This window comes from Budorcas taxicolor, chromosome 10 (assembly GCF_023091745.1).
Source record: "Budorcas taxicolor isolate Tak-1 chromosome 10, Takin1.1, whole genome shotgun sequence".
NCBI classification, from domain to species: domain Eukaryota; kingdom Metazoa; phylum Chordata; class Mammalia; order Artiodactyla; family Bovidae; genus Budorcas; species Budorcas taxicolor.
Genome location: NC_068919.1, coordinates 98,203,610 through 98,259,774, shown reverse-complemented (window position 1 = coordinate 98,259,774; position 56,165 = coordinate 98,203,610). Strand labels below are relative to the sequence as shown.

The following is a 56,165-nucleotide window of genomic DNA, read 5'->3' as shown; positions in this document are numbered from 1 at the left end:
AGTGTTCATTTTAGAACCTCATTTGGAATTGCAATCTTCATTACTTATTTTCTTCTGGAACATCCACTGTGAAACATTCAGTAAGCCCTAGAATGTAGCCTTCAAACCGTGTTGGCAGGATTGAGACAGAGGCTGTGCTTGCCCAGAAGCTCCTGGGAAGACCAAGGCCGGGACCGAAGCCCCAAGGAGGAGTGAGGATGGGCTGAACAGCAGCACGGCATGGCAGCCTTTCTACTGCTTCATCGGGAAAAGAAAATAGTCCTTTCAAGTGGGTCGGTAACTTAATTTCACAATATTAAGGAAGTATAAATGTTCTCATTACATGTAATATAAAGCTTTACATTGGGCTTCCTTGGTGGCTCAGATGGTAAGGAATCTGCCTGAAATGCAGGAGACCCAGGGTCGAACCCACTTCAGTGGTCTTATTAAAACATAAAGAACTACAGTTTATTGTAAATCATTTAAAAAATCAGACTTTTAAAGGGAATTCTTTTGGATAGACATTTAGGGAATTGGCTTTCTATCAACATTTCAGGTAGAAGAAGCTAATATCTCCAGTTTAAAGTTTATTAAAATGGTCTAAATTAGAGGGGACCCTTTTTTTTGAACTGAGAGACACTTCAAAAAGAGGGCTAGGTCCATTAGGAATTTGTCTGGGAAAACAATTCTTGAAAGAACATGAGTTTTTCAAAGTCCTGCAATAAGAGCTTCATTTACCCTAAATATTTTTTTTTAAATGAGAAAAAAATCAGAAAGTTTGGTGCTTTAAGGTTTGCATGTGTTAGGGGTGTGTGGACAGAGGATTTTAGAAAATAATCAAAAGGACCCTTGGGTTGTTAAACTGGCATAGTACAGGTAGTTCCCAAATAAAAATTATGCTCTAAAAGTTCCGATGTATGTGAAACTATTGAGAGTATTGTCAACAAAGGGAAATATTACTGTAAGTGGGCCCTAACTCTGGTTTGTTCTCCCAAAGCTTATTGAAACCACAGGGGCCTGAAAAGGTCGTCACACCCTCGCCATCAGTACTCCGAGAGAAACACAGGGCAACTCTCCTCCCCACTGCACCCTGCCGGCCAGAGCACAGGAGCAATTCTGGTTTGCCCGGCAGTGGGGCCTGAGCCTCAGCAAGCAACTGAAGTCAGATTGACGAGTGTTTCGTGAGTGAGTTCCGCTTCATGAGTGTCCCATCGTTTGTCTGGGAAACTTGAGTGGCATGTGAAGGTCAGGGACGGGGGTGGGTGAGCGGGGTGCTGAGACCCCCGTGAGGGCGCCGGCCACAGGCGGGTGAGCTGGCAGCACATCCCGGCCTTGTCTGCTTCTGCCGCGTGTCTGCCTTTGGGTGGTCCTGGCCTGGGGGAGGAGGGGACGGTGGGCCTGGGCCGGGGAGGTGGCAGGAGGTCTGCGACCCCCAGCTGAGGACATAGGAGTCCCACGGCGAGTGTCCCCACAGCTGGAGTGTCTCTAGGTCACACGTGTGTGAGGTGGGCCTGGCTGGTGGCATATTTCCAGAAATATGTAAAATACTCACTTTCTAAAAATGAGTACATCTGAACTTTATCCAATATGTTGCTGGGTTCAGAAAGAGTTAGTAAGTGTATGTTGCTGTTGTTCAGTAGCTCAGTCGTGTCCGACTGTTTGCGACACCACGGACTGCAGCACGCCAGGCCTCCCTGTCCACCACCAGCTCCCGGAGTCCACCAAACTCATGTCCATCGAGTCGGTGATGCCATCCAACCATCTCATCCTCTGTCGTCCCCTTCTCCTCCTGCCTTCAGTCTTTCCCAGCATCAGGGTCCTTTCCAATGAGTAACCATATACTTGTTTTAAATTATGCTTTTAATATTAAAAATAAATATAAATGAGTGACAAGAAGGGAATAATTGAACTACCTGTAGACATAAGAGACACAGGTTTGATCCCTGGCTTGAGAAGTTCTGCTGGAGTAGGACATGGCAACCCAGTCCAGTGTTCTTGCCTGGAGAATCCCATGAACAGAGATCCTGGTGGGCTACAGTCTGTGGGGTCGCAAGGAGTCAGAAATGACTGAAGCAGCTTAGCACACAAGCATGCACATAGAACTAACAGTATGGCTAACGTACTGTTGGAAAGTTTTCAAAAATTACTTATTAGGTAGATCTTTTGAACATGATTCCATCGATTAAACATGACTTTGTGGTGTGTCGTATAAAAGGACCATTTTATATGGTCCTTTCTAACATACTGTTGGAAAGTTTTCAAAAATTACTTACTGGGTAGATCTTTTGAACATGAGTCCGTCCATTAAACATCTTTGTAGCGTGTTGTATAAAAGGACCATTTAAAATCTCAAAGATGCCTTGGCTTTAAATCTATAGTGCCCCACACTGGCTGTAGCTGTTGATGATTCCAGTGTAATGAATCCGCAATTTTAAACTGACTGTTAGGGGGTTTTTAAACTGTGTGAAGACCACTCCTTTATTTCGGTTGTCACCACCAACATGTTTGGTGCTCATGTGTATTTTAAATTCAAGCTCTGAAAGCTTAGTGAAGAAAAGATGTATTCACTCTCAGGAGCAGGTCTGTACCAACCAGGGAAGTTCAGACGGTTGCATTATCTGGGTTATCCCGGACATGCGTCTGTTGGCCCTCACTTTTGGGGTGGACTGATGTGATGGTGATGGCCTTCCATCTCCATGCGCTCCTTTATCAGCTGAGGAGAACTGAACAAATAAATGCGGAGGATAAGCTTGGTCGCTCATTTTTCATAAGAGTTGCAAATATCACAGGTCCAACTGCTCTGTCATAAATGCTACGAGAGTCTCCAAACATCTTCTTCCAGAAATTTAGAAATCACATGAAATTAATGGACTATTGAATGAGAAATATTTATTGAAACAGGATTTAATATTAGAATTAACTGTCCTGAAGGGACCTAATGGTTTTGTGCTTTTACTGGAATAATTACCATACTGGTCAGTCTTAAGGAATCCATCTGTCAATGCAGGAGATGCAAAAAAGAGCAGGTTCTATCCCTGGGTCAGAAGGATCCCCTGGAGAAGGAAATGACAGCCCCCTCCAGGGCTCTTGCCTGGAGAACTGCATGGACAGAGGAGCCTGGCGGGCTGCCGTCCACGCGGTCACAAGAGTCAGACACCACTGGCCACACGCACTGTGCTGTCAGCCTAACAAATAGCCTGAAAAAAAGCAAATGTTCTCTGTGGGTGACGAACATTTTCAGAACAGGCAAAATAAAAACAAGATTAAAAAAAAAAACACCAAAATCTTAAGCCCACAAAACAAAAAGATGAAAGAAAAAAAACACAAAAGGAAAAAAACGCTATAGCTTGTGACAACTTCTAGATTAGTGGTGCTTTGGTGGGATTTATTTGCGTAGTTTGGTTTTGTGGCTCAATAGAGAAGCTGAAGTAGTTGTACAGGGATGATTCTTCACGTTGTTGAAGATTTTTCTGTTAGTGTCCATTTAGACTCTCCGTATTAGATTTTTTTTCAATTCTATATTAAAAGCTTAATTTCTTGTTGTAGAATTGAGCTATTACACAGTTACCAGTGTATTCAATTTCTAAGCAACACATTGAAAATGAGGGGAGAAAATAAAAATATTTTTTAAAGTATTAAGCCTTACAAAATTTGAACAGTTAAACCTTACTCTGAAGGTTGGCATTGGGCCTTTAGAATATATGTTTTGCTTTTTACTGTATTCTCAAGTAATTTTTTACATTAAAATATAAAACCGTATTTATCATGCAAAACGTTCAATGTTTTCCTATGAAACCACCTCAGTGTTTCACTCTGTTGTGCTCAAGAGGGAGAGATTCCGACTTCTAACAATGCTACTTATTCAGATGAAGACTGCACTGCAACAAGACAGGATTTTGTTGTATATTTCTTTGTTAAAAACTGAAGCAGTCCAAACCCCAAATCAAGCAAAGCATAGTTTAAAAATGAATATCTGGATAATAATGTATTTAAAACTTCCAACTGCTGTTAATATGACTCAAATGTCCACAGAAACTTAAATATTTAGAGACAATTTTTATGAAATACATTCTCTCAGAAAGTTCCCTATAATTCAAGCAGTGCATTGGGAATTCTACCTTTTCAGAATCACATTGTATATGTAGTTGTCTAGTATTTTCTAGTTTAAAAAGCAATTTTATGTGCTACTGTCTGGTGATCAACAATGTAAAAACAATATATAATGTATAATCAGAAGAGCTTAAATCTGAACTGTCATTGGTTTTAAAAGTGTGTACATTTAATAGGCAAAAGAGTTTGAATGAATGTGATATATGTGAAGTGAATATATTATAGTCTATTTTTGCCATAAAATAAATATTGAAGCAAGATATTATTTGTGTGTTAATAGTACAATTACAGCTGTTTTGTCAATTTTTTTTTCATTTTAGTTCTTATTGCAGAGGTATGTAATTAGTCCCATTTCTCCAATGGGTTATTTTAAATTATGTTCCGGACAATAGATGTTTCTTTTAGTCGTTTACAGGCATCACACATTTCCACCATCATCAGTCACTTACGAGTTAGAATCAGTCAGTCAGTTCAGTCGCTCAGTCGTGTCTGACTCTTTGTGATCCGATGAATCGCAGCACGCCAGGCCTCCCTGTCCATCACCAACTCCCGGAGTTCACTCAGACTCATGTCCATCGAGTCGGTGATGCCATCCAGCCATCTCATCCTCTGTCGTCCCCTTCTCCTCCTGCCTCCAATCCCTCCCAGCATCAGAGTATTTTCCAATGAGTCAACTCTTTGCGTGAGGTGGCCAAAGTACTGGAGTTTTAGCTTTAGCATCATTCCTTCCAAAGAAATCCCAGGGCCGATCTCCTTCAGAATGGACTGGTTGGATCTCCTTGCAGTCCAAGGGACTCTCAAGAGTCTTGTCCAACACCACAGTTCAAAAGCATCAGTTCTTCAGCACTCAGCCTTCTTCACAGTCCAACTCTCACATCCGTACATGACTACTGGAAAAACCATAGCCTTGACTAGACAGACCTTAGTCGGCAAAGTAGTGTCTCTGCTTTTGAATATACTATCTAGGTTGGTCATAACTTTTCTTCCAAGGAGTAAGCGTCTTTTAATTTCATGGCTGCAGTCACCATCTGCAGTGATTTTGGAGCCCCAAAAATAAAGTCTGACACTGTTTCCCCTGTTTCCCCATCTATTTCCCATGAAGTGATGGGACCGGATGCCATGATCTTCGTTTTCTGAATACTGAGCTTTAAGCTCAAGTTAGAATGCATCTTGTCAAAATAGCCAACTTTGTTAATCAGGACATTTGTTGAACAATTAATATATTTGAAGAATAGATGTTTACGTACTTCCCTGCAGGTTGGCAGAGCTTCTCCTCACAGAATCATCCCTGTGGGCAACTTGTTATTAGGTGAGTGTCCACCTCACTTATTTTGTTGTTCATTCGCTCAGTCGTGTCTGACTCTCTGTGACCCCATGGACTGCAGCACACCGGGCCTCCCTGTCCATCACCAACTCCCGGAGTTTACTCAAACTCATGTCCATCGAGTCGGTGATGCCATCCAATCATCTCATCCTCTGTCGTCCCCTTCTCCTCCTGCCTTCAGTCTTCCCCAGCATCAGGGTCTTTTCCAATGGGTCAGTTCTTCGCATCAGATGGCTAAAGCATTGGAGTTTCAGCTTCAGCATCAGTCCTTCCAATGAATATTTAGGGTTGATTTCCATTAGGATGGACAAAGTAGTGCAATGTGTCATTAGTTGAATGTCCACTTCATTTATTAATGGACTTATTTTTGGATCAGCAACAGCAACATTGGAAGTGTGTTGAAATCCAGATTCTTGAGGCATATCCCGTGTCTAAAAATTCTGAATCAGAAACAGTATGAAAAAGTCATAAATGTTCAATATAGACTGCAACTTGGGATTCATGACATAGCCAAGCTACAGTCAATAGGTTGACTATGTCTTTATTTAGACCATTTTTCTTCCCTGGTGACTCAGAGGTTAAAGCATCTGCCTGGAATGCTGCAGGCCCGGGTTCGATCCCTGGGTCGGGAAGATCCCCTGGAGAAGGAAATGGCAACCCACTGCAGTACTCTTGCCTGGAGAATCCCATGGAGGGAGGAGCCCGGTAGGCTACAGTCCATGGGGTCGCAAAGAGTCGGACATGACTGAGCAACTTCACGCACGCACTCAGTGATATTTACAGTCGTGGTTGACTGATGGGCCCCCAAAGATGTCCACGATCTAGTCCCCTGAAGTTATGAATGTTTTACATAGCAAAAGGGACTCTGCAAAAGTGATTAAATCAAGGTTTTTGAGATGAGATGGTCCAGGATTATCCAGGTGGGCCCAGAGGAACCACAGGGTCTTTCTCGGAGGCAGGAGGGTCGCCGTGAGCAGAGGCGTGATGAGGGAGGCAGAGGTGAGAGGTTTGAAGATGCCACACTGCTGGCCTTGACGATGGAGGCACGGGCCCCAGGGGAAGGGATGCAGGCAGCCGCTGAAAACTCGAAAAGGTGAAAAACACACTCTCCCCAGAGCCTCCAAGAAGAATGCAGCCCTGGCAACATCTTGATTATATGCCTTCTGGCTTCCAGAACTGTAAGCTGGTAGGTTTTATTTTAAGCCATTGCGTTTGTGGAACTTGTTACAGCAGCAGAAGAAAACTTATAAAATAATATTCTCTTCATGGGAAAAACAATGGTTGACTCACGTTTTAAAAAATTGTTTCCAGTTTTTTAAAAATTGAGGTGTACTTGACTTACAATATATATGTTTCAGGTGTATAACACAGTGATTCCCAATTTTTAAAGGTTACACTCCAGTTATAGTTATTAGGAAACACTGGGTATATTCTCTGTGCTGTGTAATAAACCCTTGTTGCTCATCTATTTACACCCAGTACTTTGTGCCTCTTAACCCCTTACACCTGCGTAACCCTCCCCCATCCCTCTCCTGGCTGGTAAGCACTAGTTTTTTATATATGTTTCTTTTTTGTTATATTCGCTAGTTTGTTGTATTTTTTAGATTCCAAATGTAAGTGATATACAGTAAGGGCTTTCTCTGATTTATTTCACTAAGCATAAAACCCTCCAAGTCTACCTATGTTGATGGAGATGGAAAAATTTCATTCTTTTTTTTATGACAGAGTAGTATTCCATCCAGAGAAGGCAATGGCACCCCACTCCAGTACTCTTGCCTGGAAAATCCCATGGATGGAGGAGCCTGGTGGGCTGCAGTCCATGGGGTCGCTAAGAGTCAGACACGACTGAGTGACTTCACTTTCACCTTTCGCTTTCATGCATTGGAGAAGGAAATGGCAACCCACTCCAGTGCTCTTGCCTGGAGAATCCCAGGGACGGGGGAGCCTGGTGGGCTGCCGTCTATGGGGTGGCACAGAGTCGGACACGACTGAAGCGACTTAGCAGCAGCAGCAGTATTCCATCCCATATATATATATATATATACACACACACACACATATACATATTACATATATATATACACAACACATCTGCTTTATCCATGCATCTGTTGATAGACACTTAAGTTGCTTCCACGTCTCAGCTATTGTAAATAATCCTATGATCGTTGGCGTACATGTATCTTTCAAACGCGTGGCTCCTTCTCCTTGGGTGTGCCTGCGGCGCTCCTGCTCTCCGTCCTTGAGGGCCTCCGCACTGCCCTCCGCAGTGCCTGTGCCAGTGTCCACTCCTGCCAGCAGGGTCCGAGGGTCCCTTTCCTCCACACTCTCGTCAGCATCTGTCGTTTGTGGTTTCTTCGAAGACGGCCATTTCGACAGACGTGAGACGCTGGTCTGTTCTGGGGGCTGGGTCTGGAGGCCGGTGTCGGGCCATCCGTGTGTCTGCCCGTGGGGCTCACAGAGCTGGCACAGTGGCTGTCCCTTGGTGAGCCCTCTGCCGGGTGGGCCGGCCCTGAGGCCAGCGCAGAGGCCCGGGGGCCGGGGCGCGGCCCGGGCTGGTGGCGGGGGCTCAGTCCCGAGTCCTCTGGCTGAAGGCCTGGGGCTCCAGTCCACTGCTGTGCGCTGGGGCCAGGACGCGGCCCACGCGCGGGCAGCACTGGGCCCCGGGGCAGCTGTGGGCTCGGGGGATCTCTAGGCAGGCTGCCTAAGGTCCCCTGGAGGAGGGCGTGGCTGCCCACTCCAGGATTCTTGCGGGAGACTCCCCTGGACAGTGGAGCCTGGTGGGCTACGGTCCATGGGCTCGCAACGAGTCAGACAGGACTCGGCGACTAAACCACAGTCTGCAGGTCAGTGGGGGCTGAGTCCCTGCCCAGCTGGCTGTTTGGCTGAAGTGCCCCAGTATTGGTGCCTACAGGCTTGTGGGCAGGGGCAGAGCTGGGTCCTGAGGCTAATAAGCTAGAGACAGATAGATAGATAAAGTCGCTCAGTCGTGTCCGACTCTTTGAGACTGTGTGGACTGTAGCCCGCCAGGCTCCTCTATCCATGGGATTCCCCAGGCATGAACACTGGAGTGGGTTGCCATGCCTGCCTCCAACTAAGCTAGAGGGCGATTCCAAAATGCTGCTGCCCGGCACCAGCATCCACGTGGTAGAACAAGCTCCCCACGTGCTGCCGCCAGTGCCTGAGTCCCCAGGGCAGGCTCCAGCGGCCCGTGCCTCTCCAGGAGACGCTCCAGACTGGCAGGAATGTCCAACCCAGACTTCATGCAGATTACTGTTTCCACCCTCGGTTCTGGAATATGAGATTTTGCATGAGCCCTTTAAGAATGGGGTTCTATTTAGGACTGAATTTGAGACTCGCGAGAGCCAGCTATGCTGGCCTTCAAAGCCCAGACATGCTGGGGGTCCATCTTCCAGGTGCAGGACCCCTGGGTTGGGGAGCCCAGTGTGAGGCCCTGGCCCCTTGCTCCTTGGGGAGAGCCTCCGGAATCGTAACTACTCTCTCATTCCTAGGTTGCCCACCTTGGGGGTAAGCGGTTTGATCATACGCAACGCCACCCCTCCTACCCATCTGTGAGCCCTTCTTTATATTTTTAGTTGGAGAAGATCTTTTTTTGTAGGCACTGGTATTTTTCATAGGTGTTCAGTAAATAGTTGTAATTTTGGTATGCCCATGAGAGAAGGTGAGGTCAGGGTCTTTCTACTTTGCCATCTTGGCCCACCTCAACCCACCTGTTTTAAAATCTTAGAAGGTGAGTGTGGAACCCTAGCATCCAGGACTGCTAGGCAGTTTTGCCTCGAAACTTGAATGTTGGTACAGGACAGTTCTCAAGGGAATAAGGGCGGCTTTGGAGCAAAGCTTTCTTTACTCCAATTCAAAGCGTCTTCTCCCTGGCCTTAGAATTCAACACACAGCTTTGTTTTGGTGGGGATATGCTAGTACCGGGTGCACCTGATGCTTTTAAAAGTTCTGGGCAAGGCATCACGCTTGAGAGCATCTCCTATCACCAGAATGTGAGTTTAGCAGATGGCTTTCCAAGACTCTACTAGCACATGAAGGGTGATGAGGGGTCTCCACTTCTAGGTATAGATTATTTAACTTATAATTTCTAAAGAACCTAAGAATTAAACTAAGATTAACTTTGGCATATTAAAACTAAGAGAAATCTTTGGATCATGTAATCTGAACTCTTTTTAAACAAAGGCCCAGAATAATTTGTCGGTGACCACACAGCTAATTCAACCACTTGGGGAATTGTCATCTTGCCTCATAAAAGCTATTCTGATCTAATTGTTTTCACTGGGGGAAAAAAATGTGGCTTTTTAAAGCTTCTTAGGAGAATGCTAATTTATATTTTAAACCATTTGAAATGTGAGCAAATGAGGAAATTTTCATGTAACTTAGCAGTTTGCTACATTGCTCCTTTTAAATAGAGAATTTGCCCTCTGAGTGTGAGAGGAGGGACTATCTGTCCTGTTTCCCTATAACCTTGTCTAGAGCTAAACATCCCCTCCAGGTCAAAAATGTCTCTGTGCATGAACAAATGCATCCGTGCTTTGAGGATCCAAAGAGAAACAGGTTCTTTCTCTTGAGAAGCCCAGCGCCAGGACGGGAGACCAACTAGATTCTAAACAGTATGATAATTCTCACGGCAGACGTGGAAGGTCTCACCTAGAGCAGGGGATATCTGTCGGAGCAGCCACTCAAGGTTTCCATGTTACCTTCCCTCTGTGCTGTCAGTGCAGGCCCCATGGGACCCCAGGGGGGAGATGGTGTTTGGAGCCAACGCAAGTGCAGAGAGGGGAGGGACCTATTTGGGAAGAAGCAATTAAGACGCTGAGGATGCTTGGGTGAGCCTGGTGAGAGATGAATTGGGAGGAAAACATGACTTTATAAACAAATGCAAAGGGGCCTGTACCTTTTCTGGTTAGCAAGAGGAAACTCAGTTTGGCTTGTGTTTTAAAGAAGGGAGTGACATGGTCTTTTGGTCTGTTTGACAATAAGAGTAGCAGCCTGTGAGTCTTTTTCAAAGAACCTGTTTAACTTCTTACAGCCCTGCAATGAAGGCTCTGTAACTACTCGATTCAACACATGAAAAGCAGGAGGAAGGTTAGTAACCAGCTTAAAGTCACAGCTCGTAAGGAATCAAACCTGAGCAACTGGGCTCAAAACACTCATCAACGACTCTGCAAATCAGAATGAGCTGTGGGAGAAGCGGAGGGAAGAGAAATTAATATCCTGATCTGAGACTAAGCCAGTGTTTCCCAGACTTACCATTCACTTCACCTTTACAGAACTTTGGTCATCTGAGAACCACTTTTAATGTTTCTTTAAACCAAAAAAAAACCCAAAAAACTTTAAACCAGCTCATCTCTTTAAATTTTACAGGGAATCCTGAGGATAACAACAGAATACCCTAAAATGTAGAAAGTCAGGATGAGCCATGGCCTCAGACAAGAGGCTGTACCCAGAGTTGGAAGGTAGAGAAGACGGACGTGTCAGAGCAGGCAGGGAGTCTGGGGCAGGGCCTCAGGTGGGGAGGCGCAGCAGGAAGGCAGCAAGCTCCAGCGAAGGAGGGAAATGGGGGACAGACAAGGGCAAGGGGGTGCGGGCCTCGTGGCGGTGGGGCTGGGGCCGAAGGCAGGGGCCCTGGGAGCTGGAAGAGCGGGGCAGCCCCAGACGGGATGGAGGGGGGGACATGTGAGTGACGGGAGACCCAGGCGGGCGCCAAGAAAGAGGTCACAGCGGGTGAAAGAGGACCGCAGGCTGCAGAGCGGAGTGAAAGGCGCTCAGTCGTGTCCGGCTCTTGGTGACCCCGCGGACTGCGCAGTCCATGGAGTTCTCCAGGCCAGAACACCATGCTGGGTAGCCTATCCCTTCTCCAGGGTATCTTCCCGACCCAGGGATCGAACCGGGGTTTCCCACATCACGGGCGGATTCTTTACCAGCTGAGCCACCAGGGAAGCCCATGTACGTACTTTGCGTAACATGTTTCAAAGAATGGCTTTTACATAATCCTTTATTTCAATATCTCTTATTAATAGTAAGAGAAGGAAATGGCAGCCCACTCCAGTGTTCTTGCCTGGAGGATCCCAGGGACGGGGGAGCCTGGTGGGCTGCCGTCGATGGGGTCACACAGAGTCAGACACGACTGAAGCGACTTAGCAATAGTAAGTTATGCAAATACAGTCTTTTAGACTTATAATATTGAAATTTATTCTCTATGATTTAGAAAATGGCTAATTTCTTGGATAAAACAGTATATTTAGAAGTCTGAAAGCCAAGCAAATCCCTTATTTCCGAATTTTGACAGATCTTCATGCAGTTTAGATTTGCCACAGTTGCCCGATCTGTACTTCGCATCTTTTGTTGTTGGGGGTAAAAGATGAAACTCCACAGGTGAGAGCAGAGGGTCGGCAGGGCCAAGGAAAGAATGCGGCAGGATGATCTGGGGCCTGACACTGGGCACCCGGCCTGACCGTACTGCAGGCTGTCCCAGAGCCTGGGTTCTGAAGTTTCCCACCCACCACCAGAAATCAGTTCTAATACCTCCAGTGATATGCACCACCTTTTGGGAAACACTTGTGTGGGCAAAAGAATGCTAAAAGCCTGCATTAAAGAATGAGATACTTGGAGGAAATTGCAAAATTTCTAGAACAACATTTGGGTTATCACCCATATTCTGATTCATCTTTTTATCCTCCATGGTGCCCAGGCATGAAACCGTTACCTAACACTCAGATATTTCCATCACTGGGAGTGGTTGAAAAGCCCTAAGGAGAGGTGTCTTCTGAGGCCTGTCTGAGTTCAGTTAAGGGCCCTGTTCATGAAGTGTACAGGCGAGGGGAGGGCCTCAGACTGGGCCTGGTAGATGGTCATCTGCACAAGAAGGGGTGGCGTTTCAGCCAGTAGGCCAGCCAAGCTCACGGACTATTAGAAAGGCCTTGAGGCTTTAGATACTGTAGGAAATTAGAGGAAAGAAGTGAAAGATACTGTTGTTGAGTTGCTAAGTTGTGTCTGACTCTCTTGTGACCCTGTGGACTGTAGCCTGCCAGGCTCCTCTGTCCATGGGATCTCCAGGCAAGAATACTGGAGTGGGTTGCCGTTTCCTCCTCCAGGGGACTCTCTTCCTGACCCAGGGATTGAACCCAGGTCTCCTGCCTTGGCAGGCGGATTCTTTACCATCTGAGCCACCAGGGAAGCCCCAAGATGGCAGCAGACAACGCTTAATGTTTTAGGAGCTGCTCCAGGTTATAGGCCCTTCCCCCAGGGCCTGCAGAACCACTCATGTCTAGGTGAGATCCGTTCCCCTATAAAGGGACTTCAGAAATTGTGGTCCACTGGCCCTAAGGGGAGCCAGGTGATTCTCACTTTCTCGCATTCACACCCTTCTATCCTGCCTCTTAATGTGGGCAAGACCTGTGACTTTTTTTTTTAGAACATCTCTATTTTATAGCATCAGTAATATGCAATCATAAATTTCTGACTTTACAATGCTCCCATTTCTTAATAATCACAAGATACAGGAAAAGAGGTAGAAAATTTTAAGGAATACTATGGACAGATATGATTTTGCTTGTCGTACCGAACTCCTCCAGTGGCAGACAGAAAGGTTTAATTAAGAAGTGACATGGGGAATAAGCTGATCCCAAGGGTAAAGAATATTTTCTATTTAAAGAGCACTATTTTTTATGACAAGGAGTATATTATAGACTGTGGTTAGCCTCTGTTCCAAATAAATGTAAACTGCCTAATTGCCAAAACAAAAAAGGTCTCGCTTTTTTCTTTTACCTCTATCTATAAAGGCTTCCCTGGCAGCTCAGACGGTAAAGCATCTGCCTGCAATGCGGGAGACCTGGGTTCGATCCCTGGGTCAGGAAGATCCCCTGGAGAAGGAAATGGCAACCCACTCCAGTACTCTTGCCTGAAAAATCCCATGGATGGATGAGCCTGGTAGGCTAGTCTATGGGGTCAAAGTCGGACACGACTGAGCGACTTCCACTTTCACTTTCATAAAGGTAAGCACTGCATTTAGCTTCAGTTCAAACAAGCAAGCATGAACCATTTTTTCCAATAGCAAATTTAGCTTTACAGACATCTATGTATATTTAGCATCAGCAAAAAAGGCATTCATTTCAGAAGAATTAAAAATAGATCCTTACTGCTAATTTAGAAAACCCTGATTCAGATAATCTTTTTAGTTTTCTGATTCTATTATCATGAGAAATTACACAGTAATTTGTGTAAATTTACACAGTAAATTCTGTGTAATACACGTGTGCTCAGCTGTGACGTGTTTTTAACCAAAAGAATATGGCAAAGGTGATGGAAGTCATTCCTGTGGCGCACCACGTCATGACTGTGTTTTCTGAGACTCCGTCTGGCGAGCAGAGCCTCCTTCATCCTCCTGTGAGCCTGAGAGGCAGGCAGCCACGCTGTGAGCGGTCTACGGAGAGGGCCACGCAGCAGGGAACGGGAACAGCCTCCAGTGGGCACAGTCAGCAGGAAACGGAAGCCTTCAAACCGAAAGCTACAAGGGAAGACGCCCTGCCAACCCCCTGGGAGAGTCTGGAAGCAGAAGTCACCCGTGACCCCAGCCGAGCCCTAGCTGGTAGGTGTGTGAGACCAAAGGCAGAGAGGACCCGCCTAAGCTGTGCCTGGACTCTTGATCCACAGAAACTGTGCGATAAATAATACATGTGTGTTGTTTTAAGCTGCTAAATTTATAGTAATTTATTATACAACACAGAAGACAAATACAGAACTCTTAACATATAAAAGTAAAAAAAAAGTAAAAGGAATATTCAATGATTGGCCATTTGGGATATTTATTAGTGAAGATCAGACATCCAAGATCAGTCCTCAATGCTCATTTCCAGGATTCTCAGAGTTGGTCCTTCCACCTCCTGGCTGTCTTTGATTCTGCACAACTGAACAGAAGGCACGAGTGCCGTGCTGAGGCAACACAGCTCTGTGGAGGTCTCCGCCCTCTCTGCGTCACTGTCGCCTTCAATGACGCTCACGGAGGTTTCCTGCTCTAGCAAACTGTCTGACACGCCTCCATTTTTCTCATCCCAAACTGAAGTTTCAAGATTTGTTTCCTCATTCACCTGCTGAATGATAACCCCTTCTGAATACTTTGATTTATAGACGGGGAGGAAAAATTCATTCGAAGAGACTTTCTCATTCTCTTCCTTTGGTATAGTCAATAACATATTCAAAGCTTTTTGGTATTCCTGACGTTCCTGTTGAATGATTAAATCTTGTTCACTTTTATTTTCATTTTGTTCTAAATTCTCAGCCTTTCCAACATCACGTAAATGCAACGTATCCACGTCGTCTAGCTTTCCTGAGCCTTCCCTGGACGTGCAGCCTAAGTCCACCTTTAAGACGTGTAGCAGCCGGCGCATTTTTTCCTGGAATTAAAAAAATACAAGAGTAATTATATTAATTAGGCTAGTCAAGGGTGCTGCAGTGCTGCTCACCTCCGCGGGGTTAATACTGCCTCCTCCTCCTTCTGCCTGTATCTCCCCTTTCCCCACATACACAGAAAGGGCAAGAGAAAAAAAGTGTCTGCCTTTAATGCATTCTTTGAGAGAAAGGTAAAACTTGAAAATTCTTTCTATATTAGGATTTTTCTTATAAAGTTAAGACAAACCTCCTCCAAATGATGTTTATTTTGTTTTATATGTCTCTCAAACAGTCGTTCCAGAAACCTACAAATGATAAATAAAAATGTTAATGGTCTCAAAATCAGAAAACCGACTACACAGAGTCATGCCATAAGTAAAGTACTGAAGGTTGGAAAATCTGTTTTAGACCCTTTTTCTTTTCAAAGATACAGACCCTAATCCTTCTCTGTTCTATCAAGCTCTCCAGTGTGGAAGCTAGTCTGACTTCTACTATGTTTAAGTTATGTTAACAGATGCCAATGTCTCTTCTGAGACTGCACACTGCTTACATTTCTGTGAAATAAACTGTTTGACATGAGGTTGTAACGCCCCCCACTAAAGAGCCCTGTATCCTTTCTCTCTCTCACAAACACCAAAAGCCTTCCCTCCTCCTTTTCTCTGTCACATACACTCATCCTCCAAAGGCAAACTCTAAAGAAAACTCTCTTATAAAGCGTTACTTGACAGTGTTTCCTAAATTATACTTTGAAAAGATATTCCACTCAGGGTAAACTGACATAGTAAGTTAAAGTCAGCACTTATTGTGGACTTCCCTGGTGGCTCAGACGGTAAAGCGTCTGCCTACAGTGCGGGAGACCCGGTTGGATCCGTTTGTGCTGGACACACGATAATCATTTTATCTCTAATCGTGACCAATAGACGTGTGCTCAGTTGCTTCAGTCGTGTCTGCCTCTCTGTGACCGCACGGGCTGAAGCCCACCAGCGCCTCTGTCCACGGGATTCTCCAGGCAAGAAGACGGGAGTGGGCTGCCACGCCCTCCTCCAGGGGGTCTTGTGTCTCCTGCACTGGCAGGCGGGTTCTTAACCACTAGTGCCACCTGGGAAGCCGATACTGGCAGAGAAAGGTATTAGAAAGCCCGTTTTCAGATGAGAGAACAGCCCGTCTAGATGATTTTGTCTCCCCGAGGTCACAAGCCATGAAGAGAAGGTAACTCAGGAGTGTCTGGCTCCAGGCACATTCTTTCAGCTATACCAGCCTTGTCTAGCTACCACAGGAGTGTATCAATTGGTTTTTTGAAAACTACTCATTTGTTACCATTTGTTACTATCAATGAAGTCATGAGACAATCTTAGATTTAATTATTCTTCTGATTTTGAAATTTTTAAAAAGCCCAAGAAATCTGTATACTGTATTTTACAACTATCACTGACGTTTACTGGGCACTTTTCTATGCATATATATTTCTTTATGAGAACTGGGATTAAATAATACATACTGTTTTGATATCTATACTGTTTTCTAATCAGTTATATTATTTTGAACATCTTTATGTATCAATAAATTCACTTCTGCAACATCATTTAAAATATCTGAACAGACCTTACTATTATAAACATTCTAAAATTTATTCAACTGAACCTTACTATTCAATATGCAGGTAGATTCCATTTTATTGTGCTACTATAAAAATTGTCACAGTAAAAAGCCTTATTAAATGAAAAATGTGAGTTTTAATGCTCTTAAGCATGAATGTGCATTTTTCATGTCAACTTTGTTTTGGCGTCTAATCTTATTTTTTTGATTTACAGTTGGAGGCAGTGTTTTTGTTCTGGTGGTGGTAAAAAAAAAACAACTATATAACATAAAATTTACCATCTTAACCAATTTTAAAATTTACAGTTCAGTAGTATTATGTATATTCACGTTGTTAAATAGAAACAACTTATTAAAGACGTCTGCACTTGACATACTCTTATGACAGGGAAAGCACGTAGCATATACGCAGTAGGGTCTTCTGATACAGATCATAAAGTTTTATCTAAATGAATTTCAGCTAAATAAAAGTTCAAGCTGGTTCAGGACAACGGGTTCCTTAAGATATATAGTACTAAGATGGTTTTACAAACTTCCCCTTTCACTGGCTGTGTGCAAACCTAGTCTTTAACTTGTCCTCACGTTACTAGTAACAGTCTTAACAGAAAAAGCCTGCTTTTGATCTTCATGACAGTTTCAGATAGTAAAAAGAGATGATGGAATTTTGCAAAGCAGCAGCAGCAATTTAGTGTGCTAGCCTATTCTAAACTAAAAGACATCGTATTTTTGTCTTCTCTCTCTATGGGATTTTTACAGGTATGATGTCATCTCTGAATAAAGACAGTTTTGTGGTTTTCCTTCAAATGTGGATACCATTTCTTTCTTTTGTGATAAGATTTTTTTGAAATCGAGGTATAGTTGGCATTTGATTAAGGAATACGACATAATGACTTGGTACTTGTATACATTGCAGGAAAATCACAGTGAGTCTGGTCACCATCTGTCACCACCACACGGTCACAGAATGACTGTTTTCTTGTAACGAGAGCTTTTAAGACCTATTCTTCTAGCAACTTCCAAATATGCGATATGGCGGTGTTAACAGCAGCTGTCACCGCTGCCTACTACATCCCCATGATTTGATTAGTTTATAACTGCAGGTCTGTACCTCTGACTCCCTTCAACCGTTTTGCCTCATTCCCCCCATGCCCACCACCCGCCCTCTGGCAATTTGCTCTTTGTATTTAAGGGATGTAACCGTATTTGGATGAATGAAATCTCTATTCTTTTCTCTATCTCCCCTACACTGTGAACCTGCCTTAGAGTATGAACTGTGTTTAGTCGCTCAGTCGTGCCCGACTCTTTGCGACCCCGTGGACTGTAGCCCACCAGGCTCCTCTGTCCATGGGATTCTCCAGGCCAGAAGACTGGAGTGGGTTGCCATGCTCTCCTCCAGGGGATCTTTCCAACTCAGGGATCGAACCCAGGTATCCTGCAGTGTAGGTGGATTCTTAACCATCTGAGCCACCAGGGATCCCCTGGAAGAGTACGAATTAAATGTTCTTTATAATTTATATCAATTATAAGAATATGGTCCCCTAAGAAAGCAATATAATTTCCATTTCCTAATATGTGAAAATAAATAAAATTAACACCAAACTAAGAGTTTTTAATGTACAATTCAATGACCACAATACAATTTAAAAAATCTAACCTGTTTGAAAATAAACCTAGTTTCAAAATTTCATCTGTTACATCTTCAATGAAACTCAGATACAACAGTTCTTCTTCACTGTGAAGGCAAAGTGATATACAGCATAAAAGTTACTGCTTATTAAAAAAAATTACTGCTTATTTACACTGAAAATTAGAGGATGCGTTAAGTACCTATACTGAAATATCTGTACTATTACAAACGCACTTCCATCTCACATTATCAAGAAGAACATTATAAAACAAATATATGTCTACCTTCTCAAATTATGCAAGGATATTTACTAAAGATGAGAAAGTATTCCCTAATAGAGTAATATTTCATAGATATCTGTAACGCTGATCAGGAAGTAAAAAAGCAGCAGGGATTAAGTAAAACAGAAAGCAACCAGGCAAAGGAGCAAGAGGGCAACTTGGGGTGACCCTGTGGGGGCGTGCTGTGTTCCTAACGAGCATTTTAAATGTCCTCGGGCTCCTGGCCAGGTCCAGCCACAGAGGCGTGAATCCCTCTGTGAGGCAGAAGGGAAAAAGGAAGGTCATCCAGAGAAGCAGGAACCTAAACGATGAAATCCTCTCCTGCTCCGAGGAGGGCATCTGGTTTCAAGGTGGACAAATTTATTGAGCAGAAAAAAATATTTTTTTTCTTGACAAGTCTGTAGATAAGGAAAAATATTCGAGTAGAAAAAATTTGTGTACATATATATAGTGGTAATTTTTAATTACTTGGATACATTTCTCTGTTATACTCTGAGTTATATATTTTAGTAGCTATTACACAAAAAGTAGGGTACTATTACAAGTTTGATCTTACTTAGCTAAAAATCGGTGAATTGACAGAAAATGTAAATAGCAAGTAGCCCACCAGGATCCTCTGTCCATGGATTCTCCAGGCAGGAAACCTGGAGTGGGTTGCCATTTCCCTCTCCAGGGGATCTTCCCCTCCCAGGGATGGAAACCACGCCTCCTGCACTGGCAGGTGGGTTCTTTACCGCTGAGCCACCAGGGAAGCCTAAATCTACTTCAGTTACGGAATAAGCAAACGTCAAGGGGAAGAGTTAACTGGCATACCCAGCAGAAGACTACTGCATAAAAATTATGCTTTCAAACCAATTCACAGGCAGCAAATTTGAGAACAAATGAAACGCTATAAAAAGATTGCTTTCCCTGAAAAAATGCAGTCCCAACTAAAACAACTTTCAAGTTCAGAAGCATAATATCTGTAAAAAAAAAAAACAACAAAAAACTGGTGAGGTAAAAAAAGCCCAAGAACGGTATCCTGAGCTATCAAAAGGCTGCACTTCTCTAAATCTCATCTTCATTATTTTTATTTATAAAAATTATGGGTACTGATTATAAAAAATTAGCAAGTATTATTAATCTAGGGACCAATTTCCATTAGATATAAAAATGAAGTGATTGACAATTATTTCAGATATTTCAGGATAATATTATCAATAATATTAATAAGAATCATTAATAATTCTCTCAAATTTAGTGTGTACTGTATGACCAAACCCCAAAGCTGACTGTAAAGAAAAATTCATGTTCAATCTTGACTTATTTAATAAAAATTTGTGAGCCTAATTCTTCATTTCCACTAAGCAAAATGAGGCAGTCGAAGAGCTCTTACTCAGAATACATTTTTCTCCCTGAAGGTGGCTGCAGCGAATATTGACATACTGCCCTGGAAAGAGAAAATCAGAATATCTGAACAAAGCAATGGTTGGCATACAGTAATACATTAGTAATAAACAGGTTTCAGAATTTCAAAGCACCTGTCACATTCATTATCTTTATCTAATCTTTAGGATAACCCTGTCAAGTACATTGGGAAGACATTACCGTTCTAAACAAATCACCAAGGGGCAGAAAGGCTAAGTAACCTGCTAAGGTCATGTGTTCAGTTCAGTTCAGTTCAGTTCAGTCGCTCAGTCGTGTCCGACTCTTTGCGACCCCATGAATCGCAGCACGCCAGGCCTTCCTGTCCATCACCAACTCCGGAGTTCACTCAGACTCATGTCCATCGAGTCGGTGATGCCATCCAGCCATCTCATCCTCGGTCGTCCCCTTCTCCTCCTGCCCCCAATCCCTCCCAGCATCAGAGTCTTTTCCAATGAGTCAACTCTTCGCATGAGGTGCCCAAAGTACTCGAGTTTCAGCTTTAGCATCATTCCTTCCAAAGAAATCCCAGGGTTGATCTCCTTCAGAACGGACTGGTTGGATCTCCTTGCAGTCCAAGGGACTCTCAAGAGTCTTCTCCAACATCACAGTTCAAAAGCATCAATTCTTCAGCCCTCAGCCTTCTTCGCAGTCCAACTCTCACATCCATACACAACCACTGGAAAAGCCATAGCCTTGACTAGACGGACCTTAGTCGGCAAAATAATGTCTCTGCTTTTGAATATGCTATCTAGGTTGCTCATAAATTTTCTTCCAAGGAGTAAGCGTCTTTTAATTTCATGGCTGCAATCACCATCTGCAGTGATTTTGGAGCCCAAAAAATAAAGTCTGACACTGTTTCCCCATCTATTTCCCATGAAGTGATGGGACCAGATGCCATGATCTTTGTTTTCTGAATGTTGAGTTTAAGCCAACTTTTTCACTGTCCTCTTTCACTTTCACCAAGAGGCTTTTTAGTTCCTCTTCACTTTCTGCCATAAGGGTGGTGTCATCTGCATATCTGAGGTTATTGATATTTCTCCCGGCAATCTTGATTCCAGCTTGTGTTTCTTCCAGGCATGTGTTAGTAAGTAGCAAAGATAGATTTTTGAAACTAGTTGTCTAATTATAAATTCATAATTCTTTTAAAAATTATACTATGAAACTTACGTGTAAAAAGGATCATCAATTGGAATAAGGTTAAAATATAAATGATGTTGGAAACATTTGGAAACATATTTTTCTATGGAAAAAAACTGTAAGCTGCCCATTATGATAAATTCTGTTTGTTATTCAGTTATATCAGTATTAGTTAATTCCAAGCTTTCTAGTCACAGGTATGTTCAATTATAATATTTTACTTCTTTTAAAGAAAGCTAAGCACCAAAGAATTGATGCTTCTGAACTATGGTGTTGGAAAAGATTCTTGAGAGTCCCCTGGACTGCAAGGAGATCCAACCAATCCATCCTAAAGGAGATCAGTCCTGAATGTTCATTGGAAGGATTGATGCTGAAGCTGAAACTTCAATACTTCGGCCACCTGACGCGAAGAACTGACTCACTGGGAAAGACCCTGATGCTGGGCAAGACTGAAGGCGGAAGGAGAAGGGGACGACAGAGGATGAGATGGCTGGATGGCATCACTGACTCAATGGACGTGCATTTGAGTGAACTCCAGGAGTTGGTGATAGATAGGGAGGCCTGGTGTGCTGCAGTCCATGGGGTTGCAAAGAGTCGGACGTGACCGAGTGACTAAACTGACTGACTAGGAAAGATGACTACTGCTTTCTTGAGGTCATTCTTTACATTCGCTGCAGACTCTGGCTCAGCTGATGAGAGCTAAAGCATCAGGGATTTCCAGAGAGAGCAGTTAGCAATAACCCCCCTTTCCACTCCCCCCAAACCCCCACAAAGCCTTGACAGGTGAGCTCTCCCCAAGGAAAGGCCCAAGGGAAGACCTGCGCCCTCAGGGATTGCATGTGCTTGCTTCCAGTTTGCTACAGGATGTCTTTGATTCTTTTTTTCTTAAACCATTTACTTTTTATTTATTTATCATCTGCCTAGTTTCTGGCTTGTCTCGTTGCCAAGAGTGAGGCTACGCCGGCTGCAGCGGGGGCCGCTCACAGCGGTGGCCTCTCCTGCGGAGCGCGGGTCTGGGCCTGCGGGCCTCCGGAGCTGTGGCTCCCGGCTCCAGGCACAGGCTCAGAGGTTGCTCCACGCGGGCTTAGCTGCTCCCTGGCAGCGGGGTCCTCCTGGACCAGGAGGGAACCCATGTCTCCTGCGCTAGGAGGTCTCATTCTTGATCTTTGAGTCCTTTCTTCCCTTCTACCACCTTCGTCTCATATCCAAACTCTGGCACTGGAAATGCATTTGACAGGTAAAGCCATCAGAGGCCTTTTTTAGGTTCTATACGACCAACCACCTATCATTTCTATTTACAGGCAGTGTTCCGTGATTGTTAAACACGACGAATCATTTGAAAAATTACTGCCTCCTCTACAAAGCATATGGTTGAGTGTTCAAATCACAAATGACGAGTCCTCAAGTGGTAAGGTCCTCCAGTACTACCTATGCCGTGTAAACTGGTGAGCACCAGCGCTGCAGGATCTGTCTTGGGGAAAATCCTTTCTTGGATGAGTAGTGATGGCAAATTGTACAAGCCAGGGTCCCCTTTCCCTTTAGTGAGGAATTAGCAGAATGAATCCATCTCAACTTTTATAGTGACTATCTACTTTGTAATATTTCCTTAGTAAACTGAACTGCATAATACCAAACCAGACTAGGGTGCATGTCGACGACGAACCAGGACCCAAGTTGCTCTCAGTCTGCTGCACAGGAAAGTGGTTAGACATAAACAGCTGAAATACCTGGACGAGGAACACTGGAGGGCGCCGTCTCTAATCTTGGCCCACAGTAACTCATGCCCTTGTAAAGGTAAAGGGGCTCTTCTTCCTTTGGTACCATCTGACACACAACCAGATGCCTGGAGATGCAACGAGAAGAATAAATCTTTATTTTGCTTCAAACATACATTATCAAAGAAGAGCTAAAGCAAAACATCAAATGTCTAAAAATATTTGATGAAAGAGAGTAGAGATATCCAGCAGAAAAAAGGGACTGATGCCGTATAGGACAAAGGATATTTTAGAATTCATTTTTCATACAATCAAGACTTTTTTCTTATATTTATTTAAAGATAAAACAACTTCTTATACTTTAATGAGGAATATTTTAAATGGTATTAAATACCATACATATATAAAAAGAGAAAATGAAGTGCAAGTTTTAAGTTAACTTGAGAGTAAATATCCTATTATTCAGAAACTCAAAATAGCCCATCTGTTTCAAATGTTATCTAACACATAAAAGCAGTGGCAGCTCTGGCACTCTGAACAGTATTAACAAACTTCTACTTTTACGGAACCCTGACTAGGGGCCACCTACTGTGCCAAGCATATGATGATCAGATCTAACCTTTATAATGCTAATTTGTGTGTAGTGCTTGACAGTGTTAAAAGTGCTTTTGAATGCTGGTCTATCTACTGCTGCTGATACTCAAGTAGATGCTGGTGGTACTGATTAGAGATAAGGGACATGCCATTTTCTTACAGGGTTACAGACAGACCTTTGGAGTACAATGTCATAAAATGAACTTCTGCTTTAGTCTATTTAGTTACCTATGGAGGTAACCCTCCAAAATCTCAAGCTAGCCATAGCCATCGTTTATTGAGCCCAGATCAGACTAGGTATTTTTACCTACAACACTTCTTCCTTCCAATGACCCTGAACATTAAAAGTACAATTTTCTAGAGTGGTAACTCAGCTCTCAGGGGACCTGATCTGTCCTTGGGCCTTAAGTGGCAGAACCCGATGTCACACAGCTATTCATGGCCGAGACACAAACCCACAATCCTCTACCCACTTTCAGAAGGAAGGAGAAAAGCTGAGTGTGCTCATATTTTATTCTTCTATCTCTGAATCTGTTTGAGATTTTAACAGACAAAGCATTCTCACAAACAATAACTTGAAAATCAGGATACAAGTGTATGATTAACAAGTGCATGATTAATAAAGTTTATCTCAAAGTCAGACTTAAAGCTGTAACAGTTTAAAAGGAATGACTGCTAAATATTCAAAATACAAACACTAAAAAAGATTTTTATGATCTAGAAAAAAGAGCAAGCACAGGAGAATAATATCCATCTATTTTTATATATTCTCAGTGGCAATTCTTAAAAAAAGAAAGAAAATAGGCATAGAAACTAAACTTCTGCACAATTTTTTCTGGCTCCTTTAGTGATTTGAGTCTGCATCTTTGAAAAGAATTTAAGGTATTAAAAAGAATTTAAGAATTCTTTAAGAATTTAATTTTATTCATCCATCCATCCATTCAGCCAGCCAACCATCTGGAAAACACATGAATAGCAAATGACTTAGCAGACTGGGCAGGCTCCCTCTGGCCACTCATGGAGAGCTATAACCATTGGTAAACAGGCAATACTTCTGTAGACTGGTTATATCACATGCAAAAAATGTCACCAAAGATTATTCTCCACAGTTCAAAGAGCTACACATATTCAATTAAGGCAGCTATAATTCTAATGTGTAACACAAACAGGTCTCATTTTTATTACCTGCCTTATGTTCATTTCTGAATCTGTGGTGTTCTTGATCTCAACTGTCTCAAAATCAGATTTAAAGCTGCAATATTTTAAAAGAAATTACTGTTAAACTTTCAAGACACAAACACTGTGAAAACTTTACTATCTAGGGGGAAAAAAAACTTCAAACATGAGAGAGATTTCTAATGATACAAATGGGAAATAGATATGGTTTGGATCACATATGCCTCTTGTTCCTTTTTCAAATAGCAGCTAGATTTCAGTTGGATAGAATGGGGCTAAGGAAATGGAAACTATTATCTTGCAAGAGCTGTCAAAAACATAATCAGAAAAGTATGATATTGGGTTGGCCAAAAAGTTCGTTCAGGTTTTTCTGTAAGACGGTATGGAAAACTTGAATGACACTTTTGACCAACCCAATATATTAGCTACTCAATATAGTAGGTTGGTACAAAAGTAATTTCAGTTTTTGCATTGTTGAAATTTGCCGTTTGATACTGGAATGCGTTCTTAAATAAATGTGGCTATGTTACACATCCTTTTAGTGTACATACCTTGCTTTATGTTTTTTTGCCTGTGACTTTTACTTGCTATCTATTTTATACTTTCACTATGGAAATGATGTTGGACAAAAAAGCAAATTTGAGTGATTTTCTTATTCAAGTTCAAAATGGGTTGTAAAGCAGTGGAGATAGCTCACACCATCAACAACGCACTTGGCCCAGGAGCTGATGCCGCCTGTCAAGTGCAGTGGTGGCTCAGGAAGTTCTGCACAGGAGACCAAGCCTTGAGGATGAGGAGTGCAGTGGCGGCCATCGGGAGTTAACAATGACCAACTGGGAGCCATCATCGAAGCCGATCCTCTTACAACTACTCGAGAAGTTGCTGAAGAGCTCAATGTTGACCTTTCTATGGCTGGTCAGCATTTGAAGCAAATTAGAAAGGTGAAAAAGCTCGACGAGGGGGTGCCCTCATGAACTGACTACAAATCAAAAACATCATTTTGACACGTCGTCTTCTCTTATTCTACACAACAGTGAGTCATTTCTCAATCGGACTGTGACATACAACGAAAAGTGGATTTTATATAACAACCAGCGAAGACCAGCTCAGTGGTTGGATGGAGAAGACACTCCAAAGCATTTCCCAAAGCTAAATTTGCACCAAAAAAACATCATGGTCACTGTTTGGTGCTCTGCTGCTGGTCTGATCCACTACAGCTTTCTGAGTCCCGGCGAAAACATTACATCTAAGAAGTATGCTCAGCAAATCAACGAGCTGCACGAAGACCGCAACACCTGCAGTTCTTCATGACAAAGCCCAACTGCACGCTGCACAACCGACGCTTCAAAAGTTCAACGAATTGGGCTACGAAGTTCTGCCTCAGTTGCCATGTTCGCCTGACCTCTCGCCAACTACCACTTCTTTAAACAACCCGACGCCTTTTCGCAAGGAACAATTTTCCACAGCCTGCAGGAGGCAGAAAATGTGTTCCAAGAGGTCACTGAATCCTGAGGCATGGATTTTTAGGCTATAGGAATAAACAAACTAATTTTCATTGGCAAAAATGTGTTGACTGTAACGGTTTTTATTTTGATCAATAAAGATGTGTGTGAGCCGAGTTATAATGATTTAAAATTCAAGGTCTGAAACCTCAATTACTTTGGCAGCAACCTAACATTTGCTTTCATCATCTCCTCTTCACTTGAAGATCCTACCATTAGATTTAATTTCTTAATTCTTTAAATGTATACAGACTGATGTTGTTATACCTCTTATATTTACCCAGAGAAAAAGATACTAGTCATAAATTGTTTTTTACTTTTAAAAATAATTAAAACCTAGTACCAAATAAGTATTCATTTATAGAACACTAGGAAAAACAATTACAAATCTGCTGACACTCAATACTTAACAAGATTTGCTTCTTTCTTTAGTCATTTGGCAACCTTTAATGAATATTCATTGTGTGCCAGGTACTACTGTATATGAAAATATTATTGATGCAAATTATATTTAATATCCAGAAATTATCCCAATTGTCTACATTACACCTGAGGACTTGTTGCTGAGTAGCGGCAGGCAAGGGACCACAGGGGTAGTTAGACAACTGCTTTTTCTCCCCGCATGTAGTCCACTGTTTTGCTATTTCTAACATAAATCACTGAACATATTTACACAAATGCTGTTTGATGACATATTTTAAGGATTTTCTAGAAGTATATTTAAAGCCACACAAAAGTTCTAGTACCACATCTGAAACAATAAATTAAAATACATAACATTCATGTTTCTAAAGAGCTTCACAAGTTTAATAGCTATTTCTCTTTTTTAACAATTACTCTGATAGTTCTAATGATTCATGCAGAAGGAAAAGTTACATTAGTTTCACTGCAATCAAAGGACACTGCCAGACACGGAGCCCGGCACAGCAGGCACACGGTAGGATGCTAGGAGTAGTATCTAATTTCTACCACATCTTAAAGTTACTTAAGTTACTGTGTGATACCTGCTTAATTCAGTCTGAGTTTCAGCTTCTATCCGCCGATTTGTAAAATTCTTTTTTCTTCTGGCAGGTGTATAATATCGATACTGTGACAGGAAAGATTTGGCTTCTGTTTTTAAAGTGCGTGGGGTGAATGGCAAATGTCTGTTAGAAAAGTGTTCAGAATGTTTGTCCAAAAGGTCCCCACTGGGTGCTTTTGAAATAACTAATTGAAACTTCTGGGAACCGGGGAATGTGCCCCTGGGCCCTCTGCCGTAGGAGGTTCCAGAAGATGGTTTCTTGGACCCAGAGGCAGCGTAATCCATGCTGGACATGGAGCAGCTGGAGTTCTTCTCAGTACAATTCGTGAGGACGTTCTGAGACTTAGGTAGACTTAGCCTCTCAGAAGAAATTACTGGTGACTGTGTAAAAGATGGAAATTCATTCACTTCTTCAATTAATAAACCGTTTTCATCCTGTGGTTCTCCTGAAGGCTAAGAACATTTGGTTTAACAGTGATCAATCACAGTTACAAATTCAGATAATTGGGGATCTCCTGATTACACATTAAAAAATGCAAAGCCTCGGGGCTACATCCTGCAAATATAACGTCTATGTTCCTGGAAATTCGTATATGAAGTTATACTCATTTTTTAATTATTTATATATAAAAATATCGTTCTAAACCCAAGTAATAGCAATCATTTTTCTTTCTGAAACTAAGAAAGTGATTAATAACACAGACCAATATTTGTGGTCTTGAACTCGCGTCCTGAGGTGGTGGCTGTTCAGTCACTAAGTGTCCGGCTCTTTGTGACCCCATGGGCTGCAGCATGCCTGGCTCCCCTGTCCTCCTTCGTTTTATCTGAGTTTCCAAATCAGCCCTGAGCACTAGCCCTCTCAACCACAGCTGGCGGCAGCATCTGCCCCTCCCTGCCTTGTCGTCATGGCCATCTTCAGTGCCAGCAGTTCTGCTGTGACTTAAACGCTTTGAAGGAATGACAAGGTACTCTCACAACGTATGGAGCTCTAGTTCAAGTGATTGATATTTTAAACACAATTAAGAAAGATTTATGCCAGAAAAAATTCATACGTGTTTCTTTATCAACTTCCCATGAGGGGGGAAAGCTTTGAAAGGGAAGGCATTTTGGCCTGCTTTATTTCTTTCTGGTTTAACTTAACAAAAAATTTGTTAACTGAAGTAGAGTTGACTCACAATGTTGTGTTAATTTCTGATGCACAGCAAGTGGCTTGGCTATATACACACACTTTTTTATATTCTTTTCCATGGTTTATCACAGGATAGTGAGTATAGTTCCCTCCCCCGATACAGCAGACCCTTTTGTTTATTCATTCTGTATGGAACAGTTCCCATCTGCTCACCCCAAAGTCCGAGTCCATCCCTCCCACACCTGCCCTCCGCCTCGGGAACCACACATCTCCTCTCCGTGTCTGTGAGTCTTGTTTCTGTAGGTTCATTTGTGCCATATTTTAGATTCCACGTGTAAGTGATATCATATGGTATTTAAAATCCTAAAAGAGGATGCTGTGAAAGTGCTGCACTCAATATGCCAGCAAATTTGGACAACTCAGCAGTGGCCACTGGACTAGAAAATGTCAGTTTTCATTCCAATCCGAAAGAAAGGCAATGCCAAAGAATGTTCAGACTACCACACAATTGCACTCACCTCAACACGCTAGCAAAGTAATGCTCAAAACTCTCCAAACCAGGCTTTACCAGTATGTGAATCGAGAACTTCCAGATGTTCAAGCTGGATTCAGAAAAGGCAGAGGAACCAAACATCAAATTGCCAACATCTGTTGGATCATCAAAAAAGCAAGGGAGTTCCAGAAAAGCATCTACTTCTGCTTTATTGACTATGTCAAAGCCTTTGACTGTGTGGACCACAACAAACTCTGGAAAATTCTTGCCAGGAGAAATATCAATAACCTCAGATACACAGATGACACCAACCTCAAGGCAGAAAGCGAAGAAGAATTAAAGAGCCTCTTGATGAAACTGAAAGAGGAGAGTGAAGAAGCTGGCTTAAAACACTCAACAACTAAGATCATGGCATCTGGTCCCATCACTTCATGGCAAATAGATGGGAAAACAATGGAAACAGTGAGTGACTTTCTTTCTTTGGGCTCCAAAATCACTGCAGATGGTGACTGCAGCCGTGAAATTATAAAATGCCTATTCCTTGGAAGAAAAGCTATGACCAACCTAGACAGTATATTAAAAAGCAGAGACATTACTTTGCCAACAAAGGTCTGTCTAGTCAAAACTATGGTTTTTCCAGTAGTCATGTATGGATGTGAGAGTTGGACCATAAAGAAAGCTGAGCACCGAAGAAGTGATGCTTTTGAACTGTGGTGTTGGAGAAGACTCTTGAGAGTCCCTTGGACTGAGAGGAGATCCAACCAGTGCATCCTAAAGGAGATCAGTCCTGGGTGTTCATTGGAAGGACTGATGCTGAAGCTGAAAACTCCAATCCTTTGGCCACCTGATGCAAAGAACTGACTCACTGGAAAAGACCCTGATGCTAGGTAAGATTGAAGGTGGGAGGAGAAGGGGATGACAGAGGATGAGATGGTTGGATGGCATCCCCAACTCGATGGACATGAGTTTGAGCAAGCTCTGGGCGTTGGTGATGGACAGGGAAGCCTGGTGTGCTGCTGTCCATGGGGTCGCAAAGAGCTGGACATGACTGAGCGACTGAACTGAACTGAACTGACGGTGTTGTCTTTCTCTTTCTGACTGACCTCTCACTTTGTTGCTGCGAATGGCATTATTTCATTTTTACGGCTCAGCAGTATCACAGTGTATGTATGTGTGCTTTAACTTCGGAAGAAGTGTTTCTACTGTGGGCTCATAAGGCTTAAGAGTACTGGTAATATTTCATTCTTTCACAGACAAGATGCCCAAGAAATGGACACCTGTATAGCCTTAACAGAACTCTGAGACACTTCATTAAATGGTACAGGGGAAGTTACATGCAAGTTAAACTGAGGTGAAAAAGGCTAGGATTTAGCCAGTTGTATCTATCCTACAAGCTCGAGGAGGAAAATAAGAGGAAGACACACTGAATGAGGAGGAGCCAAGTGCTTTCAGTGCACAGGACACTGTTACTGCCAGTGAGCAGAAGAGGAGTAATAACTCCCATCACTTCACTACCAGGTATGGAGCACATGCCATGTGCAGGGCTCTGGCCCAGTTAATATACATGCACGACTCATTTAATCACTGCATCACCTTCTGGGTGGTGGCACGATTATTCCTCTGCTTCACAGATGAAGAAACTGAGGTGCAGGGTCTCACAGCTTTGAACTCGTCCCACTGTGTCATGCTATTTTACAGACTCGTTTGAAAATTATTCATTTTTTATACCTTCAGGAATCTTAAACTGATTTCCATTCCTTTCGTGGTAGTGAACAAGTCAGCTAACTCAAGTATTGATCTGCCTCGTAAGGAAACTGCAGATAACTGGATATTGTGATTACAGCCTAAAATAGGGCAAATCTACCTATTTCCTCTCCAAGTGCTTTCTAACTGTATCCAAACATAAGGCAGAATGACTCAAAGCAACAAAGTATTCTGGCATTAAACTGTGAGTTACTAGGGTACTATTTAGTTAATGACTTTAATATGTTAGTTGTAAAAAGTGTTACCAAACTAGGTTCACACTGCAGCTTACATATCAGAGGAGTCTGAATCCCTGGAAAGCAATTTCTAGTTCGATCTGAAAAGTCTTCTAGGGGCTATTAAATAATAATCACAGGAATTATTTACACTTGGGGAACAGTACAAACTGAGATCATAGCAGGCAGAGATGCATAAAGCATCAGATTGCCTGTAAGAAAATTCTTATCAGTAATGGCTATTTAATAAACAAAATGAAACACTGACGTCTTTAAAGATAGAAATAAACTCTCATAAGCCTGAAATGGGCTGGGGAAATTGCTCTTGAATCAACTGAAGGCATGAAACTTTTCTGTATCTTTTTATCTTATAATCTCTACCATGTATCCTAGCTTGTCTTTTCTTGGAAACCAGGAGAACACAGTGCAAAATCAACTATACCCATCTGCTTTTTTCAGATTATATAATTTTTAGCTGTCAATATCAGAAAGCTTGGATATAATTTTCACAGAGAATGTGTAACACACTGGTAAATTCACCGAAATTACAACAGTAAATTACTGTAAAGTTCTAAAATCAGAAAAGGGCTCATCGATCACACGTCAGTGGGAAACACTCTGGTGACAATCTGACTACCGTCCCTTTCTAGTTTAGTGCGATTCGTTATAAATCGTTCCTGTGATTTAAGAATTTATGTAGAGTGATAATCACTGAAAGTTTACAGAAACACGTTCTTAGGTCAATTTTATAGTCACAGAACAACTGAGTATTAAATCAATATTTTTCAGGGATAATGTCAGAAAAAAACAGTATACAGACATTTTCCAACTGTCAGGTATTAAACAGTTAAGGAATCAATTCAAATGTGGAACAGGATGGGTACAATTTAAAAATTTGATTACACTTGTTCTGCAAAAAGCTTCAAATTGTATTTTATAAGACAAACCAACAGCTTCTCATTTTTGTTGTTTTATAGTGCTTTTAAAACATATTTATTTAAGAACATAATCACATTCATATATTCAACTAATCTTAATAGCACAAAACATGTGCTACGCCAATGATGTGAGTGAATGGTGAAATCTGTGTGTAGGGTAGAGGGTGCAGATGTAAGTATCTGAGGTGACAGCATGTGAGTCAAAATGTGACAGAAACAAAGCAGCCCATGTTAAGAGTGTGGGAAATTAAAGAAAAGGCTTTTGATTACTTGATCGCACGTATATAAACAGCTAGCATGTCCACAGGCTAAAGTCAACACTTTCTAATCATAGCAAACTTTTCAGTAAATGCAGATTATAACCACAGGCATCTATTACCCATAAAACCCATCCAATTATCAAAATATTATGCCTGAAATAATTTTAATTTAAATGTAGCTAAATATGTATCAAAATCACTGCAGATGGTGATTGCAGCCATGAAATTAAAAGACACTTACCCCTTAGAAGGAAAGTTATGACCAACCTAGATAGCATATTCAAAAGCAGACACAATATTACTTTGCCAACAAAGGTCCATCTAGTCAATGCTATGGTTTTTCCAGTAGTCATGTATGGATGTGAGAGTTGGACTGTGAAGAAAGCTGAGCGCCAAAGAATTGATGCTTTTGAACTGTGGTGTTGGAGAAGACTCTTGAGAGTCCCTTGGACTGCAAGGAGATCCAACCAGTCCATTCTGAAGGAGATCAGTCCTGAGTGTCTTTGGAAGGAATGATGCTAAAGCTGAAACTCGAGTACTTTGGCCACCTCATGCAAAGAGTTGACTCATTGGAAAAGACTCTGATGCTGGGAGGGATTGGGGGCAGGAGAAGAAGGGAACTACAGAGGATGAGATGGCTGGATGGCATCACCGACTCGATGGATGTGGGTTTGGGTGAACTCCAGGAGTTGGTGATGGACAGGGAGGCCTGGCGTGCAGCGATTCATGGGGTTGCAAAGAGTCGGACATGACTGAGAGACTGAACTGAACTGAAATATTTATCAAGTTTTATAAAAATGTAAGTGAATTGCAAATTACTGTGAAGTATAAATGGAGTAAAAAAATATACCTGTATAAAAGAATAATGAACTAACTTTTTAGAGAAAAAAAGTTACAGAGTTACAATGACTAAAGGAAAAATTAATGAGTAAGTAAGTCCTACACTTACAGACTTAATTATACATTTTGTTTTCAACAAGTCCCACTCTTACCTCAAAATATAATTATTAATTGATATTCAAAATGCTAGATAACAGAAATGGATTTAAAATTTTCAGTTTAAAAATAGTCACTAAAAATGGAAATACACGTATGAGTCAAATATGACGAACACACCCCCAGATGGTACAGTGCACAGCAGGCTTACTCTAAAGGAAGCGGCTCCATTTCTAGTCCTTTCTAACCAGTATGACAGCCTTGGGGGCTCTTCAACGTAGTTACAGCTCTCCTGATGACTCCCAAATCTATTTTCAGCCCACACCTCTTTCATGACACAGCTACTTCTATCCAGCTCTCTACTGAATATATTAGATGTTCCAAAGGCATCTCATACCAAGCAGGTCCAAACAAGTAAACTTATACTTTATATTATCTGCCCCTCCATCCCCCCCAAAACCCTGCACTTTGTCCTGTTACTCTTTCAGTGAATGATCGCCATCCTCTCCGTTGCCCAAACCAGAAAGCTGGGAACTCTGTAATTCCTGCCTCTTGCTTTTCATCGAGCCAGTCACCAAGTCCTGGGGATTCTACTTTACATTCCTTGTGCCCCTTCTGCTGTCTTACGCACCATGTCTTAATCATTTCTTCCCCACACTGCAGTGAGTGAAAGTCGCAGTCATGTCCAACTCTTTGCAGCCCGCCAGGCTCCTCTGTCCATGGGGTTCTCCAGGCAATCTTCCCAATCCGGGGACTGAACCCAGGTTTCCTGCACTGCAGGCAGAGTCTTTACTATTTGAGCCACTAGGGAAGCCCTGCCCATACTGCAAACTGTCACATAATGAGTCGATATGATGACATAACTTCCCAACTAAGAGGTGGTCTCTGACTCCCCCACACTCCTCACATAAAAAGGACCCAGGTTCACTACTAACTTATAAATGCCCTTACTCACGCCCCCGCCTGCTGACATGTCACACCCTCATGTACAATGCCAAGAGCTGGAGTTAAAAAATGCCACTCTGTGCCTAGGAAGGGCAGCTGTGACGGTGGCTTTTACCAACAGGCGATGTTATTGCTGGGGGACAGGAAACAAAGCCCAGGGCCTCATCCAGACAGCCTAGGAGACTATGCTCACAAATCTGGGGTCCTCTCCACTGCTACACCCCAGGGAGTGACCTGCAAGGAAACCTGCCCGTCTTAGCACTGGCAGTGAGGGAACACTGGCCTTTTGAGAATCTGAAATCACATGCTGCTTCCATACAAGACTGCAGCCTAAATCTGCATGACCCAGGTGGTCCACAGAAACCCTGAACCAAGACAAATGACTCGGTTTTTCCCAACACCTAAATTGCAGTGGAATAAAAAGATGAGAGGAGGAGAGATTAAAATAAATTTATCAATTAGTTGAAGTTATTTAGATGCCAATTCTAACAAACTAAAAACAAAGAGACAATGGGGAAATCTGAACAGTGGATATTTGATGATATCAAGGAATTATTAATTTAAAGGCACAATAATGGTATGGTGGTCTTTCAGATACATATAGAAATATTTATAGATAAAAAATATATATCTGGTATTTGCATCAAAATAATCTGGGAAGGAGGCAGTGAATGAGGCTACATGTGGAGGAAGTCTGGCCCTGAACTGACCATGGCTGCACCTGGGGGACAAGAACATGTGGGTTCATTATCCCACTATCCTTACAGACGCGAAGAATCCTCAGAATTAAAAAGTTTAAAGAGATCATCCTATACACACAAAGATTTGTAGTTTCACCTGAGAGATGGTAAAAACATAGCTCTCACTGTTTCAACAAGAAGAAAGCTGGACACCCTGCAAATTAATAATTTTTCTTGAACTCATGAGAGAAATAAGGTCACAGAACAAACAACTAACCTGAAATCCAGAGTGAGACAGGCACTTACAAGGAGAAACAGGACCAGAGCGAGTGCTTACGTGCGACGGAAGCTGCTGAATGACACACACGCTGCTGAGAAGACTGCGCGAGTCTTCAGCTAGCTGCTAAGATCGCGTGTAGACTAGCGCAGGTGCAGGAAGCCTCTGCGACCTGGGGAGTCTGTACCACTTGCAAGCCTCTTCCTCTAGGAACCACACCAAACGCTCTCGGGGGGGGGGGGGGGCATAAGGAGCCCCTTCCTCTTGTTTCTCTGTCATGGCTAGGAGAGGGGAACAGCAACCACTACAGAAACTACTCCCAGACCTATTTTCTCTTTCTCTCGGTCACAGGGGGAAATTCCCTTCACTTTGCCATTAACAACTATGGAAGCGGTATCCCATCACCTCTGCCACATGCCAGGGTTAGAAGCAAGCTACAGGTCCTGCCTACATGCAGGAGGAGGGGATTGTTTAAAGGGAGGCGTCACTGTGAGGCTCAGAATTCTATCTACTACCGTGGTCAAACACAACACAATAAGAAGAAATAAAAATATACGAAGCACTTTACTTTAAAGAATAAAAATTACCAGTGAATAATCTGACCCACCTAAACTACTAGGATTAAAAAATGGAGAAAGATATACCAAAGGAATACCAATGAAATGAAGGCTAGTTTAACCATATTACTATCAGAAAACACTTCAATATTAACATTAAAAGCATCAAGGTAAAGAAATTCAAAGCACAGTGACAACAGGTCTGATTCACCAAGAAAATATATATCGTCGCCAAGCCTCTATGCGGGCTGCCCTGGTGGCTCAGTGGTACAGAGCCTGCCTGCCAAAGCAGAAGATGTGGGTTTGATCCCTGGGTTGGGAAGATCCCCTGGATGAGGAAATGGCAACCTGCTCTAGTATTCTTGCCTGGGAAATCCTAAGGAAAAAAAGAGCCTGCTGGGCTACAGTTCATGGTGTTAAGAGTCTGACATGACTTAGCAACTAAACAAGAACAAGTCTGTCTGAATGTAATTATACAGACTGAAAATATATAAAACGAAAATTGCTAGTGCTAATTTTTTGAGAAATACCTAAATACATAATCACGACAGACTAATCAGACAAAAAAATCAATAGGATTTGAACATATAAAGTATATAAAGCTTAATTTAATGAATACACTATATATTAAACACTGCACAGAGCTATAAAACATATTTTCTTTTCAAATACATAATGACAGTGCATTAAAAAAAAATTGTCCACCTATTGGGACATAAAACAAATCTCAACAGATTTCAAGAAATGAGTATCAAAAAGATGTTCCCTGATCAAAATACAATTAGGCTAGCAATCTGTAGCAAAGGGAAAACCAGGAGAAAAAACAGACATAGAGATTAAGGAACACTTCTAAAAGACAATGAGTTAAAGAAAAAATTATAATGGAAACTATAAAATACTTTGAATTAAACTGCAATAAAAATACCACATATCAAAACTTGAGTAATGCAGCTAACGTAGTACTTGGAGAAAAATACACAGCCTTAAAATGTTCACACTACAAAAGAAGTGAGGCTGAAAATAAGCTAAACAAATGCAGAAAAAATACTGCAACATAAACGCAATGAAAGCCAAGAGAGAAGAATAAAGATAAGCATAAACATTACTGAACTAGAAAGCAAATTATCAAAGGATCAACAGAGTAAAAAACATGCCCTTAAAAAGGTTAATAACACTGACAAATCTCTGGTGAGAATAATAAAGAAAAGAAGAAAGAAGGCAAAAATAAGCAATATTAAGATAACAAGAAGAAATAATACATATTCAAGAGAGATTATGATATGATTTACGAGATTACAAGTAAGTCTATGCCAAGAATTTGAAAATTTAGATGAAATGGACAACTTTCTACATATGTACAAATTATGAAAATAGTTCTACAGCAATTTCAAAAACTGAATCACTCAAAAACCTCACAAAGAAAACTCTAGGCCCAAATAATTTTAATGTTGAAATCCATCAAATTCAAGGAACAAATAATTACAAACTTACATAAACTACTCTAGAGCATGGAAAAACCAGAAGTAGCACCCAGTTTATTTTAGGAGGCTAGCAAAACCGGACAGAGTAGAAAAAGGGAAAATGACAGGTCAATATCAATAATGGACACAGATGCTAAAATCCTTAGCAACTGTATTTAGTAATGCGTAAAGAAAAGGTAATATATCATGACAAAGCTATATTTATACTAGGGATGCAAAATTGATTTAACATTAGAAACTCAATTTTAATTCACTATATTTGAAATAGATTAAAAAGAAAAACTGTACCACCATTTCAAAGAATGCAGAAAAAGCAGCTGATAAAATTAACATATATTCATGAGAAAGGAAGAAAATTCTCTAAGCAATGAGGAATTGAAAAGAGCTTCATTAATCAGATGATAAAGGGTATCACAAAAAACCTAAAGCAGTGGTCAGGAAACTATACCCACTATAGATCAAATCCGGCCCACCACCTTTTTCTGTTACTAATGGTTTACTGGAACAAAGCAATATCCATTCACTTAAGTACTGTCTACAGCTACGTTCCAGTGGCGCAACAGTTGCAACAGAGACTGTGTGGCCTTGAAAGCCTAAAATATTTACTATTTGACTGTTAACAGGAAAGGTTACCAATTCTGACCTATAGCAAACATTATCAAAAACTCAGGTTGCACCATCAATTAAGTATCTTAGAAACATTTACTTTGAAAAGGTAAAAATACTATCTTACCTTTTGTAGAGTGTTAAGTAATGATTTGGAATGACTTTTAGGATGCACTGTAGTCTTAGTAAATTTCAGCTCCCTCCCACACCTTGCTAATTCCTTTTTGAGTTTCTCTCTTCGCTGTTGGTCTGCATCTGAGGGGAAAAAATATTGAAATACAGAGTAAAATAGAAAAAATAATTTTTTGATGACTGAAGACTAAGAAAGAGTACTTTTCTCCTTGCTAAAAATGTTTACACTACTGATATGTAAATAAAAATCCATAGGGTTTCCTGAAACTTCAAATGGATTAACTATTTAGAGAGCACAAACAAGATACGACAAACTGATTAAGCCTAAGGGCTCAAGGGAACAACTGCTAGCAGATACAGAGATACAAAGGTTAGAAATGCAGAGCTTGAATTAATTCATATACTCCCCTACAAATGAAATACTACTGTCAATATCATGTTACAAAAATTTAAGTTTTATATGACAAAAAATGACATTAAATTTTAAAATATTATTTTTAATTAGGATAACTGACTTCCATTTTTCTTAACTGCTATTCATTTGAAAATACAAACCAAAAGAGTGGTTTCACATTTAGTGGGCTTTAAGTCAGGTACTGAGTCATTTTCGAAGACTGAAAACAGCAAAATGAAAGCCAGTCCAGCTTCAGAGTTGAAAGGCAGGTGGGGGCTTTCTTGGTGGCACCGTGGATAGCGAGCGGCCTGCCAGTGCAGGGGACATGGGTTCGAGCACTGGTCCAGGAGGATTCCATTGCAGAGCAACTAAGACTGTGCTGATATCACAGCTACTGAGCCTGTGCTCTAGAGCCCGTGAGCCACACCCCCTGAAGCCCACGGGCCTAGAGCCTCGGCTCTACAGCAAGAGAAGCCGTCGCAACAAGAAGCCTGTGCTCAGCAACGAAGAGTAGCCTCTGTTCACGGCAACTAAAGAAAGTCTGCACAAAGCAATGAGCTCCCAGTGCAGGCAAAAATAAAAAATTTAAAGAGGCTAACCATAAATTAAATGACTTGTATTTTCATGTAAAATTTTAAATTTAACAAATGCTTTTTAATTGGAATGTATCTCAACTTGATGGACAATTTCAAGTTTCAAATCACCCTGATTTGGGGGAAAAATGGGACAAAACATTTGAAAAGACCTTTACTAAAGATATATTTAATACAAATGGCCAATAAGCATATAAAAATGTTCTACATCATTAATCATGAGGAAAATGCAAATTAAAATCACGAGATACCACTTCACACATTAAAACGGCCATCAATCAAAAAAGGAGTCGATAATGTGTTAGCAGAGACGCGGAGTAACTGAAATCCTAATACGTCGGAGGCAAGAATGTAAGATGGTATGGTCACTTCAGAAAACAGTTTGGGAGTCTCTTAAAAAGTTAAATGTAATTTTATGAGATGACCGAGCAATTCCATTCTCGGGTGTATACTCGAGAAATGAAACTTCCCATTCACACAAAAGACTTGTACATGAATGTTCACAGAAGCACTACTCATCACGGACAAAAAACAAACAGTGAAGGTGTCAACCAACTGGTAAACAGATGTACAGGGAAAGGAAACAGATCAGCGGCTTTCAAGGCTAGGAGTGGGATGAGGAAGCAGCTGCAAAGCTACCATTCTGGGGGTCTTCTTAAGATGACGAAAATATTCTAAACTGGTTTGTAGTGATGGCTGCACAATTTTGTAAACTTGGTAAAAATCCATAAATTCTATGGTATGAAAATTATTCCTCAATAAAACTGCTATAAAAGGTAAAGGCTTTCTTGGAACTTCCCTGGTGGTCCAATGATTAACAATCTGCCTGCCAAGACAGATGACACGGCTTCAGTCTCCGGCCCAGGAAGATTCCACATGCAGCGGGGCAACTCAGCCCACGTGCCACGACGGAGCCCACCTCCCGAGCCCGTGCTCCACAGCGAAGGGAAGCCCGAGCTCCCTGCTAAGAGCAGCCCCTGCTCACTGCACCTGGAGAAAGCCCACGCACAGCCCCAAACTAAGAACATAAAAAGGAAAGCCTTTCTAATGCATTAGAATATGGCATTACTTAAACAATTCAACAATGTATAGAGATATCCTAATTCAGACAATGACTGAAATTACCAATTCAGTTGTGTGCTTTGACAGAAGACTATAAAAACAGAGATGACTCAAGACCAGAGACTTCTTTCTTTTTGAAAATGTCTATAAAGCCTATTTCTAAGTAAGTTTGTATTGATTAGAATGCATATCACCTACGTTACACACAAAGTAATGATTATTAACTATACTTCAGTGTGGTGATGATAATCTTTGCGGTTCTTCAAGACATCACAATTTTTTTCATTTACATGATCATAAAGAAAAACTCCTGTCTCAACTGACTGAAGGCATAAAGCATCATGGGATAAATAAGCACTAACTAAGTCTAAATTCTAAGAACAAAAAATAGGAGCAACTCTGTAAGTAAACCATGTATGCTGTCAACTTCTGAATGTTTGTCTCCACCCTGGAACCTCCTCCTGAGCTCCAGGCTTTGCATTCCAACTGCCTCCTCAGCACCTCCACTTGGATTTCTAAAAGGCATTTATTTTTAGCTTATAATGACCAAGATTGAATCCCCAACTCACTTGATTCACTTCCTCCCCTAGATACCTTCCTATTTACAATGTCAGTGAATTATAACGCTGTGTTTTCAGCGTTGGGAGGCATCTTTGACTCATCCCTCTTTTTCTCTCCTATTCTATCTACGTCCAGTTGATCAGGAAATACTGTTGACAGACATCTGAAAAGTTTCCAGAATCAAGCCATTTCAAACTCCCTCTGCTTACAAGCACAATTAGTGTCCTATGGACAGAGAAGCCTAGTGGGTTGCAGACCATGGGGGTCGCAAAGAGTTGGACAGGACTGAGTGCCTGAGCAAGTACACACACCCATCCTCTACTTACAAGCACTGATCCAAACCACCAATAGTTCTCACTTGAACTGCTGTTTCCCAACTAGTCATTCTGCTTTTACCATTGCCCCCTGTAGACTATTCTCAACTTACCAGCCAGAGAAACACTTCAAAAGTTAAACTGGCTGTTCCTCTTCCTCTTCTCAAGACCTTCCAACGGCTTCCAATGTCGTTCAGTTTTCACTTGCTTGCACATGGCCAAACCCCGTGTGGTCTGCACCTCTCTGACCTATCTCAATGACCTCATCACCTGTCACTCCAGCTGGTTTATTTCACACCAGCTACGCAGCTCTTCTTGCTGTTGCCCTGGATACACTGATCCCAACAAACCCGGCAGAGTTTCAGTTCTGCCAAGATGAAAAGAATTCTGGAAATGGACAGTGGTTATGGCTGTACCACAAGAAGAATGCACTTAATGTCACTGAATTGTAGACTTAAAAATGGTTGAGAAGGTAAATTTTAAGTTGTGTGTGCAGTTTACCATATTTTTTTAAAAAAGGCAGTATGTTAAAAATTGCTTACATTTGATGCTGGCACTCATGCTTAGTGGAACTGAGCAGTCTACTGCAGCTGAAAGAGAAAAATCACTTGCTTTAATACTATTCTTAATATTTATAAACGACAATAACTATCAAAAGTCAAAATCACAAGAGGTTCCAGCACTTGAAGCTCCTTGTTTTCATATGTATGCTACTTCTAGAGATGAAAAATATCCTTGATAAAAAACACACTGGTTAGGATTAACAGCTCGTCGGATACTGCAGAAGGAAACATTAGTGAATTTGACCACAGCAATGCAAACTATTCAACATGAAACAGTAAACATCAGAAAACCAGTGTGTTGAGTGTCACTGACTTAACCTACCTGTATCACTCACTTAACACAGTAACCGGAGTCCCAAAACAAGTTGAGAAAAAAGAGCAAAATGCGAGCAGCGACATTATCTGATTTCAAGACTCATTGTAATGCTGCTGTCATTATGGCGGTGTGGTGGTGTAACAGACATACAGATCAACAGAACTGAAGAGCAAATTTAGAACAGACCCTTGCATATGGTCAATTATCTTTTAAAAAGTGCCAAGGCATTTCCATGAGGAAAGGACAATCTCTTCAACAAATGGTACTTCGGACATTTTTAGGCAAAAAAAAAATGGTCCTTATATAATACCCTGTGCAAAAGCTAATTCAAAATGGATCAGAAACAATGTAGAAGCTAAAACTTCACCAAAATTTTAAAAACTTTATTCAAGTGGTAAAATAAAAAATTTTGTAAAAGACATTAGTGAAAAACTACTGAGATTCTAATGAGGTCTGTAGTTAATAGTATGCTGTCAATATTAATTTTCTGGTTTTAATTGTATTATAGCTATATAAAATCTTAATATCAGAGAAAGCTAGATGAAGGGTTTCTGTGACATTCTGTACTATTTTTGCAACTTTTCTGTTAAGTCTAAAGTTATTTCATAATAAAAACTTAAATCAAGAAAATGAACTGACAAATCACAGACTGGGAGAAAATATTTGCAAAACATGTATCTGACATAGGACTGTATTTACATGAGGAGGACTCCCACAACTTGACACTAAGACGACAGACAACCCATTTTCTAAAAAATGGGCAAAAGATTTAAATAGATATTTCACCAAAGAAGATATGTAGATGGAAAATAAGAATAAGAAAAGTTGCCCAACAAAAAGGGACCCCCTCATGCACTGCTGGTGGGATTCTAAACTGCTACCGTCACTACGGAAAACACTATGGAGGCTCCTCAGAGTTAAAAATAGAGCTACCGCACGAGTCAGTAATTCCACTCCTGAGAATTTACCGGAAGGAGATTAAACACCAATCTGCATGTTCACCGCAGCATTGTTTGCAATAGCCAAGATATAGAAGCAATCTAAGTACCTTTTGATAGATGAATGGAAAAACAAGGCGTGGTATATATACACAACGGAACATTCCTTGGCTACAAAAAATGAAATCTTGTGTTTTGCTATAATATTAATGGATCTAGAGGGTTTTATTGGAAGTGAAATAAGTTGGACAAAAAAGACAAATACAGTATGATCTCATTTACATGTGGAAGCTGAAAAACAAACAAAATGAAAAGATTCAGATACAGAGAGTAAATGCTGTTGGCAAAAAAGAGGAAGCTGAGAATGTGGGGTAAAATAAAATGATGGGGATTAAAAGGTACAGGCCTCCTTTTATGAAATAAGTAAGCCACAAATAAGTAATACATGGCATAAGGGAAAGAGTCAGTAACGCAGTAATTACCTTTTTATGGGGAAAGATGGTTAGTAGACTCACCTTGCTGATCATTTCAGAGCATAAGCAAATGTTAAATTACTATGTAGTACATCTGAAGCTAACATAATACTGTATGTCAGCTATACCTCAATTTAAAAAAAGGAAAAAAGAGCTGCTTATCATCATCAGGCGGAGAAGGCAATGGCACCCCACTCCAGTACTCTTGCCTGGAAAATCCCATGGATGGAAGAGCCTGGTAGGGTGCAGTCCATGGGGTCGCTAAGAGTCGGGCATGACTGAGCGACTTCACTTTCACTTTTCACTTTCATGCATTGGAGAAGGAAATGGCAACCCACTCCAGTGTTCTTGCCTGGAGAATCCCAGGGACGGGGGAGCCTGGTGGGCTGCCGTCTATGGGGTCGCAGAGAGTCGGACACGACTGAGGCGACTTAGCAGCAGCAGCAGCAGCAGCAGCAGCAGCAGCAGCAGCAGCACAAACATCATCAGGCATTAGGGAAAAACAAACTAAAACGCTATGAGATACCATTACATATCCAGAGAGTGGCTAAAAAAGGACTGCCAATAGGAAGTGTTGGTGAGGATGTGGAAGTGATGGAAACAAGCAAATGACAGCCACTGTGGAAACCAGTTTGGCAGCTTCTTATAAAGTTAAGACATACACTTGCTACATTACCCCACAGTTCCACTCCTAGTAAATAAATTTATCCAAGTGAAATGGAAGCATACGGTCAAATATTCTAAATGAATGTTTACAGAAGCTTTATTCCTAATAGCCAAAAGTGAGTCAAAATAACCCAAACGTCCACCAACTGGTGAACGTCAATAAACAAACTATGGTATATTCAATAAATGGAATACTTAGTGCCAGGGGCCAGGGTGAGGAACTCTGCCCATGGCAAAGGTCATGAGGAAAGAGGCTTGGCATACGCAAAGGCGTGATCAAGCCTCAGGAAACCCCCTGTTTCCGAGCATCTACCCCCAAACCAGAGTCTGTTTTATGCTCTCACCTACACCTCTGACTTTACGGGGGGCTCTCCCCCATAACCGTTTCTCTTGGCGAAGGAGTAAACGTGCAGCTCCAAGGCAATAAAAATTCCTGGGCGTGACAAGAGTGTTTCAGCTTACAGACTCCTCTGAAGGTTATCTAGCCCACCTGTACAGGTTCGTCCGGCCACCTGTGATTGTTTACAGCCTCCCAATCTGAGAGGCACGAGATGTTTTAGACTTACTAAAGGCAAATTCTTTTGGGGAGTTGGAAATTATTAGTATACTGGGTTGGTTAGGAATTATATTGGTGAAGGGTTTTTCATTTGTTGCGTCAATAATTGCTGCTAATTCCCTCCCACGGGGGGGACAAAGATGTCTCAGGTCCAACCTCTCTGCTGACAGACTAGCTTGTGTGACAGGATTATCCATACTCCTGCCACATGATTGTTTACTACCTCTCAACCATAAACAGCACAGAGAGTTTTGGAGTATTTTGAGAGTCTTAATTAGCATAGGGCTTTTTCTTCTTGTTGAGTCAATGATTGCCGCCAGGCCTCCATATCCTTAGGCACCTGGGAATATATTAATCAATGTATTTGGAATATAGAAAAGGAAATACAGTAGTTTTTAAGGTTAGCAATACTAGACTTTTTGAGTTAATGAATTTTCTCTTTTGTAATAGATCACTGTACTTTGTTATAAATCACTGTGTCCTTGCTATGTAAAAATGTAACTTTATCACTATCTTAAGACTAAATAGATCTTAAGGGGAACATTGGTGAAAGGATTTTCATTTGTTGGGCTGATGTTTGCTGCTAAATCTCCATGTTCCCTGCGCTTATAATGAATATAACTAGCATATAGGAGAAATAAGTATTAACCTTTAAGATTAATCTTGTTAACCTTGGGTTAAATAAATTCCTTTCTTGATTGTAACTCACTACACCCTCACCCTATAGGAATGTAATTTTATTTGGAGGGTGGTGCCTGGTTTAAGAAAAAACACCCTTGGAAAAAATAAGTTTTTTGGTTATCAGAAAGAAAGGATCATAAAATGTCGGTGGGTCTCATGGCCAGATGATGATGTAATATTCCTAAGACCTTTTTTTTTACATTTATGTGAAGCACCTGATTTTGATAAAGGTCAGGACTGCTGACCCCCACGTGACGGTATTCATCCCTATGTGTAACAAAAGGTATATAAGTAAACCTAAAGAAAATGGGATCAGTTTCCAGAAAGACTGATACCCCCATGTCGTTCTTTCTTGCTCCCTGTTTTTCTGGCTGAATTCCCATCTGGAGCATGGATGCTATTCCACGTAGACCAAGTTATTCAGCCTCTTTTTCTACACTATCTCCTACTACACTATCTGTTTCTAATCTCTCTCTATATCTGTAATTAAATATGTATTTTTCCAAAGATGCTGACGCCGTCCTCCCACCTTTGAATTCCCTGGATCCACCGGGGCTGGACCCCGGCAACTTAGCAAAAAAAGAAAGAAATACTGACCATGGGTTAGTTTCAAGAGTGTTAACTAACTGAAATAAGTTAGATCCAAAATGACACATATTGTGTAATTCCACTTATATGAAATTCTAGAAAAGGCAAGACTACAGTGAAGAAGGAGATCAGTGGTTGCCAGGAACAGGAGGGAAGAGAGTGACTGCAAAGGACTAGGGAGAAGTTTTTGGTGAAATGATGAAATGGTCTGTACCAGAAGTCAGTGAACGTGCTCTGTAAAAGAACAGACAATAAATTTCTCAGGCTTCGCAGGATCACAGAACCTCATCATAACTAGTCAACTCTGCCTTTTAGTATAAGCCACCATAGACAATATGTAGAAGAATGAATGTGTTAAAAAGAACAGATTATAAATTACTGTCTAATCACAATATTAAGATCAGCATCTAATCACAAAATATATTAGGAATAACACAGGTAAAATGAGACAGAGACATTATATTCAAACACAGCTGTTAAAACGGCATTCCGGACTTGCCAGGTGTGCACAATCTGTAGTTGGTGCTTTACCACACCAAGCACAAACCCACGGGTACATCATGTACTCATTTTTGCTACAGATTAACACAAATCAGAAGTGAAGCTGAGAAGGGTTTAAACTGGGTACAGAAAGTAACATTTGCACATGTTTACCTTTGGCTGAAAGGATTTTATTATAGTGAACAGCCATGTGATTCTTGACCAGTTGGAGGGAACTTAGTCTGAGAGAGGAGGAGTCAGTGCAAAAAGCTAAAAATTAAAACACATTTAATCATTATATATTTAAAATTAATTAAAAACCATCATGAGATAAACAAGTTACTCAGTATTAAGCACATTTTTATAGAATGCTCTGGACTCTAACCATGGAGATGCTGGCACTGTGTCTGTGACGCTGAGTGTGTCCTAGCTGTCATCCTGCAATGATACGTGATGAGCTACTGACCACTCTGGGCTCAAACCTCCCTAAATTTTACATGCCTGAGAGTTTCGGGAAGAGACTGTGGAAGATAACCTACCATTACATTTACAAAACTACTTCTTATTGACAGCTCTTAATCTCCTAACTAAAAATACTTAGCTGCTTGCCTGATGATAAAATAATGTTATCATGTTTAACATTTGAATATACTGGTCTGGGAAATCAAACAAATCCTACAGGTGAAGATTCTATTCAGAGATGAAAATTTCTAATTTTATACCTGAAAACAAGTCCTACAAATCAGTTTACTGCATTCTTTTGGAAGCATTAGGACAACCTTAAGACAAGTACAATCACAAAGAAATCAGATGACATTAAACTTCTTGACCTCATCTAAACTGATAAAAGAATTCTTAGAATTAAGCATGCATAACTAGTATAAACATATAAAATATAAACACAGGCATAACTTTTTAAAATATTAAAGTTTTTGAGAATAATACATACATGTAGTTTAAAAAAACTGCAGCTAAAATGGCATAGACACTGAAAAGCAGTGAACTTCCTGCCCTGACCCTGAGTGTTCTCTCGCAGAAGTAAACTCTGCTGCTGCTTTAATGCACCCTTCTAAGGGAATTCTATGCACAATAAAAGCATATGCAATAATGACAACCTTGACACGGATACTACAACTACTGCTAAAAGCGTTTATTGAATAGGTGCCATGCGTATATTGTTCAAAGCTCCTTACATGCAGTAACTCATCTAGTCATTATTATCACCATTTAATAGATGTGAAAACGGAGGCACAGGAATGGAACGTCTTCAAGGTCACAGAGCTGATAAAGGACATAGTTTGGATGTGAACCAAAGCAATCTCATACTTACAATCACTGTTTCTATACCAGCTCTGCAACATATTCTTAAAAAAAAAAAGAGTAAATGACATACTGCTCTTCAGTCTGTTTTTCTATGTAAGTATCTTTTAAAACTAGTTCAAAATTTTTATTTAAAAATTACTTTTCAAAGTTTATGATTCTGGTTCCATGTTTATATATATGTTTTATTACCAAGAAATAAGTAATTGAAAATGATCCTTCTTTCACATTTGGAGGATCGGCATCAAAGATTTTTCATGTAAATAAGGAAAAAAAGACTTTCAATTATTTTGACCAAAAACCCAGGCTTAAAAATTTTAAGCTACAATTATAAAATATTTAAAATGTACATTAAAATTTAAAGTCCTTAAAATGTGAAAACATTAAGATGTTTGATCTTACAGAATATAGATTTAGAGAACATCTTAGAGAATACTGATTTTCCTTTTAGAAGATCTAGAAATTCCAACTGGATAAAGAGGCCCAACTGGACAAGTGTTTGTTCCTGATACAAAATGGCCTTTTCAAGGGTATTTCTCTTTTTCTCTGCCTGGCTTTTCCTCTTCAGTGCTGTGTCTTTAACCACCTGCTAATCACCATTTCAACAAGGAAGGCAAGCCTTCAACCAGGGCAGTCTGCCAGCAACAGAAGAGCTGGGCTGGAGCTGCCACAGGGGGCAGGAGGCGACCAGGGCCACATCCAGGGCAGGATGGACTCCTACACTCTCTAGTCTCAGGAATTCTTGCAATATTTAATCCTAAGTAGTAGTATGGAGGAGGAGGAAACGGCAGCCCACTCCAGTACTCTTGCCTGGAAAATCCCATGACAGAGGAGCCTGGCGGGCTATGGTCCATGGGGTCGTACGGAGCAGCACACGACTGGGCACAGCCCAGCAGGAGTATGAAGCTCAAATATTGATTAAAGGAAGTATTTTTTCATCATGCTATATAATTTACAAATAAAGGAAACACAATTGGTCTTTTAACCATCTCTTACCATTTTAAGTACCTCACTTACCATTACTTTTGGTGCTCAAGTGTCCTTTAAATAGGCATGATGGATCAAATGTGGGAAGGACAGAGGCTGCTCTGACTTTTAACAAAAAAACATGAATTAGGACAAATGAAACACAACTTTCACAAAGACACTATTGAACACATAAAAAATCATAAGCTTATCTTTACCAAAATTGTTTAAAATTTATTCAATCAATTCAATTACTAACCAGCAATAATATATCACATAAAAATCCTGCTGCCATAGATAAAAGGCTTTCTTTTTTAAGAAAATAAGTTATTTTTTAAAAAGTTCTGCCTGAGACTTAAGTTTCACTGGATAAAATGATAAACACTTCAATTATGTTACTTGAGGATATACTGAGTTTATTCCATAAATCACTGACCTATTGGTTTTTAAATGATTTTGAGATACAATCAATAAGATTTTGAGTTAATATATATATATTCAGTTCAGTTCAGTTCAGTTGCTCAGTCGTGTCCAACTCTTTGCGACCCCACAAATCGCAGCACGCCAGGCCTCCCTGTCCATCACCATCTCTCAGAGTTCACTCAGACTCACGTCCATCGAGTCCGTGATGCCATCCAGCCATCTCATCCTTGGTCGGCCCGTTCTCCTCCTGCCCCCAGTCCCTCCCAGCACCAGAGTCTTTGCCAATGAGTCAACTCTTCGCATGAGGTGCCCAAAGTACTGGAGCTTCAGCTTTAGCATCATTCCTTCCAAAGAAATCCCAGGGCTGATCTCCTTCAGAATAGACTGGTTGGATCTCCTTGCAGTCCAAGGGACTCTCAAGAGTCTTCTCCAACACCACAGTTCAAACGCATCAATTCTTCAGCGCTCAGCCTTCTTCACAGTCCAACTCTCACATCCATACATGACTACTGGAGCAAAGTAATGTCTCTGCTTTTCAATATACTATCTAGGTTGGTCATAACTTTTCTTCCAAGGAGTAAGCGTCTTTTAATTTCATGGCTGCAATCACCATCTGCAGTGATTTTGGAGCTCCCCCAAAATAAAGTCTGACACTGTTTCCACTGTTTCCCCATCTATTCCCCATGAAGTGATGGGACCAGATGCCATGATCTTCGTTTTCTGAATGTTGAGCTTGAAGCCAACTTTTTCACTTTCCTCTTTCACTTTCATTAAGAGGCTTTTTAGCTCCTCTTCACTTTCTGCCATAAGGGTGGTGTCATCTGCATATCTGAGGTGATTGATATTTCTCCCGGCAATCTTGATTCCAGCTTATGTTTCTTCCAGTCCAGCATTTCTCATGATGTACTCTGCATATAAGTTAAATAAGCAGGGTGACAATATACAGCCTTGACGTACTCCTTTTCCTATTCGGAACCAGTCTGTTGTTCCATGTCCAGTTCTAACTGTTGCTTCCTGACCTGTATACATCATAAGCTGGTCTGTCCTTAAAAACAATTTTAAGAAAGTGATCCTCTCACAGAGTAATTTAGTAACTTATAAACTTATATACTATAAAATTATTATATAAAAGTACATAAAAATGTCAGAACTTTATGATTAAAGATGTCTTAATCTTCATCTAGTCCAATCCATTTACCCTCCTGCTTGGATTCTATCTAAACATCTTATATTTGATTTTGTATTTATATTTATTTTATATTTTTATTTATATTTATTTTTTAATTGAAGGATAATTGCTATACAGAATTGCAAACTGTCAAACATTAACATGAATCATACAATTGTTTTATACAATTGCAAAATGCCAGACATTAGCATGAATCAGCCATAGGCATACACTTGTAAACCTCCCATCGCACCGCTCTAGGCTGTTACAGAGCTCTGGTTTGCGTCCCCTGCGGCATACAGCAAACCCTCGTTGGCTGTCTATCTCACAGGTGGCAGCGCATGTCCCCACGCCACCCTCCCCACACACCCCGCCCTCCCCTCCCCCCCAGCCACGCCCAGTCTGCTCTCTGCATCTGTCTCCACTGCTGCCCTGCAAATGATGTCATCAGGACCATCTTCCTACATTCCATACATATGCGTTAGTACACAAAATTTGTTTTTCTGATTTACTGCACTCTGTGTAACAAGCTCTAGTTTCACCCACCTCATCAGAACTGACTCAAACGTGTTCCTTTTTATGGCTGAGTAATATTCCACTGTATATATGTACTACAGCTTCTTTATCCATTCATGTGTCAATGGACATTTAGGTGGCTTCCACGTCCTAGCTGTTGCAAATAGTGCTGTAATGAACATTGGGGCACGGAAAACTAATATCTCCCCTAACGTCCGTGTCTCACCTTTCAGACAAGATGCACTGTCAGAAAACTAGATATATACTTCATCACAAAACAACTTCTGTCCCCCCAGAGTGATTGTGTTTTGAGGGGTAACCTCCAAGATAGGAAGGCTGAGTCACAGAGTTTAATGGAATTCAATAAGCAAATATAGTGTATTCCAAGACATCTTTTAAATGGGTACATGGTCAGTCTGCTCTATAAGCTATCAAGGTATGGGGAAGAAACAGTCAAAGTCTGAAACAAATATGGATGTCTGAAAACAGAAAAAGAGGTACCAAGTCAGCAGAACTAAAATCCAGGATGAGAGAACAAATCCTGCTAGAACACAGTGAAACAAACAAACAAAAAAACCACCTAAGAATATCCAAGAAGCTCCATCTACATAAGCCAGAGCAAGAAGGAAAACTATTGACTTATTTAGGACAAGTCACGGTGGGAACACTTGAGTTGGTAGTAAAGACAGTCATGAAGGAGCACATGGGAATACAAAGGGAGAAAACTAACCACCAAACTCTCAAACAAATCTTATTTCTCCAGAGGAAAAAACTGCTGACTTTTTGCCTACCCAGAATCCAGTGCCCCTTTGAGGAGAACAGGACCTTAACCTGCTTGAGGAACCACTCCTCCCTTCGCTTAGCCTAGCTGGTTCAAGAGGATCCCACTGTCGGAGGTGCGCATATCATCCCAAACTGGCCAGTTATGGTGACCCAAGTCCAGACAATGAGACACAGTCCTGGGACGTCTACCGGGACTATTAGGAAATCCCTAGAACATAAACAGGCCTGACCCTACTGGTGGCCATCTTGGCCCACACAGTGGGAACCTGTCTGAGAAGGAAACTTACACAGAGGTAAGCGGAACCAGGACCAAAGATCACTGGTAACACTGCTTGAGCACTGGGATATAACCATGTTTGAAGCTCTACCCTCCCTAGACTTTTCTCCACAGGAGCTCAAAAATTCCCACTTTCGCTTAAACCAATTTGAGTTGGATTTCTTCACTTGTATTCACTTACTGAATACTGCTAAGTGTACCCGGCAACCTTTTAACCACTCTGTAGCTAGAAACTCACTTAATCCTTTAAACAATCCTATGAGATTGGTACTATCATTATTCACACTGTATAGATGAAGCACAAAGACGTAAGACATGTCATCTGCCCAAGAACTCAGCAGTCTGGCTCCTGAGTCTTAACCATTACACTGTCCTGATCAATATAAATTGCTAGTACTCAAATCATGCTGCATGCTACTATTATATCATATGAAACAGGCTAAGAAGTATGTAGTTTGTTCCCTGTATGCAGTTTATTCCTTCCAAGTTCCTTCCTAATGAACACGTTTCACTACAGTTCACAGAAAAAGAAAAAGCAGGTATATACAGAGAAGTGAGAGAGCACAATGTCAAACGCCGTAAGTGACAAAAGGTAAATAACTTTAGATGTCTTAGTACCCTGTGCTCTCAAAATCATCAGAGGTAATGAAATCTAATCAATTTAAAAGGTGCAATTTTGTTGTTCAGTAGCTAAATTATGTCCAACTCTTTGTGACCCCATGGACTACAGCACATCAGGCTTCCCTGTCCCTCACCATCTCCTGGACCTTGCTCAAACTCACGTCCATTGAGTCGGTGATGCCATCCAACCATCTCATCCTCTATTGCCCCCTTCTCCTTTTGCTTTCCTTCCTTCCCAGCATCAGGGTCTTTTCCACTGAGCTGGCTCTTTGCATCAGGTGGCCAAAGTATTTGAACTTCAGCATCAGTCCTTTCAATAATATTCAGGGTTGATTTCCTTTAGGATTGATTGGTTTGATCTTCTTGCAGACCAAGGGACTCTCAAGAGTCTTCTCCAGCACCACAATTTGAAAGCATGAATTCTTCAGCACTCAACCATCTTTATGGTCCAATTCTCACATCCATACATGGCTACATAGCGTTGACTATATGTACCTTTGTCGACAAAATGATGTCTCTGCTTTTTAATGTACCGTCTAGGTTTGTCGTGACTTCTCTTCCAAGGAGCAAGCATCTTTTAACTTCATGGCTGCAGTCACCATTCACAGTGATTTTGGAGCCCAAGAAAAGAAAACCTGTCACTGCTTCTACTTTTCCCCCTTTCTATTTGTTATAAAGTGAAGGGATCAGATGCCATATTAGTTTTTTGAATGCTGAGTTTTCACTCTCCTCTTTCACCGTAATCAAGAGGCTCTTTAGTTTCTCTTCACTTTCTGCCATTAGAGTGGTATCATCTGCATATCTGAGGTTGTTGATATTTCTCCCAGCAATCTTGATTTCAGCTTGTGATTCATCCAGCCTGGCATTTCACATAATGGACTCTGCATATATTTCATGGTCAGACGGGCCTGGTGGGCTATAGTCCATGGGGTTCCCCAAGTGGGATTAGGGTAACTCTAACCACCTCATTTTAACTTAATTAACTCTTTAAGGGTCCTATCTTCAATACCATTGAATTCTGAGGTAGAGGGTTCGGACTTCAAAAACTCTGCATATAAGTTAAATAAGGAGGGTGACAATATACAGCCTTGTCATACTCCTTTTCCAATTTTAAACCAGTCCATTGCTCCATGTCTCCTTACGTATTTTAGCTCTAAATCTATTTATGGTTTTCTATTCACAATTACCCCAGATCTGTCGAGTATTATACTTTTCTTAAAAGCTCAATAAAAAGTAATGTTTGATACTATACATCATATAATGTCCTAAAAATGGAGCTAGTTAAACTGGGTAAGTTATAAAAACAGAAACCTTTTTACTTTTTTTTACATGAACTTGATTTTAAAAACAACCTAATTAACAAATAGAATTACTAAGTCTATGATAACTCTAATTTTTACATATATCCTTTCCCATGCTCCCATTTCTACCATGAGATGGTTAAGCTGCTCTAAGGTTTTGCTTTATCATACCTGGATTGAAAGTCTGTTGTGTCACTTATTGGGACCTTGGGAAGTTATTTATGATCTTTTTAGTTTATTCACCGTGAAATCAATGTACAAGATGTTTTGTGCATTAAAACTCGAGATAATTTCGGAATAGTTTCCAGTATACACCAAGAGTCATGTTCGCTTCTGTGGTAAAACTTCTGAAAACCATAAACGTATTTTTGTTTGCTTTTTCTGGAACTTAGATGGTAAACTGTCAGAAAATACAGCTTGCTGATCAATGAATAGTTATCTCCTACATTCAGAACAGCACTTATTTTGATCGATAATTACATAATAAAGGCACACTTGTACGCAAAGCAAGACATTGCTAGGAACCATCTGGCAGCTTGGTTTAAAGGTATAATTTAAAATAGATAGGAACACTGAATTGGAAGAAGTCTGAAGACTGCCTTATCTGCCTTGCTCACAGTGTGAAGATGCAAACTATCTGGGCTGGGCTGACTCCTAAAGCCTCTTGATGAAAGTGAAAGTGGAGAGTGAAAAAGTTGGCTTCAAGCTCAACATTCAGAAAACGAAGATCATGGCATCTGGTCCCATCACTTCATGGGAAATAGATGGGGAAACAGTGTCAGACTTTATTTTTGGGGGCTCCAAAATCACTGCAGATGGTGATTGCAGCCATGAAATTAAAAGACGCTTACTCCTTGGAAGAAAAGTTATAACCAACCTAGACAGCATAATCAAAAGCAGAGAGATTACTTTGCCAACAAAGGTCCATCTAGTCAAGGCTATGGTTTTTCCTGTGGTCATGTATGGATGTGAGAGTTGGACTGTGAAGAAGGCTGAGCGCAGAAGAATTGATGCTTTTGAACTGTGGTGTTGGAGAAGACTCTTGAGAGTCCCTTGGACTGCAAGGAGATCCAACCAGTCCATTCTGAAGGAGATCAGCCCTGGGTGTTCTTTGGAAGGAATGATGCTAAAGCTGAAACTCCAGTACTTTTGGCCACCTCATGCAAAGAGTTGACTCACTGGCAAAGACTCTGATGCTGGGAGGGATTGGGGGCAGAAGAAGGGGACGACAGAGGATGAGATGGCTGGATGTAATCACTGAGTCGATGGACGTGAGTCTGAGTGAACTCCGGGAGTTGGTGATGGACAGCGAGGCCTGGCGTGCTGCGATTCATGGGGTCGCAACGAGTCGGACACGACTGAGCGACTGAACTGAAGTACTTCACGGTGTGCCAAGAGCTTTGTAGGTATTATCTGCATTTAATCCTCAAGAGCTCCAAGACATGGGTGGTTTTACAACCACGTTCGAGATGAAGAGACCTAAGCTCACCCCTATCACCCCTAAGTGCAGGGGGCGGGTGAGGGGGGACTTGATTCGGGGCTCAGGGAGGTCTGCCTCCGACCCCGACTTCAGGGGGACAGGGCCTCCCGGAGCCGGGGTAATAAACTCTGAGCCAACGAGCGCACCTGGGGAGCCCGCAAGCAGGGCTTCCTCGGCGGCAAGAGGCCTAGACAGCTGGTGGAAGGGTCGGAGGCAACGCCGACGACCAAGCAGGGGCCCGGGAGCGCGCGCGCGCGCGGCCGCGACGCCGACCCCACATCTGAGGGGGCCGGGCAGCCGGCGGGCGCCCGCGACGGCGGCCCTTTACCTCTCCGGCCGGCGTCCATGCTCGGGTCCTCCTGCGGCCACACCACGGGGACTTGTGGCGTCCCCTTCAGCCCTTCCAGGGGCCGGGCCGGCTCCCCGCGGCAGAGGTTCGGCGAGATGCAGCCAGAGGGCGGGGCGGCGCGGCGGCGGAGGCGGCCGGAGACTCACGCGCGGCGGGCGTCTGAGGGCGGGCCCCGAGGCGCCGGATTGTGACGTCACCGCGCAGGGACGCGCCCCCACCGCCCCGCCCCGCGGGCCTCGAGATGGCAGCGGAGGACGTGAAGACGCTGGGGTGCAGCGCCGGCCTGCGGCCCTGCGGCTCTGGGGCCCGTCGGGACTCCGCCCCCAACACCGGGCAGGCCTTATCTGTGCGGGACGAGCAGGAAAACATGCCGGCCTCATCGGTCGTCCGTGTCCCCTGGGTCCCGGAAAGAATTGTTGGTTGAACTCAGGGTAGCAATTAACCAGCTCCAGATAGTTAGATTTCCAAGCAGTACTTGAACATTTGGATTAGTGAACATCCTGTGTATGAAAAGCATCTATGTATTATCTTAATTCTTAACCCCCATAATCAGTTTGCATTTCTTCTCGGCGCAGGGATCAAACTCGGGTCTCCTGCATTGCAGGCAGACGCTTTACCATCTGAGCCACCAAGGAAGCCCCAAATAATTAAAGTTACAAGCAGTAGTACTTGAACATTTGGATCAGTGAAAATCCTGGGGATGAAAGCATCTACATATTATCTTAATTCTTAGTCCCGGTAATCACTTTACATTTCCTTTCTGCTTCCTGAGCTTCCCCGCACCCCCTCCTCTTCCACCACCACCTTCCGCCTTTTTGTGTACACCCGCGGCAGATTCATGTCAATGTACGGCAAAACCATGTTGTAAAGTAATTAGCCTCCAAGGAAAATAAATTTATATTAAAAAATAATAATAAAATCTTAAGTCATCAGTTTTCCTTTATGATGGGAAAGAGTTGTAACATGAACAAGGCGTTGAATTATCCGTGGCTTTCCGCAATTTAATTTCGAAGAGGTTACTTTTGAATCCTTGGACGCGAGGACAGACCGGGGCCGGGCAGCGTTCTGTAATGTGTTTTGTCCGCAGCAGGTCTATGGACATTCGGGGCTGGATGCATGATTGTTGGGCTGTCCTGTGCAGTGCAGCGTGTTTAGCAGCGAGCCGTGACCTCTGCGCACTGCATGGCAGGAGCAGCCCACCTATTCCACCCCTGGCTGTGCCAGGAAAGGTCCTCAGCTGTTGCCAAAGTTCCTCTGAGATGCAAAATTGCAGCCCCAACCCCCGCCAGCATCTCTTCTGTAACGGCAAAAGTACTGTCTTTGAAGGCAGATATGTGGAACGTCTAATTGTGAGTTTGCTGCTGCAATTAGTTCCCACATCTGTTGAGCTGCTTTGTAAACCTCTCCAAGCCTGCAGCTGCCGGGGGCCAGCGTGAGGAACTCCGCCCATGGCAAAGGTCATGAGGAAGGAGGCTTGGCATAC

General features: G+C 41.8%; 1 protein-coding gene across 2 annotated transcripts; it reads right to left on the bottom strand.

Moving 5' to 3' along the window:
* Positions 1 to 14,248: 14,248 nt before the first annotated feature.
* Positions 14,249 to 54,779, bottom strand: SPATA7 (spermatogenesis associated 7). Of its 2 annotated transcripts, XM_052646859.1 has the most exons (12): positions 54,662 to 54,779; positions 47,816 to 47,890; positions 45,653 to 45,748; positions 40,760 to 40,807; positions 37,289 to 37,416; positions 26,864 to 27,333; positions 24,367 to 24,433; positions 22,600 to 22,715; positions 19,704 to 19,757; positions 18,075 to 18,152; positions 15,072 to 15,129; positions 14,249 to 14,829 (listed from the first exon to the last, which is right to left on the bottom strand). In XM_052646859.1, the coding sequence occupies exons 1-12, from the start codon at positions 54,678 to 54,680 to the stop codon at positions 14,269 to 14,271; spliced, it is 1,770 nt and encodes a 589-aa protein (XP_052502819.1). In that variant the 5' UTR covers positions 54,681 to 54,779; the 3' UTR covers positions 14,249 to 14,268. The 2 variants fall into 2 exon arrangements, with proteins under 2 accessions (XP_052502819.1, XP_052502820.1); XM_052646860.1 differs by lacking the exon at positions 45,653 to 45,748.
* Between the last annotated feature and the right edge of the window lie 1,386 nt (positions 54,780 to 56,165).

What these genes read in the sequence shown, in the direction of transcription:
- SPATA7 (XM_052646859.1), bottom strand. An exon ending in TAAAATCCTTTCAGCCAAAG is followed by an intron (nt 40,808 to 45,652) that starts GTAAACATGTGC and finishes TTTCTCTTTCAG; the next exon opens with CTGCAGTAGACTGCTCAGTT. An exon ending in ACTCAGACTGAATTAAGCAG is followed by an intron (nt 24,434 to 26,863) that starts GTATCACACAGT and finishes AAAATATTGCAG; the next exon opens with CTTTAAATCTGATTTTGAGA.